This window comes from Musca vetustissima, unplaced genomic scaffold, assembly GCF_032173495.1.
Source record: "Musca vetustissima isolate MV318-11 ecotype Yass unplaced genomic scaffold, APGP_CSIRO_Mvet_v1 utg19773, whole genome shotgun sequence".
NCBI classification, from domain to species: Eukaryota; Metazoa; Arthropoda; class Insecta; order Diptera; family Muscidae; genus Musca; species Musca vetustissima.
Genome location: NW_026879628.1, coordinates 1 through 72089, shown reverse-complemented (window position 1 = coordinate 72089; position 72089 = coordinate 1). Strand labels below are relative to the sequence as shown.

General features: G+C 34.3%; 5 protein-coding genes across 5 annotated transcripts; 1 reads left to right on the top strand and 4 right to left on the bottom strand.

The window, feature by feature from the left end:
• Nucleotides 1-12166: 12166 nt before the first annotated feature.
• Nucleotides 12167-18608, bottom strand: LOC133324631 (DNA polymerase alpha catalytic subunit). Its single transcript, XM_061533465.1, has 7 exons — nucleotides 18582-18608; nucleotides 18322-18516; nucleotides 17226-18262; nucleotides 14633-16637; nucleotides 14014-14572; nucleotides 12458-12930; nucleotides 12167-12385 (listed from the first exon to the last, which is right to left on the bottom strand). The coding sequence occupies exons 1-7, from the start codon at nucleotides 18595-18597 to the stop codon at nucleotides 12180-12182; spliced, it is 4491 nt and encodes a 1496-aa protein (XP_061389449.1). The 5' UTR covers nucleotides 18598-18608; the 3' UTR covers nucleotides 12167-12179.
• A 14783-nt stretch (nucleotides 18609-33391) lies between these two features.
• LOC133324635 (transmembrane protein 216-like) lies at nucleotides 33392-41514 on the bottom strand. The gene is made up of 2 exons (XM_061533469.1): nucleotides 41245-41514; nucleotides 33392-33614 (listed from the first exon to the last, which is right to left on the bottom strand). Exons 1-2 carry the CDS (start codon nucleotides 41498-41500, stop codon nucleotides 33421-33423), a joined length of 450 nt encoding a protein of 149 aa, XP_061389453.1. The 5' UTR covers nucleotides 41501-41514; the 3' UTR covers nucleotides 33392-33420.
• Nucleotides 41515-50908: 9394 nt separating this feature from the next.
• Nucleotides 50909-55910, bottom strand: LOC133324637 (transmembrane protein 216-like). The gene is made up of 2 exons (XM_061533470.1): nucleotides 55688-55910; nucleotides 50909-51152 (listed from the first exon to the last, which is right to left on the bottom strand). Exons 1-2 carry the CDS (start codon nucleotides 55902-55904, stop codon nucleotides 50959-50961), a joined length of 411 nt encoding a protein of 136 aa, XP_061389454.1. The 5' UTR covers nucleotides 55905-55910; the 3' UTR covers nucleotides 50909-50958.
• Nucleotides 55911-65729: 9819 nt separating this feature from the next.
• On the top strand, nucleotides 65730-66177 carry LOC133324638 (cyclin-dependent kinases regulatory subunit-like). Its single transcript, XM_061533471.1, has 2 exons — nucleotides 65730-65788; nucleotides 65913-66177. The coding sequence occupies exons 1-2, from the start codon at nucleotides 65730-65732 to the stop codon at nucleotides 66175-66177; spliced, it is 324 nt and encodes a 107-aa protein (XP_061389455.1).
• Nucleotides 66178-69530: 3353 nt separating this feature from the next.
• On the bottom strand, nucleotides 69531-70613 carry LOC133324632 (BTB/POZ domain-containing protein 10-like). The gene has a single exon (XM_061533466.1). The coding sequence runs from the start codon at nucleotides 70539-70541 to the stop codon at nucleotides 69543-69545; it is 999 nt and encodes a 332-aa protein (XP_061389450.1). The 5' UTR covers nucleotides 70542-70613; the 3' UTR covers nucleotides 69531-69542.
• Between the last annotated feature and the right edge of the window lie 1476 nt (nucleotides 70614-72089).

Sequence of the window (72089 nt, the reverse complement as noted above, 5' to 3'; positions counted from 1 at the left end):
GAAAAGTGACGTAGGGGATGATAGATATTAAGCAACGGCTCTGATTGACTTTAACATGACAGAGCCCAGGCTTATCTTGGCTCTTCTTTCATGTCAATTGAGGACACTGTCCTCCCCGCGGTTTCAAAAATAAAACCACGCACGTTGTACAGAACAGGCGCAGTGTTCGCTTTGGAGGATGTACTCAAGAAGTACAAAGCCGATATTATTGCCTTACAGGAAATGCGATGGAAAGGGACAGGCGGAAGTAAAACAGACGATTACTCACTGTATTATAGCCGCCATGAAACTAGACATGAACTTGGCTGCGGATTTAAGGTTAAAACGAGTGAATCTGGAGACAAAGTCCTTCGTCTCCAGATTCGCTCTAGTAAATCAGCGAATTACAATAATCCGTATCGGGGAGAGAATATCGATTTGGACCATTATTTTGTAGCAGCAAAGGTTCGCACTCGTCTTAATATAGCAGCAAAGATGTGATCTAACAAAACGCGGAAACTCGACGTCGAAAAACTGCAAACACAACAGATAGGTGAAGCCTACTCCGCTCAACTTACCTACTTGCTACACGAAAGCACTCCTTGTCCCGTTATTAATATAGAAGCACAATGCCAAAAAATTGCCCACTCTCTACAAACTGCAGCAAAAGCAACAATTGGGTACCAAAGACCACCATCAAGAAACCCATAGTAGGATCAGGAGTGCCGTAATGATACTAAGGTGAAAAACACAGCGTATAGAGCAACCCTGTAAACAGTAACAACACACAATGCGAGATAGAATTTTCGGGAGAAAGGGAGAGAGGAGAAACATATTTTCAAAAAAGAACATAGAACAAGAAAAACGTGAGCGTGAACATCCGGAAATTTTACCAACCAAACCGAAGCTTTGGTGAGGGCACATCCTCATGTAAGGATGAAGAAGGAAACCTGGTGACAAATATAGACAGCGTGTTCAAGATCTGGAAAGAGAATTTTGCAAAGCAAAGTAACAATGAAGATACCCCAGAACCATCTAGAGATAACGGTATATGGCCAAGATGAGGTCAGAAAAGCAATCGGCTGAAGAATAATAAAGCAGCAGGTTACCAGCCGAACTATTCAAGACCGGTGATCAGAAGCTGATCACTAGCATTTACCAACTGATTAATACAATTTGGACAGAGGAATGAATGCCCAATGATTGCAACCTCAGCATCCTGTGTCCCGTGTGAAAAAAATGAGACAAGACGATATATACCAACTCCTTCCCATCGCATATAAAATGTATCCAGCGTACTGTGTGAACGACTGAAGCCTATGATAAATGACATTAATGGATCGTATCAATGCGGCTTTTGACCTGGCAAATCCAATATAGAACAGATTTCTACACTGCCCCAAATCCTGGAAAAGACCCATGAAAAACACTTCGACACATTCCACCAATTCGTCGACTATAAAACCGCATTCGACAGCCCAATCCGCTCAGGGGTATTTAAAGCCATTTCTGCGTTTGGCATTTTCCGCAAAATTAATACGACTATACAGGATAACTTTTTCTGGCACAAGATCAGCAGTTAAAGTCGGAAAGAGCCCCTCGGACTCCTTCAATACCGAGTTTGTCATGTGACCTGTGAACAGAAATGACACTCTGTACCCCAAACAGCATATGTTACTCGACTACGCCGACGAAATCGAGATAATGGGTCGAACATTGCGACCGGTAGCAGCCACCTTTGAGCGAATTGAGAAGGAGTCTGCTAAAGTGGGACTAGCGGTAAATGGCTAGAAGACCAAGCTGATGGTATCAACGCGCAAGACGTCCAGTAGACTCCGACCAGTTGTGGAACTTGAAAACTTCAGCTTCGAGGTGGTGAACGATTTTATATACATTAGTACCGCCATAAACAAAACTAATAACATCAGCTTTGAAATCCGGAAAGAATAATGTTGGCCAACAGATGCTATTATGGTCTGAGTAAGAGATTTAAAAACAAAGTTGCAGGGACTATGTTGACTAGGTCAAGTTGTGAGCTCTAAAGACAAATAAAGAGAGCCAACTCATGGTTCACGCAGAAGGGGAAGGCCACAAATTCGATGGAAAGATCAAGTGAAAGACAACATTTCGGAACATGGTCTTTCAAATTGAATGAGCTGCGCACTATACGACGTGCCTTGAAATCTTTTTTAAGCTAGGCTTATGGATCAAACGTTTTGTCACAAGACATCTAAGTGAGTAAGTATATATATCGCAGACTTTACAATTGTTTACATTTTCATCGATCCCGCCTATTATTAACAGCCAATTCAAATCTAGATCTGAACATCTGAATCCCAAAATATATTCGTATATGGGGCATTTCATGTTAACAGGTTTATTAAAATCTTGTTAAGAGCATCCGTATTCAAGGTCATTTATGGTTCAATTGTATTTAACACATAATAATTGGGTTTTTTACTTTTCGGGTTTTTTTAACGAAACAGAAAAAAACAAAAGACTTAAGACACAAGCACATGTGTATTTACCAAACCAGTCAAATAGCACAGAATAGCATTACAAGGCTATCAATAACAAAACAGGCACACAATCATACAAGTATTTCAATCCATTTCGTCAATGCAACATCTTATTCCCATATTTTGGTTTATTTATTTTGGTAATATTGGGGAATATTTTATTTTTAATTGAGCGTTTTTGTATTTTGTGCGTCAAACTTGTTTTCGGAATTTAATCGAAGTTCAGTTGATAACCAATGAAAGTGGGAATGTATTTATTTACATGCACTGTTTAAGTATTGCATTAACATGTTGAATTTATTTATGTTACTTCAAACATATATAAAAATATATATAAAGGGGAAGATATAACGTAATCAGTTTTTGTTGGCGCCCAAATATTATTTGTATAATTGGGTTTTTTTGCTGATGACCTTGAAGAGATGATCTAAGGTAAGGTTTTATTTTTAAATTTTTGGCAATCATTGATTGAAATCTACATTTGTGTTTGCAATTTCTTATAGGGCCCACATTAATATTAGGCCACTAAAAATGTACTTAACAAACTTTACGTCCAATGGCGTTTACTATAAATAGCATTATTAACACAATTAAGTAATGTAATTGCTCATAAACTGTCCAAATTAAACCACTAATCCATTGTGTCTTTGTGTGTGTGTGTTTGTTTTTAAGGAATCCAAAACAATATTGGATTGCATCCGAACTGAAGAAATAAGCACACGCAAGCTGCATTTAACACATGTTACGAAATGGCGAAAGACAATCAAATTTCTGCTTTGCACAAAATTTACACACAATTTTTGTTGTTGGCTGTTGTTGAATAATTGGAAAATAGTTGTTGTAGTTGTTATTTATTATCTCTATGGTTATTGTACAATATTTTATGAACTTTTCAAAAATATAAATTATGCATTTATTGGTTAATTCGATTTGATTAAAAAATCAAAATTCAAAATTCTTTAATATTTCTGAGTGTAATCTTTAGTTTTGTTTTACATTTCGTCGATGTCGATTTCTTTTTTTTTTTTTTTTTTTTTGCCCGCTAACCGACAATTCAACTACTCGCTTTGATGTACTGCCAAAAACTATTCTTCGCTGTGGTGGCTAAGTTGAGTCAATGCGCTCCTTGAGCACAAAGAAGAGGAAAAAATACCAGAAAGCAAAAATTGTAAACAAAACTTGTACAGCGCAGCTAAATCAAAACCGATTTTAGCAATACCTGGAAAAATCTCCAAAGCTTAACAGCAGTTATGGTTATTAAACGTCAGTACGTGTGGTGGTGGTTATGTACTAAATTTGGTAATTGTGGTAGTAAACTGTTAAACAATGTTTTCAAAACTTTATACTCTACTCGTAGTACGTAAAGTTTGGTTATACTGCTTGGGAGATCGCTTCGCAAGTCATATGAAATTAGATAAATTGTTTTTTTTTTTCTGAATATACGCAAAATATATATCAAATTACTCATATTCGCGAGTACAACAATCCTATGTTGATGTTTAGAAATTCTGGACTGTGCATTGAAACTAAAAGTAATTTTCAAAAAAAAAAAAAAAAAAAACTCAACATCGAGCTTCAAAATGTCAGCATCATTTAAAAGAAGATGCAGATATATTTTCGAAAAACGATACATTAGGGATGTACTCCCTTTTTAGGGTTCTTCTTTTTCTTCAGCACGAAGGCGGTGAAATGAGTGGCTTAGTCACATATCTAGAAAGAAAAAAACAAAAAAAAAACTGCGTTGCCTCACCCTGTTTTTACCCATTTTTATACCCTTCACCACACTGTGGTACAGGGTATTATGTCTTTGTGCATATGTTTGTAACAGGCAAAAGGAAACGAGATAGACATATGGTTCCTTTTGAGAATATGCATAGAATCACTTTTTAAGTCGATTTATGCATGTCCGTCCGTCCGTCCGTCTGTTTGTCCATGTTAAATTGTAAACAAAGTACAGGTCGCATTTATTATCCGAATTGGATGAAATTTGGCATAGGTCACTTATTCGGCCCAAGGACGAACCCTATTGAAATTGGCAAAAATCGGTTCATATTTAGATATAGCTCCCATATATATATTTAACCGATTTAATGTAAACGGTCCCTACATATCTTTCGATTTGCACGAAATTTGGTACAGCCTAATCATTTAGGTTTAGAATGATGTCTGCCAAGTTTCGTGAAAATATATATCTTTCGATTTGCACCAAATTTGGCATATCGTACTCTATTAGATCTAGAATAATGTCTGCCAAGTTTCGAGAAAATCGGTCCAGATTTAGATATAGCTCCCATATATAGTTTCGTCCGATTTCATGTAAATGGTGCCCCAAAGTCCCTATATATCTTTCGATTTGCACGAAATTTGGCATAACGTACTGAATTGAGCCTAGAGTGATGTCTGCCAAGTTTTGAGAAAATCGGTTCAGATTTAGATATACCTCCCATATATAGTTTCGTCCGATTTCATGTAAATGGTGCCCCAAAGTTCCTATATATCTTTCGATTTGCACGAAATTTGGCATATCGTACTGAATTAAGCCTAGTGTGATGTCTGCCAAGTTTCGAGCAAATCGGTTCAGATTTAGATATAGCTCCCATATATATGTTCGTCCGATTTAAGGTAAATGGTGCACCAAAGTCCCTAAATATCTTTCGATTTGCACGAAATTTGTTATAGCGTACTGAATAAAGTCTAGAATGGTGTGTGTTAAGTTTCTTGAAAATCGGTTCCGATTTAGATATAGCTCTCATATATAATTTCGTCCGATTTAAGGAAAATGGTGAACCAAAGTCCCTAGATATCTTTCGATTTGCACGAAATTTGGCACAGCATAATGAATTGGATTTAGAATGATGTGTGTTGAGTTTCCTGAAAATTTAGATATAGCTCCCATATGTATTTTCGTCCGATTTTAGACAAATAGTGCATCAGAGTCCTATATATCTTTCGATTTGCACGAAATTTGACAAATCGTACTGAATGAAGTATAGAATGATCTGTGCTAAGTTTCCTGAACATCGCTCCAGATTTAGATATAGCTTCCATATACATTTTCGTCCACAAATAGCTTTCGTATTGAACTTAGTATAACCTAGAAGTTAGATATAAATGCTGCACCGAATTCCCCAGGTGGATCCGATTGGCATAAAATTGTGCACAACTTATTGAAGTTATTATGAGATAACGTGTTATTATATGATAACGTGTGTATTTTAAGTAAAATGTGCACCAAAGACCCAAAGTTATATAGTTTATACAACCTATATAGCTTATATACATATTTTCGTCCGATTTGAAGTAAATGGTGCACCAAACTCCTCATGTTTATCAGATATGTATCCAAATAATGCTTTATATGTTTTAAATTGATTTCCATAATTTTGTCCCATTGAAAAGAATCAACTCTATATCTGAAATGAAAAATTTAGTATAGGTTGCAGAAAGACATGTTTATGGGTCCAATTTCATTTTACTGGTTCTTCAAAAATGCGACGTCTGTTAAGATTCATCTGTTGTATATAGCCAAAGTGGTGAAGGGTATCATATAGTCGGCTCCGTCCGACTTTACTACTTTCCTTACTGGTTTTCATTAAAGTAGACACAGCTTCTACGAAAATAAACTTTGGAGGTCAATATCATGAAACGTTTGCAACGCCAAATCAATAAATCCAAAACTCGGCTTCAGTTTTTTAAGAAAATTGGCAATATTGACACATACATATATATCAGAAAAGAATAAAATTATATGTCATTGTAGCAATGTTCGTTTATTGAAATCACGAATGATCTCACAATATTTAATATACTAACATATTTAATTAGCTGGCTTGTGACGGAAGATTTGTTCCATAAGACGAGCTTGTGCGCAGCTCATCCAATTTGAAAGATCATGTTCCGAAATGTTGTCTTCAACTTTATCTTTTCCTCGAATTCGTGGCCTTCCCCTTCTGTGTAAAACATCAATTGGCTCCATTCTCACAACATGACCTAGTCCACGTAGTAGCTGCAGCTCGATACGTCTGACTATGTCGATGTCCGAGAATAGATGGTACAGCTCATGATTCATTCATGGTTCATTCGACGGCGACATTCACCGTCAACGCAGATCGGACTATAGATCTTTCCGACAAAGTATTAACGTCTTGTAGAGTAGCCTTGTTTTTGAATTGCTTACTCAGACCATAGTAGCATCTGTTGGCCAACACTATTCTTCTCCGGATTTCAAAGCTGATGTTATTAATTGAGTTTATTGAGTTTTTATATATAAAATCACCACCTCGAATATGTAGTTTTCAAGTTCCGCAGTTGATTCGACCCATTATATCGATGTTGTCGGCGTAGGTGAGTAACATGTGCGGTTTGGTGTACAGAGTGTCATTTCTGTCTACATTTTAATCTCGTAAGACCTTTTCCAGCAGGATGTTAAACAGGTCACACAACAAACTGTCACCTTGTTCGAATCCTCGTTCGGTATTTATTGGCTCCGAAAAGTCCTTTCCGACTTTAACTGCTGACCTTATGCCACTTAAAGTTATCCTGAATAGACGTATTAATTTTGCAGGAATGCCGAGCGCAGACATGGTTTTAAACATCTCTGAGCGGATTGTTTATATGCGATGGGAAGGAGACTTATACCTCTATAGTTGGCACATATCGTCTCGCCTCATTTTTTGGGCTCGGGACACAGGATGCTGAGGTTCCAATCATTGGGCATGTATTCCTCTAGCGTCTGACCACCGTCCTTGAATAGTTCGGCTGGTAATCCATCAGCACCTGCTGCTTTATTATTCTTCAGCCAATTAATTGCTATTCTGACCTCATCTTGGCTAGGTGGTATACAATCTATACCGTAATCTCGTATTGGTTCTGGGGTATCTTCTTCATCGTTACTATTTAATACCAGGAGCTTTGCAAAATGCTTCTTCCCGATCCTCAATACGTTGCCTCTTTCTGTCGCCAGGTTTCCTTCTTCATCTCTACAGGAGGATGTGGTGCACAAACCCTTCGGTTTAGAGTTTTACTCGTTGGTAACATTTATGGACTTCATTTCGACTCCTTTACATACGTCGCTCATGTTTTTCTTGTTCTTCTTCATTTTTGAAAATATGTTTCTCCTCTCTCCTTTTCTCCAGATAATTCTCTCTCGCATTGCGTGTTGCTACTGTGTGCAGGATTGCCCTATATGCTGCGTTTTTCACATCAGTAGCATTACGTCACTCCTGATCGTACCACGGCGTTCTTGATGGTGGTATTTGGTAACTAAGTGTTGGTTTTCTTGCAGTTTATAGGGCGTGGGCAATTCTTTGCCATTGTGCTTCTATGTTATTATCGGGACAATACGTGTTTTCGTTAAGCAGGTGGGCAAGTTGAGCGGAGTAGGCTTCAATCATGGCTGCTACAAGGTAGTGGTCCGAATATATATTCGCTCCTGGGATCGATCAAACGTCTAAAACACTGAATGAATGCCTTCCGTCTATCACAACATGATCGACTTGATTTCTCCTTGTTTGATCGGCAGAAATCCAGGTGGCCTTGTGTATATAGAGATGCTTGAATTGGGTGTTGCTAACTACCTCATCCCGTTGTCTGATGGTATTTTTCATCCCCTACGACACCCACCTTTCCTATTTTCTACCCAAAAAAATCGTTTGTAAAAATCATGTTATTCAATGCTTATTTCTAACCTCCATAAAGGACAGAAGAAGACATGTGGGTCTTTCATAAATTCAAGCCTTTTGAAACGAGGGCAGTATGAACAAATCAAAGAATTCAATTGCGGTAAAATAATTGTTGATATAACCTAAGGTGACAAAATGACCAAATTTACCTGTATATCCATAGACAGTTTCGTAAACCATTTGAAATTCATTACAAATTTCAACAGTTCATCACCCCGAATTATATCATCATAACAAGAGGTCACCACACAAATTTGCTTTACTTTTCGTCTCATTTAAAACCTTCCACCCTATTTTATGTGTTAGTAATAATTCTTGGTTTTTACACCGTTTTACACCACAACATGAATCCTAAACATAAAGGTTCTAAGTTGTTCGGGTCATCGGCCATTACAAGCCGAGTCATAAAATTGTCTAAATAGGAAATTGTTTACTCTTTTTTTAGTTTTCGTAAACGTATTTATGACTCTGACACATCTATGAACTTGAAGTACGCAACATGCATTCGTAATTGTTTCAAATCCACTAATGCGTTTCAGGGTCTTTGAACGCTGACACAGCCGCAAACAGTCTGTCAGTCAGTCATAAGCCAAAACTATGGCTGTCATTATTTTTTGGGGTACATGTACAAACATATTAACGTGTAACTGAGTAAGTAACAAACAAAAAAAAATGCTGAAAATTATCGGAAGCCAGCCGCTACACTTCTTTGGTTTACAAATGCTCAATTGAAGATACACACACGTACATACATCCATACAAACAATAACAACAACTAATGTTATTTATATCCATAATTGGTTACTTGTTTCATTGGTCATTGTTGGTATTGTTGAATTGAAATGCCCTATCATTTTCAAATGACCACATAAAAAACACCAACCAAAAATATAGACTCCAAGAAATCTCTACTAATATTTTAATTTAAATTAAGGAATTATAAAATAAAAATTATGTTGTGCGATTAATTGCGGTAATGTTTTGTCTGTAATGCCATTAAGTTTGTCTCTTAAGTCTTTTGTTTTAACATCTCTTCTATCCCATCAAATTGTAGTGCAGACAATTACCATGTTTCTGTTTATGTTAAAATCGTTTAAAGATTTATAGGGTCAGTACGTACTACCTTGAATATAGCGTGGGAGTAAATTTAACAACAGTAAAAATAATTAAATATTCTACAATGAAATATTTGAAATTAGATTTATTACATTAAGATATAGACGTGATTATTTTATAAAATAATAGGTTTTTTTGTGTAAAATATGTTTCCTCAATAAATACTTATTTTGGAATTCTGGGTGAAATGAAGACAATTTAAGTTTGGACCGAGTATTAATATGGCATTTGGGATGAAATCGGCCGAAAATACATGTGAAGTTGACCAACGTTCTGCCTGGTTTACTTTAATGCGACTGTGTAATATTAACAAAAAATAATCCAAAAAGTTTCTATAAGTTCGTAAACTCTAAGGCAGATCTAAAAACTACAAACCTTTTGGAATTCATTAATGAAGTTCACAAGGGTTTTAGTAAAAAATTGCAGACTGATGTTATATACAACGATTTCAGCAAAGTGGATATCTACCTACTTAGAAGGTCGTTCGCAGAATGTGTTACTTAATGACTCATTATCCAGGAATATTACTGTCTTATGGGGGTTCCACACGGTAGTCACTTAGGACCTCTTATTTTTATTCCCTACATCAATGACTTTCCTTCCGTTATCCGCTTTTCAAAAATACTAATGTATGCTGATGATGTTAAGCTTTTCCGGCATATTGAATCTTCAAGTCATTCCAATCTTTTACAGTTCGATTTGTATTCTTTGGCTAACTGGTGTAGCGCCAATGGATTTTTTTTAAATCTTAAAAAAATGTAAGAAGCTATCATTATTTAGAATGCAACAAATCTGAATTGATTACCACATTGGTTCTTATAAGTTGGAAAATATTTCGTCTTTCGTAGATCTAGGAGTAATATTAGACCCTAAACTGAGGTTTAAGATGGACAGAATAGCTGCATCTCTTCCACAGGAAGAAAATATCTGCAGCTCTTCCCCACGAAGAATGCCGGAATCTTCTCGTCCACAGGAAGAGGAATTTCTGCAGCTCTTTCAAAGGAAGAATAATACCTGCAGCTCTTGCATAGGAAGAAGAATACCTAGAACTCGTCATCAGGACGAAGAACACCTACAGTTCTTATCTAGGAAGAAGAATACCTTCAGCTTTTTTACAGCAAGAATAATACCTCCAGCATTCCCATAGGAAGAAAAATACATGCAGGTGGATTTGCAGGCCTTAAGCCGCATAGGTATGGTCCAATAATGTCATTGACCATTGACTTCAATCGTTCACACAGCACACTGTATAGCACATTATATGCGATGGGAAGAATGCTAATCTCTCTATAGTTGACACATATCGTCTTTGTGCACGGTACACAGGATGCTGAAGTTCAATCATTGTGCATGCATTCCTCAATCCAAATTTTACTAATCAGTTGGTGCATGCTCCTGATCAGCGTCTGACCACCGGACTTGAATAGTTCGGCTGGTAATCCATCGACACCTGCTGCTCTGTTGTTCTTCAGCCGATTAATTTCTATTCTGACCTCATCTTGGCTAGGTGGTATAAATTCTATACCGTCATCTTTTATTGACTCTGGTTCTACTCCTTCCAAATTCTCAACATGCTGTCTGTATCTGTCACCAGGTTTGCTTCTTCGTCTCTACAGGAAGATGTGCCTGCACCAAAGCCTTCGGTTTGGTGTTTTACTCGTTGGTAAAATATCCGGACTTCAGTCCTGTACATCTCGATTTATTCCCGCTCACGTTTTCTTGCTCTTTGTTTTGAAAATACGTTTCTCCTCTCCCATTTTCTCCGACAATTCTCTCTCGCATTGCGTGTTGCTACTGTTTGTAGGATTGCCCTATACCCTGTGTTTTTCAACTCAGTAGCATTACGACACTCCTGATCGTACCAAAAATTTCTTGATGTTGGTATTTGGGATGCAAGGGATATGTCTGGTGAGCTGTAAAAATCTATAAAAAGAATGGAACTGATTTAAGATAACATAATGGCAGCCTACACCACTATATCTATATCACACCATTATCACTATATTCATAGGATTTTGTATTATCTGTAAACTTAATGGCGTCTTTATGTTTATCAATTATTGGCCAAAACATTGACCATTTATTTTCTCATAGACGACCACAACAATGCATTCAAGGAAATACAACTTCTTCCGCAGTTTCTTTTGCAAATCAAACCGGTTTTCTGTTAAGCTACCAACGTGTGTTGTAAAAACATTGACGGCAACGTATTGTTTATGTTTGTGTGTTTTTTGTTTATCTTTTAATATTGTTTTTTTTTTTGTTTATTTGTTTTATAGTTAACAATAAAGTATTTAACTTCTTGAAGTCGCATTACCTAAGAATTATATGTGACGAATTACTTTTTTTAGAATTTCAACAAAGAAGATAGTTTCATTTCAATGTCAATAGGGAATGGATGATAATGAAAATGTGTACTACAAATAAAAATATGATTGCCAACAATTGGTGATAATGATATCAAACAAATGTATGAATATTAAACATTTCGTAGATTTAGCAACATGGTCACCGAAAATAATTGTACATGTTAGGTTATTTACAAATATTTTAGTCGTACAAAATTTTTTAGTTGTACAAAATATTTTAGTTTGCAAATATTTTAGTTGTAGAAAAAAATATGTCCGTCATTCGTCTGCTTATATCATTCCTGATCCCATCAGAAACCCAAGAAAAAAGCAATAATTTTTTTGTTATTGTACACTGTAAATATATTTCAATAAATTTGATTTTGGTAATAACATGCATAAAATTAGTGCTGTTATAAATATTTAAACACTCTCTTTTTACAATTTCTATGGACTACTGATATGAATGATAATAAACATGTAAAAGAAACACCTCAACAATTGGCGCTGCTTACAGATGAACACTTTCCTACAAACTATATATCATCCAATGTGGCTGCAACCTGTACCGTTGGCATATCGATTTTCTTTTGAGGTATAATTTCATCTTGATGCAATGGTTTCCAACCGGCAAATAGTTTCGACAGGGCAATAGTGCAATATGCGGATTTCTCTAATTGCTGATCAACCGTTTCACGTAACACGTGATAAGCTGCGGAAACCTCAGGTGATATGGTAACATCTAACAACGAGAGAATATACATTAAAATTACATCATCTATTAGCTGCTACTATGCAACTCCATCGTACTTACTTTTATGCTGATGTTTTGACAAATCAAACATATATTGGAAGTAACTTAACTGATCATAGAGATCTCTTTCGGTATATTGCCGCACCAGTGTACCATTTTTACAGCGCATGCAAACGGGACGACGACCACTGGTCACGTGTGTATAACAGCGAGTATTTTGATTACAGGCCGGATCATCGCACACTAACCAATTCTGATAGAAGCGTGTAATAAATGAACGCATACTAAGTATTAATTGATTACGTATGGCTATGACATATTGATACGGTCCAATGGAACAATCGGGATTCGAGCATTTTTGCAGAACAGCTTCATAGGTATTACCAGCAGATGGTTTAAATGCTGCCGCCACAATATTTTCAGTTTTGCAACGTACACATATGAATTTGAATTTTTCACAGGCACGATATTTTTGTAAAGTGCTCTTGACCAAAGACTCGCCAGTGGAATCGACGGCACGCTCTTCATAGGTTCTGGAAATAAATACATTGATAAATATAAATAGTTATAAAGGTGTCTGTAAAGAATCACAAGATAATCAAAATTTATCTGAGAGCAAACAGTGTTTACCAAGCTGGTGACTGTAAACAACAAAATCTATGCCAATAAAATCCCATCAAATCAGTAGATGTCCAATCAGGATATGTTCTGTTTCGAAGTCCTTCGGATATTCCAACGACCTAGGCAATTTTATATCACCGAAATTGACTGCTTTATATCGAAAGTTATTTCACCAAACCCGGCATGTTCCGGGAATGGATAACCTGGCTGAAGTCCTCATTTGTCTATAGGAAGCTACATCATTTTCAAAGCATGAAAATGAGCTTGAGCCACTAAAGTCAGACAAGGTTGCCAGCAAATGTGAATCACATTTTTACCTACAGTAGCAAAGACTTTTGTGGTCATATTCCTCCCCAGCATCGGGAAAAGTTAAACAGATGCAGATAATTAATATGGCTTCCACGCACATAAGTTAAGAACAGGTCGAGATTTGTAATTTTATAATAAATTGCGTTTTTAAAAACCAGTCGTACGTGAAGGTTAAACAAGCTTTAATTGCAAACCCCATAGACGAGGTGATATCTTCGGAAAAGTTTAACCTATACCTTTCGGCATTTCACACCTTTTAACATCACAACGTTGGGTCCTAACATTAAAGTCGTGTGTTATATGTTTATATTCCTATCTCATCTATATAATACCCTTCTTCCAATTGCTACGACATGAAATGTGAAGATGAGAATGTCACTGAAGGTGGTGGTCTGAGGACATACAATTCCGACCACCAACTAATACAGTTCACCAGCATTTTTAACTCGTTCTTGCAAATCAATTCTTCCAATCTTCCCTTAAGTTAGCATAGTAATATGCTTTCGTAGCAACACCTGCATAGGTGTTTCAGAGAGTCATCCTAATCATACAACTCAATTACATATGTCCTTAAGCAAAAAAGAAATATCTTAAGAAATTTATAGAAACAGCTCTCAACTAATTTGGATGTAGCGTCATGACAATATAAAAAACTTTACATAAGCTATTTGCCTTTGCTATCTTACCTCTGAACTTGTGCTCTAAATTTAGTTGGATCCAGACCCAAACACTCAGCCACACGACTTGCATCTGTTCCATCCAACACCTCAACCATACGCGTTACAACCGGATGAATTTGCGATGATAGATAATAGTCGGTATCCAATTTTAATGTTTCACTACCCTTTAACTCATCCAAATGGTATGCCCTTTGTGTGGCAGCATTCGACGTTCCATCCTGACATATAACATAATCGACCATATCGCCTTTTTTATATCGGCGATTACGAGTTTTATTCATACGCAATGCAACTTGAACATGAGGTTGAGTTGAAGAGTTGTTAAAATCAGTTGGGGCTTTAGACAATTGTTTGGTAATCACAAACATTGGCAGGGGAACATCACCGGCTAATATTTGATCGCGTACCTTTTCCAAATGTGAATGCACCGCATCAAGTTTATCATCAAGTTGTTTATCCGATAACACTTCATCGAGTATCACTTTACCAACCATAATTGCAATTTGAGACCAATCACGACGTACAATATCCAAACCTTTGTGTTCCTGTTCCTTTTTCAATTCACCTGCAATTCACAAAGCAGATGTAAATATGCGATTATCGACAACCTATAATAACTACTAACCCTTTGCTGTCTTGACAACTTTAACGGCTGCATATTTCTTCTTTTTCAGCAACAATAGACAGCTGAATACACCATCAATATCCAATTCCAATTGTTTGTATAATTTATTAACACTCTGCTTAATGCCGCTTCCGATTTTAAATACCTGATCATAGTCGGTGATGTTGGTATTAACCATAATGGAATCTGTATCACCATAGACGACTTCGTAGTTCATTTTTTGTACCAAAGATTTGGTATTCATGAGAATTTCACGACCTTTTAGGGTAACCAAAGCGGCCAAATGCTGAGCAAAGAAACGCGAATGGGCAAAACCCAAACAACCGTACATGGAATTGGCCGTCAATTTCAAAGCCATTTGACGGATGTGATATTGCATTTGCAATTCGGGTGAAAGATCTGGTTGAGCCATTAGCTTTTTAACTTCACGACGTGATTCGACCAAACGCCTCAATTGTTGCGGCAATATACCGGGTTCCAGCGACGATTCCGGTAATTGTGGTACATCCTCCGGGTTGTATGGTTGTTGAACTGTGGTAAAACAAATGTTATATTCCTGTATAATACTCGGATATAGAGAATTGAAATCCATCAATAGAATATATTTGTCATAAAGACCGCGGATGGGATCCAACACCAAACCACCGGAATATGCAGCTTTTTTACGTCCACCGCCTGCAGCAGACGTGGCATTGGCTGTTGTACTATCTGCATCCATGGACTCAGAGTCAATGGTTGTGTTGTTGAATTCCCTTTTCTTCTTATCGGGTACTATGTAATTCTTTTCCGTGAAGGCATGCAACAGCAAATATTCATTACGTTCCGATCGACCCGATTGTAGAGTACGAGTCATAATATTACCACAAATATTGGTTATTTGCAGAGCCAATGGCATAATATTCAAATCGCACATTAGCCTTAAGATGAATGATGCATCCTGCATGGTTAGGGTTACCAATTTTATAACACCATCACCAGTTTCAAACATTTCCAAGAGATCTTCTTCGTTCACTTCCATGCGATCATTTTCTTTGATTTTCAAGACATTTTGGCACAGAGTTTGTAAATCGTAGGATCTGGATCGTATACATTCCTCGGCGGAACGTTTCACATCACAAACCATACGACCTATAAAGAAATCCAACATTTTCTTGCCGAATGCTTGAGACATACGCAGACGGCCCAATCGAGACCATTGTGGTATTTTCAAAGTGACAATACGATCAGCTATAACATCCAGTTGACAATCCAGTGCATCGTGTGTCACAATGAGATCGGCATCAATTTGTTGATATTGAGCCAAGAACCAACTGAGCAAAGCCCTTTCGGAGTCATGTTTGAAGATCTTGGTGGCGTTGAATTTGGTTAACTTGGCATTCAAATCAAATGGCCAAGTGCACATTGCAGGTCGAGTAAGGCCGCACATATGTTTATTGAATGGCGGATTTGGTGGTGGCTTATCAACTTGAAAACGATTGTGAACCAACATGGATATCATGCATATTTCATTTTTCAGCGTTTTGCTATTAAGCGATGTGCGTACATTTAACGTTAGCAGAGTAATGGGTGGTGGTGGCACTGGCTTGGGGTCTTCAGTTAGTACCACAAACTTCGGTTCACTAACGGTAACATCAATTTTACACCAACTCATCGGTGCAGGATTTACTTTGAATTGTTTCAAATTTAACCAACAAGGTCCCTTTATTTTACGATCCAATATAAATCTTTCCAGAGATGTGGTATTTGTACCGAAAATATGAGCAATGGAATTATATTTAACTTTAGTATTTGGTGGAGGTTTCTTGCCATCGTAATGCACTTCCATATAATCGCATTGTTGTGGTACATCAATTCCTATCGAATGATATGCAAAATTCTTTGTTACTTTGCGTGAACGAAACTCGCCAAGTTTCAAATCGTTCGATATGGTTTCATCGAATTCTTTATACAAATCTGCCAGTGTGACTTTTTGTTTCGTTGGTTCCTTGGTGATGGGATCCAAAAGCTAGAATTATAGATCGAATAGAGTGAATTAAATACATATTGAAATCATAAAATAAGGAAAAACTTGACTCCAATTCTAACCACACAAATATTTTTAGTGCTTATCAGGACAACTCTGAATAAACATTTCGTATGATGTACCGATATAGGTCTCCTACAGAAATAAATAGACGTATGTGACCGATATTCAATACCGACAAATTACAGGTCCTATGTTTCGAAAATGAGGCTATGACCTTCAAAATATCAGTCGAGACTATTACATAAGAGCCATGTCAAATCATATACGAACATTAAAATAACTTAATCGACCGAGCATGTCATATCAACTACCCTGATTTTACCTAATATTAAAGACTTGCGTAGAGAAATTTTCCTCTCTAAAAAAACAGGAATGCCTAATTACATCCTTTTTAAATCGAATCGAATCAAAATACCGAAAATGTGATGGCAAATTTCATGGAGCTTTACCAAAGCGAGCTCCAATACCAACATTCTGGTGTATTAGCGATGGATGCGCAAAATATCAAGGCTCTATTTTAAATATTGCAAGCTCTATCGTAATATGCAAAGACACAATTTTACTTACATATTCTCTCGGCAGTAGATATATAACCCGATCAATTTTCTCCACCCGTACACTAATCGATTTACCCTCTTGGGTACGACCAAAGAGAAAAACTTCACCTGGACGACGTAATGGATCTTCCCATGCTTCCCAATACCAGAAACGTAAATTCTCTTGGGCACTCAAGGCATCTGTGCCATTAGTTACCGGAGCAGATGTCAGTTCTTCATTAAAATCATCCATTTGACAAATATTTTCCCAATTATTGAGTAATTTTTGCATATCTTCCTCGGGAGTTGGAGCGGGTACTTTTGTTTTTGTGGGCGTTTCAACGGTTTTGGTAGATCCAACAGTTTTCTCCAAATCAAATTGATTTTCATCATCCTGTAAACAACTGAAATCCATATCATCATCTGGTATAACAGGTTCCTTAGAAGATGATGCGACAGCGATTTCTTCTTTTTCTTTTGGAACAGATTTTAATTCTTTAGTGTTTTCTTTATTCTCTTCTTTGGGTTCAACTACTTTCGTTTCTTGTTGTTTTACGACAGTTGCAACCGGTGCTGTGGAAGTTTTCGGTTTTTCTTTTGGTTTTGATTTAAGAATACTATCTAGTAGTTCATCATCACTGGTCTCTTTAGTCTTCTTTGACGACTCTTTCATGTTGATGTTGTTGATGAAACTGTTCATATACTCCTTGGCCACAGCCGCATCTGATTTTCTGGCATTGGTAACAATACGGGCAGGGGCAATTACTTTTTGTGGTTTGGCTGCTTCATTGGAAGTTGAAGCGTCTTTGGGTTTGTCTTGCAGCTCACCCAAGATATCGTTCAAAATGTCATCATCTTTAATTGAAGTTGCAGGTGCTTTTTTAGGTACAGCATTGCTGAAGAGATTTCGTATGGAACCTTTGCCTTTGGCTGGTTTATCACTTTCCCGTGGACGTTTCTTGGCACCTTTCTTTTGATCTTTAGATGTCTTGGCGGCACCATCATCATCTGAATATTCATCCTCATCTTCGAAAAAGTCACGACCATCTTCGGCATAGCCGGTGCCATCTAAAACAATGCCGCTTTATAGATTAAATACATTCGGTAACGCATATCCGCAGACTTACCATCTTCTATCCAATCATCACCATATAATTCCTTTGCTTTCTTTGCATATTCACGTTCATCGACTATTTCATATACACTATCGACCTCCTCTTCAACTTCATACTTATGTTTGCTACCTTTTAATTCTTTCAGTTTGGCCAGGGCAGCAAAACGACCTGCCTTATCAACTTTTTGCCTTTTTGCTCGTGGCTCACCTAAGGAGGGGGACAAATGAGAATATTACATTTTGGACAAATTTTTTGTTTAGTGGATTAGTTACATGGTGAGTCCGCCATTGTAGAAGTAAAATATTTTAAAATGTGTTTGTAAAATTTGTTAAATTGTAAAAAAGAACAGATCAGCAAAAACGAATGCTTGCGATGCAAATAAACTCTCAAGTTTGCAAACTTGGCGGGAAATATGACAGCGTCTAACAACTCGCAGAATGTGACTGGTCGACTGCAGACACATTTAAAAACGTTCCAACTGTTACGAATGGGATGTGATATGACAAAATGCCCGATAAAGAAGAAGTCAAAAATGAAGACGGAGAATTTACGAATGAGGTGGGAGGGAGACAAAAAAAGGAGCTCATTTGTTTACGAATGAGAATAAAACAAATGTCAAAAGATCAACAGGGTTGTATTTGATGTCAGTGATGTCAACACGAACAACACGTGAATTAATGAGTTATTGGCGATTTTTTTATGAAATTACAGTTTTGCGGTAAAATTAGTAAAAACAGTCGCTACTCAACATATGTTGATGCTAGACTGCTTTTTCAACCCGTCTTTCGCTATTCCGTCGTTTCTGTTTATAAACAACAAATACACGGTTCTGCGCGCTTTTTGTTATTGCTTAGAACATTTCTCATTCCTTTTGGAACTGGAAATATTTCTTTTTCTTCGACGAATAAAATCAATTTGTAATTGATATTGTTTTCAGATTAAAAATGGATGCGGATGGGGAACCGCCCCCACAACCACCTCAAAAGCCTCTTTGGGATCCCAATAAAAGACGAGCCCATCTTATTGCTAATCAAAATAAAAAATTTATTAACAACGAAGGCCTTCCAATAAAAAATCAAAATGGCAATGACAGCTCCATTAGCAAGTCGGATGAGTCTGGAAATTCTGACGGCAAAGAAAATACAACAAATCCAACAATGTTATACCCAAGCAATCATCCTGGGCCCTTTTATGTCATTGTGACCACAAAAGAGCCAATTGCCACCAGAAGGAAAAATTGTGAACTGCGGTTGTATGTTCTCCTGCAAAAAATAAACATAAAAAATAATTATGTATGCAAGAACATTGGATATAACACCTTCCGACTTACCTTTAATAATTTTGCTGCAGCAAATGAGTTTGCCCAAAATCAAAAACTCCATGATATTGGTTTAAATGCCATGATCCCTGATCGGTTCATTCAACGCTTCTTTGTAATTAGAAATGTCCCAAAAGAAATTGATACATCTACAATTAAGATATCCATTATGCAGAACAATCCCATGGAGGTCATTTCTGTTCAACGTTTTACAAGGAAAAACTTGGAAAATGAGATCGAGGAAACGGAAACCGTAAAAATTGGAATTATTTTTGATGGTATCCCGAAATTTATTTTTATGTGTGGAACAAGAGTTACACCCGAGCTTTATGTTCTCCCCACGCGACAGTGTAAAAAATGTGGACGTTTAGGTCATATTGCAATTCGCTGTAAAACCAAAAAAAGGTGCCTCGAATGTGGAAAATTAATCGTTTGCCTAAATGATTGCGAAGAACAAAAGTGTGAAACATGTCTCAAAACAACAAAATGTGTGGAAAATTGTGGTCCTCGTACATGCATTCTCTGTAACAATACCGATCATGTGTCAACAGATGAAAATAAGTGCCCGACATGGAAATTCGAAAAACATGTTAGATCAATTATGACTCTTACCAATTTGAGTAGAAGAGAAGTTTTAGAGACATATCCCGTGTCACAGAATTATTATAGCATTCTGGAAAACGATGGTTACAACAAAGAGTTCCCGACACTCAGTAAAAATACTACTGCAAAAATCAACGTCAATGACGAAATAAATCGCAGGGTCACAAAAGTGAAGTACAGCAAAATTGCAGCCCCTCCAATAATAATTAAACATCCAGTAGCGAGTCCATCCATAGTCATTCCTTCCAAGCCTATGTTTGAGCAACCGTCCTTCTCCAAAGTTTCCGACATGGAAAAAGTTTTAGCAGCTTTCACAAAACAAATGTCTGATTTGCTCACATCTTTAAATTGTGACGAAGGTCTCAACATCCTTGATAATTTCAAAAAATCCTTGTCGAATTCAGCCACCACATCTAAAAATAAAGAAAATGAACAAGATAATTCTCAAACATCAAATAAAAAATCATAACAAGTGCTTCAATTTTTAATTATATTTCAACAAATTGCCTATTTTAAATCCATTGACTTTTTAATTTATCTAATAAAACGTTATGAACATTTTACAATATAATATCCAAAGCCTTAAAAAAAATAAGCACTTCCTTGAATTTTACTTAAACAAAATGAATATTGAAATTTGCATCCTAAGTGAAATCTTTAATATCGATGAAAATCAAAATGCTTCTTCTTTTATAAACTACAATATTATCTCGAAAAAAAGAAATGACAACTACGGTGGCGTTGCCATTCTATTCAAAAGAGACATTAAATTCAAAAGAATTAAATTTGAAACCAATTTGGACATAATTATATGCCAAACGACAAACCTATCGTCAAACTTCACAATCGTTTCAACATATTTTCCTCACTCAGTTAAGGCACATGAAATCAAAACAGAACTTGAAAAACTATTTTGTTTCCTCAACACAACGGCGAATGTATTGATTTGCGGAGATTTCAATGCGAGACATTGTTCATATGGCGACGTCTTTGTCTCTCATAGAGGCAACATCATAAAATCCTTATTCGACTCATCGGACTACTACTGTCTAAATAATGGACACTTCACATTTAAAAAGCGTGTCAATGATACAACTGGATCTGTACTTGATCTTTCATTTACCAATACCACCATGGATACCTCCTGGAAAGTTCTCAATATTTCAATCGGAGGAAGCCACCATTTGCCTATACTCATAACAATAGGCAATCTCAACAAGAAAAATCAGAAATTTCTGGCAAAAAAAAAGTTATTATCTAGTCTCAATCAAACAGATTTTCCTCCTTCTTTTGATGCGATTCAGTCGACATTTAATAACCAAATTAAGAATTCGACATTTGTTTTAAAAGGAAAACATAAACCCAAGGCCTGGTGGGATCAAGTAGTGGAAAAAACTTTTAGATTGCAATTAGCAGCGCAAAAGTCCTATGATCTATGTAGCAACAGTTTTACCGCCAATAAATTGATTGAGGCCACAAAAGCTTTTAGAAATGCTGTAAAATTTGCAAAAATAAAGTCTTTCAATTCGAAAGTTAATGAACTGAGTGAAGAACCGAACTCTAAATCTCTTTTTAAATTCGTTCGTGGTTGCAAAAACTCACTATCTGCGCAACAACAAACCAAATGGTGCTCTGAAAACGATAAAGAATTTTTAACACACCTTAAAAACCAGGTTCCAGACAACAATCCTCTTGATTTACCCTCAGCGACAGCGAACTCATCTACCGAATTCGCCCACGAAGAACTCACACTAATATTAAACAAGAAGAAAAAACCATCTGCTGCTGGAGTCGATGGCATTACATATGAAATGGTCAACAATCTGCCTCAATCTGCAAAAAAAAACCTTCTTAAAGCCATTAACAATGACTGGAAAAACTGTCATTTCAGGGATGAGTGGAGGAAAATAAAAATTGTTCCCATTCCAAAAAGAGGAAAAGACTTAGAGGTATTTACAAATTACAGGCCAATTGCGCTAATTCCAGTTTTTGCAAAAATTATAAATTTGATGGTTAAAGAGAGGCTTCAAATTTTTCTCGACCAGCACAACATTTTACCACAGAGTACATATGCTTACAGGAAAAACTTATCCGCGTCAATGTGCATAAATGACCTGCTATATTCAATTAATTTTCACAAAGAAAGAGGCGAAAAAGTTATACTATTGTCACTCGACATCAACAAAGCGTATGATTGTGTTAAAATCGAAATTTTATATAATATTTTAAACGAAATTCAATGTCCAAGAGAATTATCCACTTGGATGATCAATTTTCTCAAACACAGAATCTTAGTATTGGGTAATGAAAGCCTTCCAATTTACAACGGTCTCCCACAAGGCAGCTGCCTTAGTCCCACACTATTCAATATCTACACTCTTGGCCTGCATGGTATTTGCGATCAATATACAAAAACGTTCCAATTTGCTGATGATTTCATCATTCTAACCGCACACAAAGAGTTTGAATCTGCCAACAACTTACTTCAAAACAAGGTAAATCAGTTTTGCAATCTAATGAAATCCTTAAATCTTTCCCACAACTCGGAAAAAACTGTCGTTATGTATGTGGCAAAGGGAGCCAGGAAAGTTCCTAAAATCTTAATACAGAGTACTGCAATCAACGCAGTCAACAAGATCAAGTTTCTGGGAAGGCATATAAAAAACAGCCTTTCCATAAGCAATCACTATGAAGAGGTAATTTACTCATGCGGCACAACTTTAAATGCTTTGAAAATGATAAACTCACATAAACTTGGTGTGAATCCAAAGATATCTTTAAACTTGGCCAAATCACTACTTTTTTCTAAAATCGAATACTCGATATCATCAATGGCTCATATGCCCAACTACATCAACAAAAAAATAACCACGTTCCAAAACCAGATTCTTCGGAGAAGTCTAGGTCTAACTCCATCCACGCCAGTTCATATCCTTTACGCCTTAGCAGTCATTTTGCCTCCTGAAAAACGGGCACAGTATTTAGCAGCCAAAGAACTATTGAAATTTAAAATATATCACAACAACACGTATAACCAGTTTACAAGTAACCCATCCATCAGAACAAGTTTTGGTCTGGTGTACAATAAATTTCAAAATATCTTTGACAATACAATAATCAGTGATTTTGAACCTCCACGATCCAAAATCACTTTTCTATTAAACATCTTTAATGTTGTGAAAAACTCACAACCCAAAGAATTTTTCAAATCCACTGTACTTCAAAAACTGCATGAGTTTAAATCAATCGGTGCATCAATATGGGCCACAGATGCATCTATAAGCGCAGATTCCACAGGATGTGGTGTCTGCAACATATCGTCCAATGAAAACTTCGTTTTCAAAATTGAGGCTAAACTGTCCTCTCTTATGGGAGAACTAAACGCAATAAACAAAGCAATTGATCTAATAATTGAAGACGGTATGGAAAAGGCTGCCATTATCACTGACAGCAGGAATGCCTGTCTTGTAATTCAAAACAACACTTCTCTTAACTATCTAGCCAATGAAATAAACAGGAAAATAAATAACTCCAAAATAAGTTCACTTACCTTTATATGGGTACCATCACATATTGGCATATCCGCCAACGAGCAAGCTGATTATTTCGCCAAACAAGCTGCAATCACTGGATGTATCATACCAAACCACTTGTCTGTGAAAGATGCCCACTCCATGATATACGACGTCCTGTGGAAAGAATGGACCGATCAATACAAAACTACATCTACACGTAAAGGAACATACTTCACCAATTTCTTTTCAACACCCCCAAAAAATTATTGGTTTTCCGGGACACCTCTGTCTCCTGGTGAAATTAAACTTGTCAACAGACTACTGTCCGGCCACACATATGCGAAGACGTACCTACACCAAATCAACGTAGAAGGTAGTAACCTCTGCGACTTGTGCAACATCCCCGAAACGGAAGATCACCTGATTTTTATTTGTCCGAAATATCTAGCAATTAGAAGAAATTTTGAGTTTTTTAATCACTACACCAATTTACGTGACCTCCTAAAACAACGTCCCAATGATTCTCTTAAGGAATTATGCAAATTTATTTCCTCCGCCAACATCAAGTTATAAGGGCAAAAACGCGTCACTCAACACACAATCAATGAATGGAAATTTTCACTCAAACTACCACATAACACTTAAAAAATAGTCTACATGATTACACTCAGCAGTGGTTATGAGTACTCGGGTACTCGTCCAACAAACAACACAAAGCCAAAAAAAAAAAAAAAAATTAGTAAAAATATTATAGACATTTGGAAAAAAATGTAATCATGTTATTATTTGAAAACACAAGAAATAAAATACATATCATTAAATGCTACCAAACATTAAGAACTTTTACGCTTTTACATTTTGTACGTAAATTATATTTGTTATTTGTGCTATTTGATACAATAAAAATGTATCTAATAGATAAAAGAATTCGTCGGTCAACTTTTTCTTTTCAAAATTTTGAACTTGTTGTTGGGGGGAGGCGCCAAAAGGAGTTAACCGTTAGGACCCATCTTCGAACTTTATCTAGATTTAGAGATTCATGGGACTTTCAACATTACCAGAACATCTCTAGCTTAGATTCCAAATATATCTGCTTCGCGAAATCAGGAAAGACATGTTATCACTGACTTCTTTGCCATTACCAAGAATAGCAATAAATATGTCCACTGACTTAACTTTTATGCTATCTTTGCTGATTAACGGTATTTATTTCTTGGTTCAATATCCACGTTTTATTCTGAAAATTAAAATCGTATTTCCCCATCTCCATAGACTTGATTTGGACGATAACAACAATACAGAAGTCCCAAAAATATCCTTTAAATAAAATACTTAAAAAAATGAAAACCCAGACCCAGACTTTTACGGATTTTGGACACGCTCTTCAATCGTATTGATTTTTATATTTTTATCAATATTAGTTCACAGTTAGGTATAGGTTAGCATGAAGGATGTTCAGTCACCAGTTTTCTAGTATATCTTCACTCGGAGCAATTTTGTCCTTTGTTTTCGTCCTAACTACCTTAGAATATAATACAGATAATGGAAAAATGTGGATGGTATAATTATAGATAGAGTTGATTATCAATTCCATATTTACCTTCGATGTTCTTAATTTTTTTTTTGACCGAGTAGTCTGATTTAAATTTAAAATGATCAATAGTTCCACTTTAAATGTAAACCCCATAGAAAGTAACGCTCCAAATACTTGCTAATTTGAAGATGTTGAATAGATTTTCTAAACGAATAGGCAGTAATCTGATGTTTTGGGTTGTAAGTGGGTGGGTCCTCAATTTTATTTACAAATGTAATAAATACTAGTTAATGGTTACAAATATCGTCCACACAACCGTAACGCCAATTTTGGACCATATATCTGGAATTTTTTCCATTTAAAGAGTATACAATGTACAATTTCTGGTGAAGGGGGATATATCCCTATATAACGATCTTTCCTTTTTAGATGCCCTATTCAAAATCTTTCGGTGTAATAATTGTATATTTCAAAGTCGGATTACAAATTTATTTTTTATTGGATTAAACAATTCCTTAAATTTCTAAACTTCATTTTCATCTTCTAAATCATGATATAAAGTCATCGTTTTTGCTCCCAGTTTTCTTTCAAAGAGGATTTTTTCCCTCTTCATTTCATCCCTTTCCCGTTTCAGCTTGATTTCCAATAGCTGTAATCGCTTCTTTTCCACTTGAATTCGTATACGATGCAATTCCCATTGCCGTTGTTTGTGACTTGTATTGGGTGTTGCAGCTGAAGGCGATCGTGAAGCGGAGACATTATGTCCTGAAGACGACGATGATGATGATGGTATTTGGAAGAGGCGTGGAGGATGCATTTCAACGGATACTTGTGTTTGTGTAGTTGTTTCTGATCGGTTGACTGGAATTTGAGTGCATTTCGTTGAATTATTACAGGTCTGATTGGACGTTTTTATAACATCTGTAGTATTGTCACCGTTGTGTGTGAAATTTTCTTCAATTTCCAACTCGGAATTTCCTGTCTCAGGAGACTTGCTATCCTCATCACTGCTAATAACAATTATATTGTCGTGGGACAGCTTCTTTGTTTTATCCCAATCCCCTTCATTGCATTTGAGTATCTCAAAATTGAATTTTTGAGAACTGTTGTTATTATTTTCAGATACTGATTGTACCGATTCTTTTATGGTAATTCTACCAACATCTCGAACTTCGAATTCAATGGTGTTTTGATCTTCGATATAGGCCTCTTTCAGTGTTGGCATATTGGCAATTTGTATTTTTAGGCTATGTAAACTGCCACCAAACGTCTTACTATCAACCGGGCCATGTGTTGGAGCATTTGATGCGGAAGTTTTACATCTTGGAGATCTATTACATGAACTATTAATACTTCGCAGACTATAACTGGACATTTGATATAACTGTCGAAGATTGAACATATCAAAATCAATATTCATTTCCAATTTGCCATCAGTGTCAGCCGATAAAACTGCAGTATTGCTTCTGCACCTGGGAACCAATTGGCATTTTACCAGCATCGTTTGACAATTTTCACATTGAGATGATGTTTTGCAAATAATTTTACAATTTTTGCAGGGTTTTTGGAAATCAGGCGATAAATCTTCTTGGGAATTTTGTTGTTCGATTTCACGATCTGCAATGGAAAGATATTCATATGTATGTAAATATTTAGGTTAGGTTGTAAGTAAATAAAATATTTGTTGGAAAATCCGAGTATCTCACCGCAATTTGATTTGTTTAAATCCATTTTTATTAAATAACGCAGAATTTGAATAAATCTAAATAATAATTTCTCAACTATTGCATTAATTTTGAGGCCAAACATTAATTTATTTTTAGGGTTTTTTCTTGTGACTTAAGATTTTGGTATTACAAATTTCAATATATATTTTTTTCTTTTTTCAAAATATTTTTTTTTCATTTCATTGGAAAACATTCGAAGCCTACTTGATTTTTTTTAATTGAATTGAAGAAGTAGATTTTCATAGTAATTACCTAATGAGTGAACACATTTGGAGGGTATAAATTAACTCCAAGGATATAAATTAAGTCTAGCGTTAATATCAGCTAACCCAGATTGCAAATTTAATATATCAAATGTTTCATGTAATGAATAGTGATAGGGATCATTACATGGGAATTACATTTAAAAAAAAAAGAAGGACCTATTTGGAATTTTGTAACACAGTAATACTAATTTTAATGAAAATTACCCAAAATCTCAATAATGCTGTAATTTTTAATGAAATTTACCCAAAATCTCTGAATCATTAAAACTTCGAATCTTGGGAATACCCATGGTACAATAATACAAGGTAGGGCAGCTTGAGGTGAATAACAAAAAAGCACGTGTGGCTTCTTCTGCCAAAAATAAAATAAATATAAGTAAATTTATATATATTTCAATTTATTTTGAATTTATTTGACATAGTATTCAAAACAATACACACACATACACAGAATATGTATTTTGATTTGATGGAACAAGCCACCTTGAGAAAAAATTGTAATCAGTTAGTAGCTGTGCCCTACCTCGTAATAATTATACCATACAGTGGCGTGCAGAAATGTTGGTTGTATGTTTAGATTTTAGATTTTTTGGGTAAACAGACAACATTTGGTAATAATATTTCACATGGTTGGCAATATTGCACATCGAATTCAAGTAGAAATTACGCACTTTGACAGTTAATGAAGACATTAGCTGCTCTAAATGGAATACCTATTCTTTGTGCCATGATCCGCCTCTTAAGTTTGCTGTCAAAATCCATGATTCCGAATACACTTCCATTACGAAAACGTAAACAAATTTCGAATTTTTGACATTAGACTTGAGAAAATAACAGCTGACATTCGCTTCCTGGGTGACCTAATTTATAGCTCTTGATTCACCTTAATAACAAAAATCCAAAATTTCATTTCAAGTTCAATTATATATTTTATTATTTCAAATATTTGTTTCATCACTTATACAAATAAATATATTTATATTAACTTAAATATAAATATAGGTAAATACAATTACAAATAAATATTTTTTCTCTTTTTTACGAATTGGATAGATTTAATTTGGTATAGTTATAAAATAAAAATATCATTAACATTTACTTTCCAAGTAAATGTGTGTGTGAGTGTAAATTATATTTTAAATATATTTTTGCTTATATTCTTTTTTAGTATTTTTTATTAGAATTGAATTTAAAAAATATATATCATTAATAACAAATTTTAAATAATAAATGACAATAAAATTGAAATTTTTTTATGTTCGTGCTTAAGTCAGTAGTCACACGAGCAAAATTTCATGACAAATTTTCTTCTAAATTTCTTTAAAAATTTCATTGTTGTTTAGACACGCAAAATAACTCTTGCATCAAATTTATGAATTTCCTAATTCTTCCACACACTTATTTTCTCGTTTGATCATTGTTCATGAAAATTAAAAAATGGAATTAAAAGAAAACAAAACTTAATTATAAAAGGAACTCTTCGATTACTCGAAGAATCTATAGTCGTGGATTGCAATGAAGATATATTATGTGGTTTTTTCCTCGCAAAAGATTTTTATTTTATAAACTGCCCTACTGTTTGTTTGCCAACAAAAAACATAAAATGAAAGAAAACGTAAAACTTTTCTGCAGCCAATTTCAGTTTTTTACAACGAATATCGAAACAAAACAGAATTGCGGAGTACAAGTATGTCTGTACCCCCTTTTATTCCTCCCACTTCCTTCGCCCATAAACTCAATTTACTTTACCACAAAATTTGCCCGTGTGACTACTGACTAACTGAAAAATCAATAACTTATCAAAATTATAGGTTCGTTCCCGTACTTTTTGATAGTAAAGCTAGTAAAAGAACGAACTATCAAAAATGGCTCTCACATACAAGATTTGCGCAAAAAGTATAGGAACGAAAAATAGTGAAAACATGAAGAAACGTCAAAATAAAAAATTTCATCAGTTAATGACAAAAAACGGACTACAGAGACCTAATGCACACAAAGAAACATATAAGTTAAAAGGCGTCCATTTTACAATTTCTGAGTAAAAAATTTCATCTGAATCTTCTGCAAGCTATTCATCTTCGATAGATGAATCCTCCAAAAGTGAATAAAGAACTGCTTCTTCATTCTTAATTCTTTTGTTTTTTTAAGCATATATGTGTGTGCGTGTGTCTTGTTTGTTGAAGCGCTAACTTGCATATGGTTTATTTCGAACTGTATAGCTCTGGAAATGAATTGTCAAATTCATAATTTACTACATTTACTATTTCGTACTAGGCCAAATTGGTCTTGCAGAAAATAGGAGAAGAGAACGCCATTTTGATTTCAACTCTCTTAAATTTAACTTAAATGTTTCCTAGTTTTTGGCGTAAGGGAACGCTTTTCTAGCAATAACTGCAAAACTAGTACAATATAGTACTATATTGCAAGTTTGGGAACACAGCTTATATATATATTATCCACTTCATCAGGGACGTACGCAGGGGGGCGGCCCGGGGGCCCAAACTTAAATCAACCTGTGGCAGGGTTTATTTTATGGCTGAATTTACCATTTTTTATCATACAAATGTAAATCAAACAAAATCATGATACTATTTTAGATGCAACACGGTTTTTATACGAAAAATACATCGCTTTTACAATGAACAAAATTTGAAACTGTAGTTTCTTTTTGATATTCAACAGATGCAAAATGCAAAAAACGAAAGGAAATAAAATTTATTAATGGAATTATTGTGTTCAGCACGTATTTCGCAAATAATCAAAACATTGCAGGAACCTTTCAATTGTTGTAATTTTTCTTTTCATTTTGAAACTACAAATGAATATTTTTAGCGCAAATTGTGAATGTACACAAAAATTGCGTTTAAATTTACGCAATCCACTTAATCTCAAATATGAATTCCATGGCGTATAAGTCAAATGTACGCTATGGAAATTGACGTTTCAAATCAAATGCAAATAGTAGTCTAAAAGGGCTATAACAAATATCAGCTGATTGACGTTTAGATCATAATTAAGAGCACGTTCAGACTACTAAATCCTCTCGATCTCATATGTCAATTCCATTGTGTATACGTCACCTTAATCATGTTTACAAATCCCGTGGATTATATTTGACGTGTACGTATTGGAATTGACATTTGAAATGGAGTGGATTTCGTAAATCTAAACGTACTTTAATAGTATGTGTACAATTATGCAATGTATCATTCTATCGCTCTATCATTCGTTGTTCGACCCTGAATTATGAATTAATTACTTAGTTCCCCATGTAAAATTTTCTGAGCGAACACCGATTTTTGTACGGAGTTTAATTCGAATCACTCTCTAAACAACAAACGACTCCTACAGCCTGTTTTTGTAAATGTAAAATGTCCATTCGTTCGTCCAAAAAACGAACGATTGCTCATTTTGGTTTTCGCAAACAAATTACCGGTTGTAGTGAGTGAGAAATAGGAAAGAGCTTTTGGTATTCGTATTTTTTTGGTTTTTGTTATACAAAACGGTGCGTTATTTACGAACAAAAATGTCAAAAACAAACGAAGAGAAAATACCATTCGTTTAAAAAAATAATAAAGAAAACTATTTGTTCATTACAATTTGTGTGTTGTTAGTGAAAAGAACGTAACAAATATGGAAAATTCTGATGAAATATATAAGAAGAAATGGTTTGTAAAAAATTATATATCCCTATGAAATGTTAAAAATTATATTGAATTGTTTGAACCCCTAGCAACAAAAGGACAACGATTGCCCAATTCCAAAAATTGGTTGATCTCATGGAACTTTACCCACAATTAGCAACTGGCCGTCCTGTTTTCGGATCCAATAAATTTGAAGTGGATAACAAGTGGAATAATGTAGCTGTATCATTAAATGCCATAGGTATTCTCCTATGGGGAATATTTTGCTTTTCTTTATAATTAAAATTAATTGCAATCGTACCAAACATTTTGAATTTTCTATTTTGACACTTTTTATGTAAAAAAACTGTTTGTAAACAATAAACAGAGTTACCCTCATTTTGCAATAATTCTATTGGAAAATTTGCAACAAGACACCAAAAGAAACACTTTGGCACTAATGGTTAATAACGAATGAAAAAGCTCAATCGTTTCTAGACGAAAGCTTTTACAATTATTACAAAAACCAAATTTTCGACGTATACGTTTTAATACGAACGATACGTGTGACTGCCGGAACAAATTACAAAAACAGGCTGCTAATCTCCAAGGCCGATTCGAGAGTCTTGAGGAGACCAAGACACTCGTTCCATAGATCCTGAAAGCAAGAGAGTCAAACACGCCATATAGATATTCTCAAGGATCAAATATAGACTTGGCGAGGCAAATTGAAGCATCGCCAGTATGATACCATTGATTCTCCTGATCCTAAATCGAGATAATTTCAAATAGCCGAATTTAATGCATCCATTTGCTTCCCTAAATATTACTTCTGTCTGTTTACTCGATATTGTTAACAAATGTTACTAATGCGGTGTACACACTAGCATTTTTGAATGGCACTCTTGCTCAAATTTTGCTTGTTTGATAGTGTGGCCTCACATCTTTGTCATTCATCAGGCAACCACAAAAATATTTATGGTTGTTGGACAGTCAGTAATCGATAAAAAAGCTGACAGTCAAAAATGATAGTGTGTACACCGCTTAATGGCTTGTTCCCGTACTGCAAGAATCTATTAATTTTTACTATATTTTTCGATATCATAGAGGAAAATTTGTTATCGTAGTAAAAAAATGTACATTCTTGCAGGTTGTGGACAGACCATAAATGTAACATTTGTTAACCATATCCATTAAACATTTGTCTGTTTATCCAAAAATACAGTAAAAGAGAGTAAAGTGCGAGACCAATTTTAACAATTCAACAACAACAAGTAAAAAGCGACAGATATATACCCCAGCATATGGTTTGCGGAGGTCTTCGGAATTACACACAGATTTTATTATTAGTTTTATAATATAATAAGATATATGTTTTTATCAAAGAGGTTTCGCATTTATTGTTGATCAAATTTTATAAAATGTTGACCATTTGTGAGGGTGGTAAACTAAGTCTGGAAAAAATATTACCATGTGCAAAGTTTGGACGAAATCGGTTGCTCAGCCAGACAGACGGACATTTGTAATTCGACTCCAAATTGTCGGAAACGGATTTTTTCCAAAGAAACATGGGGTCTAAAACCAATATTTCCATGAGGCACATTTTCACCTATCAAAGGACTTGTAGTTTCTACTTGAATTTGATGTGTAATGTTGCCAACAATGTGAAGTATTACTAGAAAAAAATTGACAGATGTTCGTGACAAAAAAACATGTTTTTGTTTTGATACATGATCTTGTTATTACATCATGCTCACACACTTGGCACAATGAATAGTCCATTTAGAGCAGCCGATGTCTTGATTAACTGTCAAAGTGCGAAATTTCTACTTGAATTCGATGTGCAATGTTGCCAACCATGTGAAATATTATAAGGAACATTTTGACAGATGGTCGAGACAAAAACAAAGGTTTTTGTTTTTTTTCTCGATTATCTGTCATTGTGCCATGCCCAAACCATACCTTTTAATAATTGTACAATGTTTACACCTAACCTTGTAAAATATGTAGCATTGTAAATTCACCACCTACCTTTGAAGAAAATAATGTATACCTTTTACAAAATAGGAAAATAAATAAAATATACATAAATAATTTTTTTAATTTATTTGGATTAATTAACGAAACCATTTTAGAGAGAGACAGAGGACCTCTTTGAAAAACACTCTCATCTCAATATTGAGAGTGAGACAGACATTTACAATTTGTTTTTATAAAATCAAACTTAAATCTACAAATTTTGTAACTCTTAAAAATACATTCAAATATATTTATAACAGTTTTCAATTTTTATCGAATTATTTTATTTTTTTTTTTTTTTTTTGTTTTAATTTCAAATTTTTGGTCATTTACTTTATTTTATTGGAAATTATATTTTTTGATAATGTTATTATATTGCATTGTTATTAAATGTTTTAATTGTTTCACTTGTTTTATAATACAATTAAAATATATTGGTGTAAGTTTATATATTTTATTTATATTTATTTATATATATAAAAAATATTATAAAATATTGATTTTTTCTAATCGTAATTTATGGGTCGACAAAGTGTGAAAACAAAATAGATGGCATACCAAATTTCGGTGATGTATAAACCCAATTGTAAAACGCACAGAACATATTCCAGACGTAATTTGTATAGCTGTAAGAGTAAAATGTAGTTGACACCAAATAGGCATGGAACAATCAAAAGAACCGATACAATTGCTGGAAAACCTGCAAAGAAAGAAAAAAAAAAAACAAATTAAATTAACGTAGACAATTTATACGGTGTTACTTAAAAAGGGAGGCAAACATGTCTAGGGGATCGAAATTTTATTCTGTAGTGCTTAAAATACTTTGAACAGAAATTGTAGTGTCAGCTCTTCTTTTCAATAGATTTTTCGATTATTTTACTATATTTTCATTGGAGTTTTTTATTTACAGAATCCAAGAAAGTTATTCAGAAAAGTAATATCGTGGCCTGGACAACGAAAAGTTATCAAAATAAAAACTTCTAAAAAGGATAAAACTGCCTTGAGTGAGACATCAGAAGATGATCCCGGTCTTTGGAAACCCGTCGAAAAGGAAGTCGTCCCCTAAACTTTTTAAGGTTTCTGACCCCTTTAATTGTAAAGAAGTCTAGATGAAGTGTATTTCGCCAGGAACCCATATAAGAACATATTAAACGTTGGAATGAAGATGGATCGGCCACATATTAAGAAAAAATGTCATGGGAAGAAGCATGTAATGTTATTTCCTCTTAATTATATTTCATCGTCAGGTGTTTCTTGGTCGACCTCGATTTCGAGATCCTTGGGGATTCGATTAAAGCGTCATTCTGGTTATGTTACGGACATCAGTTAACCGGCAAACTTTGCGAAAGTTCAATGCGCCCAAGAGGAGTAACAGGAAATAACAGGAAGCACTACTAGGGATACATAGTCGAGCGAAAAAGTCGACTCTTAGAATTTTGCCACTGAACAAAAAGTCGATTTTGACCCTTGACGACTTTTCGATTTTGTCAAACCAGTTCAAAATCGACTTTAGAATTCTAGATTAAAAATGTGATAAAAGGCGTAATTTTGGCTTTCTGATAATAAGCCAAGCATTTATGAAGAAAATTTAAAGTTGGCCTTGAAAAGACGAATTTGCGATTTCCTCAGCGATCAAAAGTCCACTTTGACTTTCCAATACAAAAAGTCGATTAATCGATTTGTCGAAAGCCGATTTACTTATCCCTTAGCGCTACACGAATGAACAACGCATTCTCACTTTGTCTTAAACCGCATTTACATTAGATCTTTTCACCGGGTTAACCTACTTTATGAGGATTTATTTGCCATGTATACAATGGAATTGACAATTTAAACCCGCAGGGTTAACGAAATCCAGTACAATGTAAACGTACTATTACACAAGGTATATTTAATACGGTAGCCGCATCGGCCAACCAGCGGCTGGGTGCAAAAAATGTAAAACAATTAAAATTATATATGAAAATCTCAAAATTTTTAAGAGCTGGTTTTATTAACATTTAAATTACCCGAGGCCCATTTCATTCCTGATAGCTTCGTCTTTAGGCAGAATTCTCGCAATTGGAGTGAGGAAAATCCTTGAGTGATTCACGAGAAGCAAATGCATTTTCAACGTGCCACTACGCGGTGTGGTTTTTGGGCTGGAGGAACTTATTGGAATTATTGTAACTTTTTTATTAAAATGAGGCAGGTCAAGCACAAACAGTCAATGATGTTCGGTATCGTGAAATGATAATAATATGATTATTTCATATGTAATTCATTTATTTATTTAGAAAATTAAAAGTATATTTTTTATTACAACGTGTGCTTACATCGATCACTAATTTAAGAAGAAAGAGTCAGATGCAACTTGACAGCTAATGATACTTTTGCATAGTTGCAATTTTTAGTACCGGCATATTTACGTTGTACTACAGTTCCTCCCCCATCACGTAGTCACCATATCTCTGAGGAGCTTTCCTAGTGCGTACTGGACGATTTCGGTTTGGTGTTTGCTCGGGTCCTTGGAATGTTGCTGGTGTAGTGTCTATTATAGTTGTTGTATTTTCAAGTGGCAAACTGTCTGGAACTGCATGTTGTTCGGTCTCATCTGGCGTATTTTGTCCAATAGAATCAGTTGTTGTCAAAGGTGTTGTTGTTGTTTCGGGTAACCGGCTACGCAGCTGGTCTATGTGCCTTGAGTGCATATTGTTACCATCTATAATTTCATAATTCCTCGAACCGGTAGACTGGACCGTTCCTGGCAACCATTTTTCACCATTACCATAATTCCTGTACCAAACGTTATCACCTGTTCTAAATTTCCTTACTGTCGTCTGTGGTATGGTTTGTTCCATTTTTGAATTGGCTGGGTGTATGTGATCCATTAATGTCTTTATCCTCCTCCCCATCAACATTTCGGACGGCGTCATGTTGTTGTTGTTTGGTGTGGTGCGAAGTCTCAAAAGTATGTTGGCTATTTCCTTCTTTAAATTCGTTGAACTTACTTTCTTCAGAAGATTTTTAATTGTCTGCACAAACCTCTCCGCTTGTCCATTTGAAGAAGGGTGGTATGGTGCCGTTCGCACGTTCCGATACAAAATTTCTCCCATTGTCCGTAACGACTGTGTCAGGTATGCCATGTGTCGAAAATATATCGCGTAACATTTCAATTGTCCTACTTGATGTGATTGAATTCGTAATTTTTACCTCTACCCATTTTGAATGAGAATCAACCACAATTAAAAAATTTGTTCCCAAAAATGGACCTGCATAATCTACGTGTAATCTGGACCACGGCATTCGAGTAGCTGGCCATTGTTTCGGCTCTGCTGCTGGAGGATTCTTGCTATATTGGCAACACTTTTCACATCCTCTTGCTAAGGTCTCAATATCTTTATCTAATCCCGGCCACCAGAAGTAACTGCGAGCGATTGCTTTCATCGATGTTATGCCTTGATGTATTTCATGTAGCATTGTCAACATTTTCCAACGAAGTTTTTTTGGAATTATTACTCGGCTTCCCCATAGCAAACATTGACCTTCAATTGAAAGTTCATTTATTCTTGTGGCGTATGGTTTGATTTCTTCTGAATCTGCTAACAAATCGTTGTGCTTTCTTTGTATGTGAAACATGACTTTGGATATTACTGGATCTGTTCTTGTGCTCTCGCAATCTTTCGATGTTATTAAAAACGGTTCCTCACCTTCAATGTGGTATAATACGTTTAAATTCACTGAAACACCTTTATCAACCACCAATGGCAACCTACTAAGGGCATCTGCGTTTTGATTTTTATATCCCTCTCTATATTTAATTTCGTATTGATACGCTCCCAACATTAACTACCATCTTAACAACCTGGGTGATATGTGCTGTGGAATTGGTTTTTTAGGATTTAAAAGCCCTAGTAGTGGTTTATGATCCGTATAAATTGTAAAATTTCGACCACACAAATATTGATGAAATTTCTTTATCCCAATAATAATGGCGAGCGCTTCTTTGTCGAGCTGAGAATAATTTTTTTCTGCTGGCTGCAGTGTCCTCGAACCAAAAGCTATTGGTGCCTCTCTTCCATCTGGCATCATATGAGCGAGAACGGCTCCAACTCCATATGGTGATGCATCTCCAACTCCATATGGTGATGCATCTCCCGTAGTGTACCAACACCATTTTAGACTTTAAAATTTCTTTGGCTTTCATAAAACTGGACTTCTGTTCGCTACCCCATTTTAAACAAACGTCCTTCTTTAGCAATCTGTATAATGGCTCCATTAAATCTGCTTTGTTCTTGAAAAATCGGTCATAAAAATTAAGTAATCCTAAGAAGGCCTGGAGTTGTTGCATATTTGTCGGCTCGGGTGCGTTCGAAACTGCCTTTACTTTTTCACAAGTTGGTTTGACTCCATTCTGATTTATCACAAACCCTAAAAATGTTATTTCTGGCACTGCAAATACACATTTTGTTTTCTTCAATTTGAGGCCTGCATCTCGTATGCGCTGAAGTGTTCCTTTCTCTTGTACGTCTCCACATTTCTTCCATTGTTGAGCCTCCAATCAGAATATCGTCTAAATAAACAACTACTCCTTGAACATCGCCTAATATGCTTTCCATTAGCCTTTGAAAAATGCTTGGTGCTGTGGATATTCCGAAAGGTAATCTGGTTACTCCAAATAATCCCTTGTGAGTTTTCAATGTTAGAATTTTTGCAGATTCCTCATCAACTTTGCTTGGGTATAAGCTCTGTCGAGATCTAGCCTTGAAAACCACTTACAGTTGGACAGTGTTGCAAAAACTTCAGTGTTGGTCGGAAGGGGGTACGTCTCATTACACAGAATTTGATTTACCGTACACTTGTAATCCCCGCATATTCTAATACTACATCTGGTTTCACCACTGGAACGATTGTTGTAGAATGATGTTGTCGTCAATCATTTGTTGTAGAGCTTCTATTCTGGGTTTAAGGGCAAATGGCACCGGACGAAATCTATAAAACTTTGGCTTACCACCTTCCATTACGTTGAGTTTTACTTTGTCTCCTTTATAGTCGCCTAGACCCTCACTAAATACTTCGCTGTACATTTCAATTTGTTCTGGAATATTGGCATCGATCCGGTTACAACTGCTCGCTATTTGAATTCCTAATTCATGAAACCAATTTCTTCCAATCAATGACGGGCCATTCCCTGATTATCACTTTCTTCGAGAGGCATCTTTCCGAAATATTCGATGAATTTTCTCTGGCTCATAATAGAATGACTGGCCCCGGAATCAATTTCCATCTTCACTGCACGGTCATATATTTTTACCTCTCGTATAAACGATGATCTATTTTGACAAGAGACGGACAAAATATACTTCTCGTTGTCTCCTTTTTGATCCGAAACCTTTTCTAAACATTCGTGTCTCTCATTCCACAAACCAATCTGTCTCTCAGCATTTCATCCAAATCTTTAAAATCACAGCTTTGACATAATTTTCGAAGAGCTGCTAAATACTCTGGAATCGATTCACCTTCAAGCTGGTCTCTTCTGTAAAACTGAAATCGCTGGATTATTATATTTGCATGTGGGCAAAAATGTTTTCTCAATAGCGTTACTGCTTTTTCGAACGTGAAAGATGTATCAATGATGTTTTCTAGTGTCGCAATCGACTTGAGCAGAGCATATGTCTCTGTTCCGCACGATGACAGTAATATAGCCTTTTTCACTTTATCATCGACCATCCCATTGGCCATGAAGAAAAACTGCATTTGTTCCTCATAAACCTGCCATTTACCGGCAGCGACATTAAAAGAACACAAATCGCCTAATTTTGTAGCCATCCTTTTTGTTTCTGGTACAGATGCTCTCTCCTCTTCCTGCATTTGACCCTCGTCGCCAATTAATATGATAATTTCATATGTAATTCATTTATTTATTTAGAAAATTAAAAGTATATTTTTTATTACAACGTGTGCTTACATCGATCACTAATTTAAGAAGAAAGAGTCAGATGCAACTTGACAGCTAATGATACTTTTGCATAGTTGCAATTTTTAGTACCGGCATATTTACACTATACTACAGATAACAAGTTTTTTTCTTGCCTAGATTTGAAGAAATAAATGCGGAGGGCAACGATTCTTGCATAGAATTGAGGAAATGAATGTGGAGGTCATGTGTTTCAACAAGACGGCGCCACATGTCCTACAGTAGTGCTGTGCAAGCATGGCAATTGGTGCCCTTGTTTACATGTATCAATAAGCTCGTTCTCTACGTTTTCTTTTAGTAAGTCATTTCATATGCCGGTTTCTCGTTTACTCTGAGCATTTTCTATCTGTACACCTCTGTCATACAACCCATGATGCAATAATAAGACGATGTATCAAAACAAAAACCTTTGTTTTTGTCTCGATTATCTTTCAAATTTTTCCTTATAATATTTCACATGGTTGGCAACACTATACAATTCAAGTAGAAATTACGCACTTTGACAGTTAATCGATACATCAGCTGCTTTAAATGGACTACCTACTTATTGTACCATGATACAGCCATTGAAACAATTCAATTGCTGCATCAGTCATTTCCCGGTCTTGTTATTTCGCCTATTGGAGACCAGAATTGACAGCTAATATCGTGTGACCTAAACCCCTTAGATTTTTTTCTTTGGATTTTTTAAATTCGAAAAAACGTGGAAATTGGACGATACATTAAAGAAATACCGCTACATTTATGAAAAATGGTCATTGAAATTTTTATTAAAAGATCGTGCGTATGCCAACAAAGCCACTGCGGCCATCTGCACGATATCTTATTTCATACATAACCTCATTCTGTCAACTTTACGATATAATAAAGTTTCAATTTTTTTTTTAATTTTCTGCGATTTATATAATTTAAAAAAAAAAATCGTTCTACTTGGGACACCCTTTATATACAGTTAGTCACAGTCAAAAGTAACCACTTGGCATTTTCATTATAAAAATGGCATAAGTGCGTGTTAATTAATGAATACAATTTCATTATTTTTTATATACTCACATAACCTAAAATTGAAATAAAAATAGACAATATTTTTATAAATTCAAAATAAAAAAGTAATTATAAATAAAATTGTTAAACAAAAGAAATTATTTACAACTTCGAATTTTGCACTTTATGCGGAGTTTACTTATTTGGATAGCCATCGTGAGAATTTGAGACCATGGGACACCACACAATGATTGCCGAGACGAAATTAGTTCTTCACCTGAACTAGGAAAATCTCAGCGGAAAATAGCGGAAATACTCAATATTACTCGATCTGCTGATCAAAAAAGTCATATTGAGGCACAAAACCGGGATTCGCATTTTCAACAACCGAAAAAAATATTCAATATAAGGGTTCTCCGACAAGTGGCGATAATCCAAAGCTAAGTGCACCTAAACGTGCTAAAAACGCAGTGAAATATCTAGAAATGAAATGTAACCCAAAAACAATTTGAAGAATTTTCCATAAGCATGGTAGAGAAATACTGAAAAAGCCATACATAAACCCCATAAGTCGGAAAGTCTAATAGAAGTTCGTTCAAGAGCATGAAAAAAAATATTTAGTTTGAATCGGATGGGTCAGTTAAGGTATGGTGCAGGGTGAATAAAGACGTGGACCCTAAGCAAACAATACCGACTTTATAATATAAAATTTAGAGCTGAAAATTTGGTATCGGGGACAACATTTCAACTTTAGAAAAATAATGACCCCAAACACATGTTCCAGGTCGTTCGAGAATGGATGATTTATAACTTAAGATGTTCATGTTCACTTATAAAAAAAAAATAATAAAATTTAATTCATTGGCTAAAATGAAACTGAACCAAGAACTCGGAATGTTAAATTACAAACTCATCAGACGAAGAAATAACAATCTATATGGGCATTTTGAAACGATTATTTTAAATCTGGCGATCTTTTTAGTAATTTTAACAGGCTGGCATTGCTTTCTTCATAGAATAGTGGATAATGCAGCCACACGATATAATAGTGGTAATAAGGGATTTCATAGAAGTCCACACACACACTCACAAATATTGGTGCGCTCATTTGTTGATGTAAAGAAATTGACGCACTTATCTACAGAGACAAAACCAACCTCCATGGGGTTATACTTGAGGAAAATATTTTATAATAGAATTACAATTGAAATTACAATTAAATAATTGGAACATCTTTACAAATATACACTACACCTTATGATGGAAAATATACAGTAGACCACGGATGTGAGAACATCCAAAAAATGTTTGGGGATGTTATACAAATCCGATATAATATTCTTTGCATACGATATCACTTTAAAATATAACTACTACAATTTATAATTACCACGATCGGCCAATGAACTTCTACGTCCCAAAATCACACGCACTGTCTCCAAAGAACAATAAGCCACAATCATAACCATGTCACGTATCAATATTTCTGAAGGATATGTTAAATTTATAGCCTTCAGCAGACTCATGGCCAGTTCGCAGAATGCGAACATCCCAAAATAGAATGAATTCAAATAGATGAGCACTTCGTAGACCATGCTGGGGTTTGGTTTCTTTGGTACCAATGGTGGTGGACGTTTTGGTGGCATTTTTTCTTCTTCTTCTTTTTCTTTAGTTCAACATCAAAGTGGGGGCAGATCAATTATTTCCGTTCCTTTTACATTGACAATTTTACATTTTGTATTTTCAATATGAATTAATTTATTTGAATTGGATTTTGTGTAGAATGCGTTTCACATTTTCATAGTTTTTGCCTTTAAAAATAGCCCCCGATTGCACTCGACTAGAAAGCGTTGACTTGTTTGTTGCGTTCGACTTGTATTTTTAGACTGATCAACGGAATGCGAATCTCATTTGCGAATCTCCGTCTTGTGTAGCAATTAAATTCAATTCAATTGTGCTCGTCATATTATGCTAAGGAAGATATAATGGCAAAAACAGTAACAACAACAACATTATGAAAATATTGTCTTTTTCTTGTGAAAACCTTTGTGGTGGTCACAACTTGTTAAGAGCAAAAAAGAGCTGGTCTTCTTTGCTCATGATCGTGTCTAATATATTTGTGCTGAATGTATTAGAGTACAACGAACTTTCAGATATTTTTTTAAGAAAATTCTTTTGGGCTACTTGGTAGAGAAAAATGCCAAAGTTGTTTAGAGATTTCATGAACTAACCATGCAAGCAGATCCATTGTAACGTTCATAGTTTACCATAGCAAGATTTTCGGATTTTATTTATTTTTTATAACTTTTTTATGGCTGAGGTACTGATTATTGGGTACTCCAACTTTTCGATACCATTTTTGTATGTCTCGGATTTCGCCTTTCCATAAAGACGAATATTTCTTATCAGCAAATATTCTTTTGAGATAGCTAGCGACCTGATCGGAATATACGATGAATCATGGAACACATATTTTTACCCTCTGCATTTTATACGATCAAAATATCGGTTTTTTTCTTTGGGTTAAATCCGATTCAGACCATTTGTTGTCGATTAGCCGAGGAGCAGTTCGATTTCCGGCAAGGTGGTGATGTAGACAGTCAAGTGTGTATTGGGCATACTTGTAGATTTCAAAGCTGCGTTTGCCTACCTGCGTGGGCACAATGCTTGCAAAATCATTGGAAAAGATAATAGTGTCACGACTTTTGGAGAGCTATGAGGTTGGATTAGCCGAGGACCAGTTCGGTACAGGTAAGGTAGTGGTGTAGTGTTAGCAGATTAGTTAGACAGTCAAGTGCCAACTATGTACTGGGCATATTTGTAGTTTTCAAAGGTGCGTTTGACTATCTATCCTGGGATAGCGTGCTCACGCGGTTGGAGAAGTTGGTTGCCGTGAGCTAGTGCTTTGGCGTAGTTATTTTAATAATAGAAAAGAAGTTGTTGTAGCTGCAAGTGCTACAGTTTGATCTTAATGATGTATACTTTGTTGCGCTCATTGTCGGCATCGTTCCAAGGGTGTGCATATGCGGATGACCTTCTCTTTCTGGTCGAAGACGATGCTCGTCTTGAGCTGGACACTAGAAGTGAGGAGTTCATGCGCATAATGTCTGAATGGGGTAGTCGAGTCAGTGTGGAGATGGCGTTCGACAAGTTGTCGACAATGCTTTTCAAAGGAACTTTGTCACGGTTGGAGGAAGTTGGTTGCCGTGAGCTATGGCTTTGGCGTAGTTATTTTAATAACAGAAAATCAAGGGTTTGTAGCTGCCAGTGCTACAGTTTGGCGTGATGTTGCCCGTGGGTGTCCTTAGAATTCTATCAATGGTCCATATATATGGAACATAATGCTGAATACCTTGTTGCACTCATTGTCGGTATTGTTCCAAGTGCGTGCATATGCTGACCTCTCAATTTGATAGAAGGTGAGGCTCGTCTTGAGCTGAAGACTAGAAATAAGGAGGCCCTGAGCATAACGTCTGAATGGGCTAGTCGAGTTGGTGTGGAGGTGGTGTTCGACAAGACGTTAGCAATGCATCTCAAGGGAACTTTGTGACGTAGTCGTCCACCATTCATTATCTTTGGGATAAGCTATTAGCGCTTGTAGGGAATGTTAAACGTATACTTAGAAGTGACTGGGGCCTTAGCAGACGAAAAATAACGGGCGTACTCAATCTTACGCGATCTGCTGTCCAAAAAATTATATTGAGGCACAAAACCGAGAATGGAATTTGCAACAACGCTAAAACCAGCGAGAAAAACATATTCAATGTAAGAGGCAGAAAGTGGTTGCTGTGCCAAGTGGTCGATAATCCAAAGCTAAGTGCGCCTAAACTTGTTGAAATCTTACAGAAATATCTGGAAAGAGATGTAACATAAAAAATCGAAGAATTTGGCGTAAGCATGGTCTTCATGGCAGATTTGCACTGAAAAAAAAACATTCAAAAAACCCCAAAAATCGGAAAATCCGATTGGACTTCGTCAAGGAACACGAAAACAAATTTTGTGATTATGGAAATCTGTTATTTTTGGTGATGAAAGCAAACTTAACTTATTTGGGACAGATGGACGAAGTAAGGTAAGATATGGTGCAGGGCGAATAATGCCGTGGACCCTAAGCACACAACTCCGACCGTAAAGCAGGATGCTCTGTAATGGTATGGGGTTGCCGAAGTAGGAATCTCATTTTTATTGAAGGCATTATGGATAAGATATATAAGTTTATTTATTTAAAAGGTAATTTGATATGTAATGCTGAAACATTCGGATTGGGGACAACATTTCAATTTTATCAAAATAATGAACCCAAACACAAGTCCTATACAGTTCGACAATGGATTCTTTATAATTGTCCAAAGTTCAAACGCCTGCTCAGTCACAGGATTTGAATCCTATAGAGAATAAATGGAGTATTTTGGAGAAAAATATTAACAGCCATAACATTTGAAGCATGCCAAATCGTAAAAATGCATTCAGACATCTCACAAGGAAAACTTGGTAAAATCTATGCTGGTAATGTTCAACGCTGTAAAATATAACAAGGGATTGTTAAAAAAAACTTTTATTTTGGATACTGTAATCATTGTGAGGTTGCAATTGCATTTGTTTAAGAATAATGATTGTTTTTATATTGAATTCACAGAAATATTGTTTATTTTATTGCATTCATTTTGCGTTAAGATGTTCATGTTCACATATAAAAAAGAACAAAAATTAAAGCATTGATTAACATGAACTTATGGCATTTTTATTATAAAAAACAGGTGGATACTTTTGACTGTAATAATTCTACGTATGTGATATTTTCAAATACCTAAAAGCGGGACCCTTATATGGAAGCTACGTCGACACATGGACATTGTAAATTTTCTATATTTGTATGCTATTTTATGCCATCAAGTTTTTTACCCTCCAAGAGCCTTTAAATGGGACGTCTTCAATTTTCAATATTTATCTTATGCAAAACACCGAAGGATATATTAATGTCCTACAACTTTAATTTAATTTTTTTGCAATTATAAAGACTCTACTGTATGTAAATTTAACATTAAATTAAAATTAGCATCGTATTAGTGTTATCGGTGTCGACATGAATCATACGACGCACGGGTACTACATCAATAATTCACCAACACGTCGCTGAAGAAGAACAACATTACGACGATATCACGAAAAGCGCTACATTTCTTTGTATAATCAACTAAAATCGACACATCATTTACACACTATTCTTCTTTAATACTAGCCACTAAAACACTCCGAAGGAGGCCTATTGTTTTGTGTTTAGTTTCTTTATTTCATTCACCCCGCAAATACAACATCGAATTGCAAGTCGTAAATTTATGATTTACACCAAATTCAAATCCAGACATTGCCAATAAAAAAATGTAATTTACGAACTGTGAATGGCGTCACAAATTCGTATGCAGTGTACTGCGAGCACAACGATACAAACAAAGCCAAAACAAATGAAATGAATTTGGAATGATGTGCCGTTACATTTCAAATTAAATATAAATTTAATTAGCGCTCATTAACTCACTATGCCGGTCAATGATTTGATGATTCGTTTTGCTCCTATAATTGGCATATAACAGGGAGTAAGAAAATCGACAAGTAACCCTTCGAAGCAATTTATTTACAAGAACAAAGGAGGTCAATTCTGAGTGGTACAACCCAATTTGTTTGCATAAAGTTTTCGGAGATATTCGAAAAAACAACACATCGACTTATACCTCGGCCAAAAACATTGAAGTTGTGGATCATCCTCTATACAGCCCTAAATTGAAACAAATAACTTCCATTGTGCCAAAATGACCCTAAATCTGTCCCAATGAAATGGAATTTTGCATAGGTTGTCGAAGACATGTGTATGAATTGATTCACATATAACTACAGATCTTATTTATTTCATCTCAAAGGTCCTTCAAAAATACGACGAAAGTAGTAATGTTATGGAAAAGTGTATTAATCGATGATAACTATTCACATTAGCATTATTATACCAGAAATATATGTAGGAACGGACGGTAGGCCACGAACGACGCGTAGTGGAATTCATTTTTGGAATTCATTTTATAAATAAATTATTATTAAAAGAATTCACCCTTTGAAATCCCAAACATATATATGGGCAATATTGCCAATTTTTTAACATAGCTGAAGCGGAGGTTCGCACCTTTATAACTCGGGAATTACTTAAGTATATGAAAAAAAGTGAACAGTTTTGGGTTAATTGATCTGTCGTTGCAAACTGTTCATGATACTGAACTCCAAACTTTATTTTGGTGGAAGCGGTGTCTACTTTAATGTAAAAAAATGTGTAAAAACAGGATGAGGCGTACCAGTTTTTTATGTTCTCTATCGATTTGTGATTAAACCACTCATTTCACGTCCTTCGCGTCAAAGTTAAACTAGCAGCCAACAAAATGGGAACTGCGCACTTTATGTATAATTTTTCAAAATTTTAACTGCATCTACCTTTAAATGATGCTGTCATTTTGATGCTCGATTTTGAGGGTTTTTTTAAGTTTACTTCTAGCTTTAATACGCAAACAGGAATTTCTAAAAATCGATTATAAGATTATTGTATCGCGAATCTGAGTAATTTGATATATATTTTGTGTATGTAGTTTTCACAGCTTCAGGGTAATACTCATCCGAAGGTGAACATTTTGTGCGATCAAATTTCTAAAAAACCTATTTTTCGGGCCAAATTTATAGATCTGTCAACTGAATGATATGGGTACCCGCGGTCAGTAAGGGTTTTTTTACGTTTCGAATGATATAAAATCTTCTTCGTAACAGCAAGTGTTGTTGTACAAAAAACGATACAACAACCACATGGAAATTTGTTGTTGTAAGTTCTACTAGTGTCAACTCATTTGACAGAAAAATGTAAACAAACAAACAAATTATCATCAAATTATTTTTATTTTGAAAATGGAATATTTTCGAATCCTCAAAATAAAAATTGAAAAACATGAATGAAAACATGAATCCAAATTTATATTTCTATCGCTTCCACATCTTTCCTTTAATTGAGCCATTGCCATATATATGGGTAACACATATGACAATGCTGGGAATAGCGAGTTATTCCTTCAAGAAAGATTTGCTTCCTCAAACTTTCCCAGCAGGCAGATTGAGTAAATTGAATACGGGAGCACATTAATAAAGAACAATTTCAAATTGTATGCGTTCCCAATTTTCCTGTTGGGTGATTTTTAAAAACATAATTAGTCAAATTCATATTGACACTAGTATTACGTTGGAATCAAATCAGCTGGGATTTGCTGTTACCTTTTATAATTGTACCATGTATAAAATTAAAAAAAAAAAAACTAAATATGGTGACATTATTTCTTCGAACAAAAAACAAATATTTTTCCTCAATATCTGGTTTTGTTGTCGCTGTAATTTACAAACCGCTACACAGACGTGTGTGATTTTGATATCATTTGATTTATCGTGATGTTCAATATAATAAACCACGTAATTTGAAGATTTTTTTCTTATGCCCAAAATTTGATCGCGAACGGTTTCGGATTCAGAACATTTTTCTCTATATGTGTACCAAAAATCATTGATGTACCACGAAAACAAAAACAAAAAAGCCGATTTTTTGAAAACGGAATATTAAAAAATTGGCAATATTGCCCATATATTGTAGCCCTCGTTTATCTTTTTATATTGATTTCTATTTCTACGAGTGCTATTTAGCTACCGAAAGATATTTATATTGTTAATTGAAGTACGAGATCTGATTACAACATAATTTTTTTTTTTAAATTTCATATTTCGTGGGCTATGCAAGTTTGATATTTGCATTTTTTCTTCGATTTTTTACCATTCGTATAAGGTTTAGATAAACAAGTACCAGCCGGTGTTATCGGCAGATATTTGCCCTCAGCCTATGGTTTGTGGAGATCGACGGAATTACTTTTTAGAGTCGAGTTGGATCGTTCGTTTAAATAAATTAATATTTTTTTCTAAACCTGTAACAGTTTGTAGGAAATTTGGGTATATTATTACCTTTACGAAGGCTTGATCAAGTCCTAAGTTGGGAACCGTCAGCCCTCTCCTCTGGTACGTCCCACAAAAAGGGTCAATATTATATAATCTTGTAAATTTTATTTCAAAAGCCGAATAGATCAACATTAAATCTGAAACGTCCTTGATAAAAAATATATACTTTGTATAAAACGAAACCTGTGTGTAAATCCGAAGACCTTCCGCAAACAATAGTGTCCGCAACGGCGACTGACACTTTTTTCCTATTTTTATATTTAGTTTAAATATGTATGTATAGCGTGTTTAGAACACACTGGATTTATTAATGGCTTTATATAAGTTACAGTCGAAATCACTTATACCGACGGCCTAGGAATTTTCAAAACTTTGCACCGGCGAAATTGTTAGCTATAAACGATATGTGGTTATAAACGATTTCAAATAAGGGACAGAGCTTTCCCCGGGACTTTTGGATAAGTCGTTATCTGTGAATTTACCATCTTTGGATTTAATGTAGGTTTGGTAAATGTTCGATTCAAATGTGATATTCCATTCGATTAATATTGGATTAAAACCGTTTTCAAATTCATTGTGAGGAAGATACCAGAAACAGAAGACCATGAGTCCCATGCTTGGTAGAAATAAAATTGGATATCGCGTTTGCTTCGTTTGAGATTTACAATTTTTGGAAACTCTTCGTAGGGGAGATACTAGAAGGAGTGGACCGATAAGAGCCATCTTCCAACATTACACAGACATGGTTAATATTTAAGTTGTGCCAAGTTTGTCAATAAGTTCGTATTATAATCAAAACCCATATGAAACCCAGGGACTGACCATATGATACCCTACACAACTACCACTGTACTTTAACTTTGGCGAAGCACCAAAAATTTAATACCAGACCACATTTATATCCAATATAAATCATATTTCCCAATTTTAGGATTCTAGCCCTATCGGTTCACCCTAAATCCAAATTTAGTACACATTAGTAAGAATTCTCTACTCTATACCAAAATCCAAATTGTACTAAATTAGTACCATTTAGTACTCATAAGTATGATTTCTCAAATTTACCTACATACCTCAATTCTACATTGCAGTAGTAATCTTATTTCCAAATTTCAGTATTCCAGCTCAATAGGTTCACCCAAATCCAAATTGTAGCAAATTCAGTATCATATCGTATTTTTCGTACACATAAAAACAAATTTCCAAAACTACCTACATATCCCAATCCTACACTATGAAGGTAATGTTAATTTCAAATTTTAAGATTCCAGCTCCATCCGTACCAAATTTTGGTAATGTTTAGTACTTTTCGAATACATGAGTACACACTTCCGAAACCATCTCCTTATGTCAACACTATTTCTCATCTTTGATTAGCATTACAAAATTTCAATCTTATAGCTCTATTCATTCACATTGGTTCATTTCTTCTGATACCTCCCCTGCACATGGTCAAAATTGTCAATATTTATAAATCAAATATTAGGTGAATGGAATGTCCGATATGAAACAAACGTTGCACAACCTATTATATTTACCAAGCCTGGATCAAGTCCAAATATGGGACCCGTTGGCCCATTCCTTCTTGTACGTCAACCACATAGGACCAATATTTCATAAACTTGTACATTTAATTTGCGGCGAATTACCTCAACATTAAATCCGAAACCTTTTTCATAAAAACATACCTTATATAAAGCCAATAATAAAACATGTGTGTAATTCCGATGTCATCCTCAAACCATAGGATCAGGATAGATCAAACCATATCTGACTTGTTAGTATCTAATTTGCCCTGAATATTCTATCGCACGATTTTCGCATTATTTTCACATCAACCAAGTAGCTCTATTGGAATTCGTTCTTTTCCTCCAACCAATGCATCCATCAGCTCCCGCTGCTTATGGCATATTCACTTTTAATTAAGTGCAAATACATCTGCAGCAGCGGCGGCGGCACCTTTTGGCCTACCTTCAGATAGACAGACAAAGATTTTTGCGCGCTTTCTTGTTTGGCCTCTGCACAGTCCCATTCTAGAGATGTTAATTTAAGAAAAAATCTATTTTTAAAAATGCATTACCATACCCACAATCCGATGCACAAATATACAACATGCACAAATGTACAGTATGTATGTATGTACGTGTGTTTCAATGTGTCTGAGTGTAAATTAAAAAATACTATACTTAAGTAGCAAAATATGTAAATTAGCTATTCTTTATTCTATCCATCTATGCATTCATTCGCTTTACTCATAACATTGCATCTTGAAACGCATTTAACAAAACTTGGGCAATGTCCGAACTCGAACATTAGTCTTTAACAAAACGTTGTCGGGTCATGATGAAAAGTTAAAGTCGTGCCGACATATTTTTTAAGACACGGGTCAATGGTTAAGTGGAAAGGCCTCGTAAACGACCTCTCTAAATAAATTCAGAAAGTTACGCTACAATTAAAAAATGGTATAAGAAATCTACTTACCTTTAAAATCCTACCGATAATTACTGTACACATGGTGTGTTTTGTTTCTATATATGGAATCTTTTTTCGCGATCCTACAATTTAATTACAATGAAAAATGAAATTTTCAACTGACAGCCACAGCCACTCTTCAACTTGTGGGCTTAACATTCTTTGATGTCCTGCTACTGCTATGGGCGCTGTTGCAGGTGTTTTGGAAAACTTGGTAATTGTTTGGTACAAAATATTGGCATATGTTGTTGTGGTTATTGGTGTTATATATGGTGTTGTTGTTCTGTGTTTCATTGTTAACTATATTACAAAATGTACGTTGCTGCTGTTGTTGTTTCTGTTTTTGCTTTGGTATACAATGGATACGTGGACTTTCTTCACCACACATCGTTGGAGTCACAGATAATGTGGATGTGGTTGTTTGCAGCAAATACAAATCCATACGTGTATACGAAGGTGTAGTTAATGTTAGTGTTGTTGTAGGTGTTGATGTCTCCGTTATGGTCAGGGTAATGTAAACTACTACACTACTAAAATTGTTTGATTTTGTTTGTCGCGCTCCACATAGTGTCGGTGTCGTCATTGCCATCGGGACAGCCAACATCAACTGCTAGGTATAGGTCACCGGTCGACACATCGTACAAATGAACATGCTGGCGTACACAATTTCAGCTACGTGTAGGGCTATCATTAAGGCACTCATGATTACTTCAAGTTTGAGAACAGCCGTTTGGAAAAAACATAAATATATAACAAGAACGAGGCTGGGCAGTGTTAATACTACAGATGCTATCGCCTGCCATGCTGTAATGAAATTCGATGACAAAAAGAGGAGAAGTCAAATTAGAATTGTGAATTATAGGATAGATTTAAAAATAGTATACTAAAAATAATCCACGAGTATGACAAATATAGAAGTGCTGCACTTCACTGAAGATTGTCCTTTCATGTCCCCATACCCACTGTTTTGTAGAACTTTTATTTCCGCAAAATATTTACAAATTTTAAAGAAAATCTGAATCAGCATTGAAACCAATACGCATTCATGGTTAATTTTATATATTTGTCGGGCACTTAAGTTGCGATATTGGACTTCCGTTCGAAAAAATTCAAAATATAAAGGGCCCCATACACTATAAATCTTGCCGTCATGCCGATGAACCCCTTTTTGTATATGTGAGATTGACTAGTGTATGGCAAACTCTTCAATCACTATTCCAAAAAATCGATTTTTGTCCCAAAAATTGTTCCTGAACCCCATAAACTAGTAAAATTTTCATGCAAAATTAAGAGAACACAAAACAAAATGGCATTCTTATTGTAAAATGGCATTCTCGAGAAATTTGACCGAGTACAAATGGTAAACAGGAATGCCTACATCTGATTGGCTGTTGTGTTGATTTTGAAGTAATGGCATCTAAATTTGAAATATTTACTATTTCCGTTCCCGAACTTTTGTAATTAATATGTACTCTGAGAGTGATTTTGACATTATTCCCTTTTACTATATTTACTATTAAAAAAGAACTGGAACAGACCAAATGTGTACTAAATGAAACTAAATTTGTCAAAATTTGGATTTAGGTGAACTGAATCCTTAAATTTGTAATTAAAATTATCGGGCTATAATTCTGAAGTTGGGAAATATGATTTATGTTGGGTTATTGAGGTTGGTAGTTATGGAAATTTCTATTACTGGTAATATTTAGATGAACCTAAGGAACTCGAGTCATGGAATTTGGAATTAGTTTCGGAAATAAGAACTAAAATAGCAAAAAAGGTTATAAATGGTACCAATTTGAAGCCCCATGAAGCGTATACGTTACATATCTGTTATCATAATAAAATAATGGTTATACGTCCGGTGATCATCATTATATTGACAAAGAGAGTAAACGCAAGTTACTATACTTTTTGTTTTGATACTTATCGGTATATTCCAACGAATTATGAAAAAGTGACCAGAAGATAAGACGTGTGGATTTGTGTTAAGAAGTTTACCTTGGATTATTAGGTTTTGAGTTATCGTGCCTGCCATTCGTAAAACACTGATTCGGAAAAAATGCATTTATAGTTTGAGAATCACTCTTGCCGTCACTTGATGCTGACACAATAAATTCCAATAAAAAACCATTTATAAATTTGTTAAAATATAAAAAATATATTTCAACCAGTGAGCGGAGCAGTATAGTCGGACGGGGCCGACCATACGATATCCTACACAACAACGACGGAGTTCTAACATTCTAAGGAAGTTTATTCCAAGCGTGGGAAATATTTCGTGACATTTGCACCCTCTTGCCCGATTAGAGGTCAACAGCACATCTTCCATACGCTGACATTTTTCCGAATATTACTAATATTCCGTACAGCCCTTCTTATTACTTGTCCAGATTGACTTCAGCGTGGGTTGTATGGTGATGATCGGCTTATAAGTGTGGCCTATAGATCGATTCGAAAAAATGTAAAAAATTATGTTTTCGGTCCACTTCATCCCAAAATTATTATCTGATCATCACCGAAAATTATAAGCGCTTTCCTTGACCATAGCTGAAACCCCATGGAAAATTTCAAATCTCATCAGCGTTATATTTCCGCCCTCTAGTGTGGTAATGGATTACTAAATAATATCTGAATACGTAAGCACCTGTAAATATTTATATGTAACTTCCACATCCGATAACATACGACAATATAATTAATATCAATTTAAAGTTCAGCCACACCTCTTGGATATACTATCAACTTCTCGGGTCTTTGTCTTTTAAAAGTAAATATATACGCCATAGAATCCAATTTTTTTTTCATTTTCCACACAAAAGTCAAAATCAAATATTGACCGATCTTTATCAAAAACAGGCATGCTTATTCTTTATCCCGATCCCCTTCTCCATGTAAAATTTCACAATGTTCGGACCATAACTGCAGCGTCTGGAGCGACCAGGAAAAACGACAAATATTAAGTATTTGGCCCATTTCATCCCCTAAAAATTAACCGATCTTTACCAGAAACAACAGGGGTCTTCATTAGCCAGAACCCATACATGAAGATTGGTCCATAACTGTGGCATATATCGTGTTTACAAATTATAATAGACAGATGGGCGGACGGACGGACACACGTGTCTAGATCGCCTCAGCTAGTCGGGGCTTGGGGCTGCATAAAGCTATAATACCCTGACAACATAGTTGTGTTGGGTATAAATATTGGAAAAACAATTTAATTGTTTACGAAAATAGTGTGTGGTGACCAATTTGAGTTGTGCGCGCTTAAAAATGTGAAAAATAAACAATAATTTCCAAGTAGGATTTTCACTCCAAGTACAACCTTTGACAATTGATATGGGTTGCAGTTTTGTACTTTTGAAGAAATTCGCACTTTGTATAAACTGATATTTGGCCCATTATTTTAGGATAAAAATCGTACTTTTTTCGACTTTGTACCAATTATCCCCACAAGCTGTCGTGTTAGATGGATGGTATAAAGGACAAAAATATTCTCCATCATGTTGATAAAATTGAAATTGACCGGTATGTTAGCAGTCGTAATGTCGCCCATGAGCTAAAAATCGACCATAAAACTGTTTTAAACACTTTTACACAAAGCTGGATTCAAATAGAAGCTCAATGTTTAGGTGTCACACCAATTAACAGAACAAAATAGAATGTATCGAATTTCCATCTGCGAAGCCTTGGCCAAACGGAATGAAATAGACCCATTTCTTAAATGGATGGTGACTGGAGATGAGAAATGGATTGCATACGATAACCCTATGCGAAAACGATCGTGGTAAAAAAGCGGTGAAGCATCTCAAACGGTGGCCAAACCAGAACTAACGGCCAGGAAGGCTCTGCTATACATTTGGTGGGACTCGAAGGGGATTATTTTATTATGAGTTGCTTCCATATGGCCAAACGCTAAATTCTGATTTCTACTGTCAACAACTGAACCGTTTCAAGATAGCAATTGACCAGAAACGACCGGAATTGCCCAACAGGAGAGGTGTCGTGTTCCACCAGGACAACGCTAGGCAACATACATCAGCAGTGACTAGCTTCGGGAGCTTGGTTGGGAAGTTTTAATGCAGCTGCCATACAGTCCGGACTTGGCACCAGGCGATTATCATATTTTTCTTACATTGCAAAATTTCTTTAGTGATAAAAAATTGGTATCTAGGGAGGATTGTGGAAATTGACTACTAGAGTTTTTTGCAAATAGAGAGCAGGACATTAAAAAGTTATCTTAAAATGGCAACATATCATACAACAAAACGGGACATATATGGCTCAAATCGGACATGTTAAATAAAGTTGATATAAAAATAATGGATTTCTTTTTCCCCAAACTAATTTATACATGGACAATATTGTCAATTTTTTTAATAATCCATTTTCAAAAAATCGACTTTTTTGTTTTCGTACAACAATAATGATTTTTTGGTACACATATATTTAACTTAATGTCAGAGCTCTCATGATAAGGTCCCGACATATTTTAGTTATTTAGAATAGTGAAGGATATAAAATGTTCGGCATGGTCGGTATCGTCTAACGTTGCTAAAAATAATACTTCCAATGCCAAAATTCATAGCCTGGTAAAGGTATATTAAAGCAATAACTACCGACTATGGGCCATAAAGACTTTAAAAAGTTAATTTGTATTAAATATTTTATGAATACATATTAAGGAAGCTTCTGGCATAACAGAGGCATGTAAAGAAAAAAACGCCAATAAGTCAAAAACAAGTTCTGAACTCAAAATTATATTCCATATATGTTTCCATTTTATATAATTGTGATAAAGCGTTTAAAAAGCTTATCACATCTTAATTTTTGTACAAGTATATAGATGGGTGTACAGAACTCTGTTTAGATTTCCACCAGCTAACAATACAATTTACATTGGTATTTATAGCTGTGCAGGAGCTTCTGGGCTGTTCCTGTAAGTAATATTCAATCATATGTTCCCATTTTATATGGACAAAAACCACTTCGAGTGGAGTGTTTGTCCTCAATTCATGATACACCTTTAGATAATTTAAACTAACCTACACCAACCCAAACTTTGTGAGGAAGGTGTAATAGGTAAACATATACTCCCAAAGAGAAGCGTGAGAACTCTACACCTGGGGTTTGCTATGTCGTACACAAATATTTATAGTTTGTTGACCTCAAGTTAACCGAGGTCCTCTTTACGCATAAATATATAATTTAAAGTGGATAAGGACAAGTTTTGCTAAAGTAAATCGTATGCGGTTACTAACAATTGTCCTGAAAACATAAAATATATGTATATTAATTTTCCCAAAAAAAAAAATATTTTTCTACAAAATACTTACCACGAGCACTTAAACTACTACGACGGCCCAATATGATACGCACCGTCTCCAACACACACATGGACAGCAATAAAATACCTTCTCTCATTACGGCATTCTCGGGATACGTTAATAGAATAAATTTCAGGGTACTGACACACACCTTGAATGCAGCATACAGACCGAAATAGAACGAATTCAAATACATGAGGATTTCATACATGAGACTGGCTTCCATTTTTTGTTTTTATTGTGACGATGTCACCGATATATTCTGCTACTGCTGCTGTTGCCGCTGTAGGTTGGCGTTGTTGCTATTTTCGAAGCTATGCCGGAACGGTGATAATCTATGGACGCCGAACTGAAGTGCCGGATGAAGCAGAAGGTTGGGGACTACTGGGTGTTGAATGTTAACAAAGTTGCTGTTGATTGCTGTTTGCTCTGTAATTGGTCAAAATGGCACTTGTGTAAGACTTGGGGCGGCGAATGGTAGGTTGGTTCGGTCAGTCGGTCGGTCGATAGACCTCTCCGTTTGTTAGGGACGTTTAAAGGTCCATTGGTGATACTTAACTTTAATGTTGTTATTGTTATTTAGCAAATGTGGTTAGGAAGCAGGCTACATTGTTCAGCACACAAATATCCTTAGGGATATGATTAACAGCAAAACGTGAAGGCCGTTAGTGTTTGTGTGTCTGTGTGCGGTAAGGCATTTGAATGATGGCCACAGTAAGACGCACCTATCGAGCACTTGTGAAGGAGTGTGTCACCTTGTGTGGCCTTAGAATTTCCAGTGATGACATTAAATGCGTTAATTTTCATGTAATGTTGTTAATATTATTGTTGTTGTTTTTGTTATTTTTTTTTGTAATTAATATATACTGGTGGGGATATTTGTGGGAGGGAATAGGCAATATTAGTAGTAGCTTCAGCGTATTTGATAGATTATTTGAAACCGATAATATTGTATTTTGCAATTGTTGTAGTTGTATTTTCAATCACAATATTTAATATCAATCTTTTATGGGAGACATCGAAAATAAATATTTTTTTTAAATAGAAAATTAATTTTCACTTTATTTCACACAATTCGATATACGTATATTTTTAGTTTTTATTTATTTTCCGGGGGAAACATAGGCACTTTATTTCAGGGGGGTTTTGAAGGACTCTTTAATGATTAGTTTTACAAAAATATGCTATTGTAATTTATTTTAAAATAAATATTACGTTTCGATTATTTTACACTCTCAGTAAATTGCATGTGTATTTATTTTTCACATCTTTCGCGTATGCCATGTGTGTTCTTTGTTTTCTTTTATTCCACAAGATTCTTTCAACATTTTCTTTTTTTGTATCGGTATTTCATAATATATTCGACTGGATTCATGGTTTCCATGTTGATGCTATTTTGATTGTTTCAGGGGTTTGTTAATAATTTATCCAACAAAAAATCACTTCTTACTCTCTTAATAATTATTTTAATTATATATTATTTTCCATTTAAAATTTGTGTACTTTTTTAGAATTATTTTGTGCAGCGTTATTTTGTTTTCACCTACATTTCTATAGACAGCCCGTTTTACTTTATGGATTTGTTTCTTCTGACTTCATTCAATATTTTCCCATATTTTTGTTGAGAAGTACAAAAATAGCAAGGTTTTGTTGTTTTTGGAATTACTATATATTTTTTCTTTCTATTTCGTTCACGTTAATGTTGCTGCCCCAGTGCCTCAGTAAAAAATAGTAAAATTACGCGTCGTCTGCTTTTATTGTTTTCATATTTTATTCTTCTTCATACACATTTCCGTTGTTTCTTTCACCGCAATATTCTTTGAACATATTTCGTGTTGTCTGTGTGTGTGCGCTTTTCTTTTCTCCATTCCAAAAAAACACACAAAAATGTGGAAATAGTTTGTCTAGTTTATAGATTGTTTTTGTTTCGTTTCCCTTTTTCCATCTTTTGTCTCACTCTCCAAAATGTTGTTTTGTTATTCAGTCTGATACTGGACGGACGAACGGACTGGCAAAGTTGTTTGGAAATTTTGGCCACTGACACTTGCTAATAGCGTTGTTGTGTATAAACTCTTCGATATTTACACACAATTTAATTGATTTTCATTCAACGGACACACACACATTACATACATATTGCTCTGGAATATTGTATATCTTCCTCTCTGGTCATGTGTGCGAATGAGTGTTTTCCCTCTCTCTCTCTCGATTAATGATAAATTTGTCTGTCACCTTAATTTGATGAGAATTTTTCTTTGGTTTCCATTGTGTTCGTTAATTAATAACGGTTTCATTTCTATGTCATCATCTGTGTTAAAACTAAGTTACTATTACTACAACAAAAACAATTCAAAAATCAGCAACAACACCATTACCAATACAAGGATGTCACTAACATGTCCATGTGATGAAATGTCACCAACATGCCAACCAATGTTTCAAATCAACACACATTAATGACCAGCTGGTAGTTGAAGTGGCTACTGAGCGCACGTTACTAGCATTGACAGTTATTAGTAAATGTATTCTAATGCGTTTAGTAATGTAATTGTGATTTTAATATGAAATAGTTATATTTAATAAATAACCAGTATATACAAGAGGTTCTCCTATTTATGGATCACAATTAATAAACCGACCAAATATCATGTTAATAGGATGAACATAGGGATATCGGTGTATATTAAATCGGACAAAATTATAAATAAAAGTCTAATCGTACTACCATTAGTCGATGTATATGAAATCGGACAACATTATACACAGAAAAAAATTGTAACCATTTGATAAAAAAATTCAAAAATCCAATTAAAATTTGATTGATTTTTCGCCGATAAAAATAATGTTCATATTTACAATCGCCGATAAAAAAAATTGTAATCCCATTCGAAAATATTTTGATAAAGCAATTCTCATATATACTAAAAATTTTGTTGAATTTTATTTTGTTAATCGATAAATTATTTTTCATATTGACAATCTTGTTTATCAAATTATTATTATTATTTCAAATTAAATTTCTTGTAGTACGATACAAAACCTTTTAAACAGCAATTGCCGATTTTTACCCTTATTATTACAGCTCTACCACAAAAATACCTCCAAATTTTCAGTATTTTAACGGCTTTAAACTAAATGTGTAGCTCTATACCGAATAAAAACTTATATTTGTTATCCATCTTTTAAATCTATTCAACAAAGTACTTTGTAATAACGTAATAAAAAATAATATGGCATATTACAAAAAAAATTATTAAAAATTGTCCAACAAATTTAATAATTTTTTTGGTCAAACTCGTTTGTTGATGGTTTTTTTTGTGAATTGTTGGTGTTTGATAAACATTTCCGACTATGTTTGAAATATGTTATCGACATCTTTTTGCCGAACGCTGATGAAGCTTTTAATCAAAAATTTTGGGGTGGCTTTTTTTTCTGTGTATATAAAAGCTCCAGTCGACTACCGTAAGTCGATTTTTCTTCTGGTCGTAGCACAGGCTGTAGCACTAAGGAGGAAAATTATAATGAAACCAAATGCATTTACCAACTGAAAATGCTATAATTTAGCATTTCGGGCTTTTGGAGTCTGGCTTACATCTGCACAGAAATTGATCAGGCCTCACTCAATTTTCGGTTAGGCTATAATCATGGTATAATAATAGAAGGTAACAGCAAGTGTTGTTGTACAAAAAACGATACAACAACCACATGGAAATTTGTTGTTGTAAGTTCTACTAGTGCCAACTCATTTGACAGAAAAATGTTAACAAACAAACAAATTATCATCAAATTATTTTTATTTTGAAAATGAAATATTTTCGAATCCTCACAATAAAAATTGAACAACATGAATGAAAATCTATCAAATTTATATTTCTATGGCTTCCACATCTTTCCTATAATTGAGCCATTGCCATATATATGTGTAACACATATGAAAAAGCAGGAAATAGCGAGTTGTTCCTTGAAGAAATATTTGCTTCCTCAAACTTTCCCAGCAGGCAGATTGAGTAAGTTGAATACGGGAGCACATTTAATAAAGAACAATTACAAATTGAATGCGTTCCCAATTTTCCTGTTGGGTGATTTTTAAAAACATAATTTGTCAAATTCATATTGACACTAGTATTACGTTGGAATCAAATCAGCTGGGATTTGCTGTTACCTTTTATAATTGTACCATGGGCTATAATTTGGCATTTCAGGGGCCATATACATGTTCAGTATTTTGAGGGTTTTAGACACTTCTTTAAATACATTTTCAACATAGACTTATGTCCTCTAAATCGACTAGATTTGTTAATAGAGATACCAAATCCTACCTATTTAAATAATTATAAAAACATTTGTTGCTGTAAAATATAGTAATTCATAAAAAATTAAAAAAAAAACAAATTTTCCTCAACTGACATATTTTTAGTAGGTAGCGTATTTTCCAATGTGTGTTTAATAAGGTGTAAGTGACAATCATATGGTTTCAAACTTTTTTCTTTATTGTTTGTAAAATAAATTGTCAAAAACATTTTCAATATTACATTTCGATTTAAAAATGGCCTTTAATTTAGGCTTTTTTAATAATAAAAATTCAATAAAACTACATTCATAGAAGGGGACGGAAAGGAAACCTAGGCTCAGTTATAACCCCGTTCGCCAATTGGTCCACATATTTTATGCTATGCATTGAAATCTGTCTAGAAATTCTAGCTACTCATAAAATCTAGATTATGTTAGCCTATATTGGAATAGGCCTCTTGGTGCTTGTCACAATTCTCGGCGGAGGTTAAATACGCCTATGGAAAGATTTTATACGGTCAAGACAATTTCCATGATTTAGTCTTTGGCCGGGGATTTATGTCCTTCAATTTTCTTTAAGAAGGCAAGATTTGAAGCCACTCCATAGAAAAAATAGATTGTAATCCACAATATAAACAACATCACAAGGAGCCATGGGCTACATGTGGGAAACTTAAAATTAATCGCGATCAGGTCTTAAACATTATTTTTCACTGACCTAGCCCCCAATAAAATATGTGTTGTTGTATCTGATGCATACACCTTATTAAATACACCTTGGTATTTTCTAGCTTACTTTAAGGAGAAGTCATTATTATAATTTTTTGGTGCAAAAGCAGTGTTGTATTTGAAATCTTAATATATAAATCGACTCTATTTGTAAATCGAGATATCAAATCATAACTGTTTAAACTAGTATTATAATGAAATGAAGTTGATTTGTTAGCACTTATTTGTTTACGTATACATACACATTTCACTGCTTCTATGTCTATGGCAATTTTCAACCAATATTTTCATAATTTTGATAGAAATTGTTTTTTATTAGGTCAGAATTGCATAAAATCCTTTGTCCTTCTAAATTATAGTAATGTTTATTATGAATGCAAACAAAAAATACATTTTGAGCAGTTGACACATTTTTGTCACGCAGTTATTTTGAGTATTACCTAATTTTAAATCACATTTTAAGGAGAAATTTTAAGAAATGAGCAGGGTTGCATTTGAAATTATCCCGATTTAGCATAGGATTTAGAGTAAATCGAGATATTGAATGGATTTAATTTTGTATGGTAAATAAGTGTAAATAACCTTCATTTATTTTCAGGATTTCCTAAATCCACAGTATGTGCCTATGTAAATGCGCTACTATGCTAAATCTAGGTTATTTAACTCCACAAAAAGAAAAGTTGATAAATCCGATGATATATGTTGTTTTTAAAATTGCTTTAATGCATAATGTTTATTATTCAGAAAAGTTATTACAAGAATAAAATGTTATGACTATACTAAGAACTTTTACATCTAAACATAATATTTTAATTAAATGAGAACAGTTGCAACTTTTAGTGCTTTATGGCACAAAAACAGAATTGTATAGCATAGTATGCGCTGTTTAATATAAATGACGCTGAAATTTACAATGGTAAATAATGCAAAATTGTGCCTGTTATAGGGATTAAATGTACTTAAATGTAATTTAAGGCAGCAAATTGTATTTAATAAAAGATAAAACCCCAAACATTCTAAAACAACATCGTTATTGAAATAAAATTGGCGATAATATGGAATCAAACAGCAACAAATTTTAACTAATTGGTCTGTTTCGAAAATTCAAGAATCTAGAATTTTTTTTGGATATGATAAAGTAAATTTTTAAAATTTAAAAAAAAAATTAAATTTTACATTCTTGCAGAACAGCCAAAAAGGTTACTGATTTTTTGCCATCTGTACTAACTTTCTTAGTAAGTAATTATTTTTATGTGCAAGGAAGCGTTCATAAAAATATCCATTGTAACAAGAAAACATATGCAATTTTGAGCTAAACAGGAAGGTAAGAGGGTGCAAAAGCCACATTTGTCCAAAAACATATACAATATTTTGTACGTACAGCAGTGTACGATTCTATAACAAAGTGTTTCACAAATTGTGTTTTTAAATGAGGATAAAATTGCATATTAACAAAACTGTGAATTATTTTTGCTGAAAATCACAGTAATGATGATAGGTCGCAAGATGCCGCACAAAAGATTTGTAAGATTTTACACAGAAAGTGTCTTTGTTGATATAATGAAAAAATATTTAATTAAATTAAAAACTGCATATTTCTTACTGAACAAATATATATGCTGTCTTATTTCTTATTTTCCAATCTTTTTGACACTTTATGAAAATGTCTGTAAAGTGATTTATAAGAATTGTAATTGTTGTACACTTTATTAGTTTTTGGCATTGCTTTGGCAAATGCAAATTATATTCAAAAACATATTTTAAATTTTTTTTTTCAAAAAACATATTTGTTTATTAATTTTGTATTTATTATAAGTTCTCAGCGCATAACTGTCAAACTAGCTCTCTCTCCACTCTCTTTTACTAGACTTTGGAGTAAACAGCTATTATGTGTTTATGCATATTCTGTTGAAACAATACTTCTTAATATTATTTCTACTTGAAATTAAGCATTTCTACACATTACACAATATTTGGTTGGTTATAAAAAAAAAAACAAAACCAAAAAATCACAACATATAACATTCTGTTATATGTGAAAACATTCGAAACAAGTGGTTCGTTTATTTCGCATTTTTTGTCAAAATGATATTATTGATATTATTCATAGCAATACATATACACAAAATATGTATTTTGATTTGAATGAACAAGCCACCTTGTATCCTACCATGGAATAATTGTACCATGCATGTGCTATATTTTTTAACACATGCAAATAAACATTTTCCATTTTTCTATCCCGCGCATATTTCTCCCATTCTCTACTTCTGTTCTTGCTGAAGATTTCCTCCTGAGTGAATGATTTGTTGTGGTATTACCCAACCAAAACACACACATATATACAGGTGAAATGGGAAAACACTTCTCCCCTCGCCACACAATATGCTTTCTAAATATATTTTGTTTTGAATCTGTTTTATTGAAGTTTTTTACGTATTATTCTTTGCTTTTCTAAATTTCTTTTCATTGACATTTTAAAGGACATGCGCATTAATTTATTTATATTATTATTGTATTTTTAAGAACCGTTAAAATTTGAATACATTGTATACAACAAACATTATTTTTTTTTTTGATTTATAATAAAAAATTCTATAATTTAAAACAACAAATTTGTTTGATTTGCCATACAAAATTATAGGCGCGTTTAGACCATAGCTTTTATAGTGATTTACCTCGTTTTCCAATAGGTATAATGGGTGTGTCTGGTTACTTTTCCAGTAACATTTATTCAGTAAGTTCTAGTTCAGAGAGTAAGCCGTTTTTACTCTCTTTTGCGATAGTACTGAGAAAAATAAACAGACAACATTTAGTAAGATTTAGCAAATAAACAGCTGATACAAGAAAACATTTGATTTGCGCCAAAATAAACAAACAAACAAAGGACAAACACAATTAATTGTAATGCATTTAATATTAAAAATAAAATGAACAATAAAAGAAAAATTGATTTGGTATGTTCCCCGGGAACATTTAAGCTTTCTGCATCAATATATTGCCCTCTATCTGAACTTGCCTAAAAATATATAAGGAATTAGTTTCTAATTTAATGAAACTTTGCATTATTTACGAATTTTCTTCCATTTTCAGTAATTTTTATACAACTTAACTTCAAATTGAACATTGCAAATTAAAAAAAATGTTGTGAATAATTTTTGTGTTTGGTCATAAAACAGCTGATCGAAAAATGCTGAGTTTGCAAAATCTTACAGAATAAAATTCTTTCAGTAAACTCCAGTAAGTTTGTTGTTGTTGAACTGTCAAACTTGCTCTCTCGCTTGACTCTCTTTTACTGGATTTTTGTGTAAACAGACAGCATTTGGTAACAATTGTTACCAAATATCGAGTAAACAGACAGCTAATATTTCAATTTGCTCGAAATCGTATGTTTAATTGGGATAGTTTCAAAAATAACGATTTTTCCTTAAAGTATGCTACAAAATGTTTTTATACATTTATAAAAGAGCTATTCCAAACACAATTATGAAAATATTTATTGAAAATGGCACAGAAATTATTAAACCAGTGATATGTAATTGATACTGACAAATCAAGTTCATATAATTTTAAGACTGGTATAAACAGCTAGGATTTCGTACGACGATTCATAAATCGAGCCGATTTAGAAGGCATAGTCAAAATGTGCCTTAAATCTACTCAAATGCTTTTTTTTTTCATTTATATTTTGAAAGCTAACTGCTGTCAAAGGCAAATTTATGAACAAATATGAAACATATGGCTGCATGGAACTACCTTGTATAATTATGACATGATGTTGATATATCAACTATGCGTCTTCTGATTATCACTACGATTCTGATGGGATACATGACTTGTCTTCCGTTTTTCTCATATAGGGGGGTGTTCTCCTTATCCGCAAAATGTTTGCTTAGCTTTATTAATTTTTTTACACAATTTTCCGTTTACAAACGAACTATTTTAAAAACATAACGAAAATATTCAAATTTGTTTTTGTTTTAAAACTGACATTCAATAACTACAACAATCATGTTTTTAAGATGCATGGTTGTGTATATTTGATAGGATAAGGCACACGCAAGGTTGTTTTTAAAATTTTTAAATGAGACTACCTTTATTATTTTGCCGGGAATATATAGTAAAATTCATATTATTAATGAAATTTTAAAAACAAAAAATATATTCAGATTTATCTACTTTTCATTTTATGGAGTTAACCGTTATGTGCACTGATCGGCTGAAATTATTTTGTCTCTTTTAGGTGATTTTCCTTTAAGAGAAAACCGAAAATATGTATTTAAGTTAAAATCTTATTTTTTTATTATAAAATTCGTCATAACATTTTTTCTTTTTGTAGAAAGTGTGAGTGTGTGTATATGTCAACAAATACCAGCTGACAGCTGAAATTATAAAAGGTAACTGCAAAACCCAGCTGATTTCATTCCAACGTAATGGTGGTGTCGGTATAAAGATGAAGGAAAGATGTAGAAGCGATAGAAAAATAAAATTAATAGATTTTCATGCATTTTTTTCAATTTTATTTTGAGGATTCCAAAATATTATGTTAAAAAAATAAATAAAAATGTTTGTTACTTTGTATGTTTGGTTTACATTTTTCGATTAAATGACATTGACACTAGTATTAATTACAACAACAAATTTCCATGTGGTAGTTGTATCGTTTGTTGTACAAGAAAACTTATTCCACCTTTTTATGGTACAATAATACAAGTTGATGAGAATAATATAAAACAGCTACTTATTTTTGTTTTTAAATATTTTTCACATTGCATACCAAAAAATTCAAGCAAACACGATCAATCGATAAATTCGACAGAGCAAAGTGAACTAGTTGAACTAAAGATACGAAATAAACGAATGAACGGGAAATCGTTCCTATCGTTCATTACACGGAATCGTTCCATTGAACTAGTTCAGGTAGTCAAAAGAAAGGAATATCAACAAACAAAGCAACAGACGACGCATTAACCAATTGAAGGAAGTAAACAATTCAAGTATTTAAATAAAATTTAAATAAACTTGTTGCAAAATGTCTGCCGATCAAATTCAATATTCGGAGAAATATTTCGATGCTGTCTACGAATATCGGTAAATACATATCTACGTTGTAAGACAAATGAATACGACGCCACATTTCATTCACATCGCAATACAAAATATTTGGGTCATTTAAAAATACTTTCATTTCTTTCCTTCCCTTTTTTATTTGCAGACATGTTATATTGCCGGCAGAACTAACCAAACTCGTACCCAAATCACATTTGATGACCGAAACGGAATGGCGCAACTTGGGTGTTCAACAAAGTCCTGGTTGGGTACACTATATGATGCATGCTCCCGAACCACATGTCATCCTGTTTCGGCGACCACGTACAGATTTGCCTGATCCTGCAACAGCGACAGCAGCCTCTACATCAAACACAACCAACAACGCAGATGCCTCAAAGATTACAAATAATGTTTCAGTTCAAGGTTAGAGCAGTTGTTTTTTCTGGGAAAGATGCATCCTGATGTCAGCCATTTCAAAGAAGCAAATCATTTACGTGTGTTTTTTATTTAAAATGCGTTTCCATGTTTTATTATTATTATTACTATTATTATTCATATAGTTGTGTTAAGTTTTTTTTCGTACCAGATCTTACCTCATTTTTGTATTTGAATATGCATTCATTGGTAAAAACGTTTTAATTTAGTTTTGTTTTTGTAGTAAACAATGGAATTAATCCATTAAAAAATCCACACAAATACCTATACCTATATACGAGAAATCAATTTCTTGAAATTTATTACAAATAAAATATGAAATTTCAGTTCTTCTGAAAGCATGTAATTTTTTATACCTAATATTTAGTTGTGTAAAACTGTTTTTGTAAAAAAATAATACAATAAAAATTACAAATATATATTGATTGTTATTTTTTGGGTTTGGGATTTTGAACTTCTTTAGGCTATAATTATAGTAGATGTTTGTTAATTGTTTTGTCTGGAAAAGTCAAAAAGAATGTTGAAAATTATTTGGAGATTAAACCACCGAAAGTCCAATACATATGTATGTTTCCTTCGGATTGAAAATATAGAATTTTTGAATGAACTATGCATTTTCGTAATATTTCAGACATGTCAATGCATTTCTGCAAACGTTGGTCTTTCCATTCGAAACGACACGATTTACATTAACAAAGTGTTGTCATCTTAACATATTCTGTAAAAAAATTAGGTTTGTGTAATGAAGGTATGCACGACAATACAAAACCTCTTAAGGGAAATGCCCAAAAAATGATATGGGCATTAGCTATCACCCCTATTATAAAAAAATTGGGAATGTGAATTTCCAAATAAGCAATTTCCCCATGGTACTACAATTTAATAATAATATTCATTCTATATGGGAAATATGTATTCGATTTTATACTTTTTGGAAGAGGTAAATCACGTTTTCCAACTCCCAAAATATTTATAATCGATGTCATATAGTCTGACTATAAGACTAATGTAAATATGAAATATCCAATTAGTACCTTTCAGAATTTATATGCGTTCTTTTTACTATTGGTCTGTTCCTGTACTGCAAGAATCTACGAGTTTTTACTATTTTTTTTCGATATTATTTGTCTGTTCCCGTACTGCAAGAATCTACTACTTTTTACTAAGATAACTAATTTTCCTTTATGTTATCGAAGAAAATAGTAAAGTCTAGTAGATTCTTGCAGTACGGGAACAGACCATATAAAGGAAAAAAGTTTTATCGGAGTAAAAAATAGTAGATTCTTGCAGTACGGGAACATACCATATTTGAATTTCAAGATTTTTTTGAACAGGGTATTTGTAAGCAAGGGTTTCAGAAACTCTTACAAAAAAGTAACGGTTAAAGGTAGAATTTTGGCATTTAACTTAGCCTGGAACTGAACCTTTAGATCTATATTTTTTTAATTTTTTTTTAGTCATATATTATAACTGGTGTGTTCTATATTTTGGCATAAATATTAGACTAATAAAAATATCTTATTATAGCTCTGTGATGATAAACTCATAAAGTTCTGACATCAACCATAAAACTTAATCTTATTAAACAATTTCGTAAATAAAATAGTTTCTTCGTTTCAAATCCTTGTTTTTTAGATCAAAGCTCATGAATAGCCAATTATTATAGGCATTCCGAATGAGTCTAATATGGAAGGATGAAAATCACGCTTCCTAACTTCCAAAATTTTTGTCATATATTCTGACTTTATGGCTTCAAGTAAGGTGACCATACATCCTCTTTTTTAGAGGACAACCATATATTTTAATTGACTGTCATCTATAAAATTTTTGTCCTCTATCTGTCATCTATTTTTATAACCTGTCATCTTTGTCATCAATATTTTTAAAATCTTTATCAATATTTACTTTCATAAATTAAAACAAATTAATAGATTTCATAGATTTAATGAAATTTCAGTGATATATTTAGAAAAGATATTTTCAGGATTTTTAGGCATATTTTCCAACAGAATTATCTGTTATTTCATATTTTGAGTTCTAATTGGGTAACAAATTTCCATAAATAATTATTATTTATTAAATTTTTGTAATTTTAGACACGTTTTGCAACTGAATTGGCTATAATTTTATATTATGGGTTCTATGTGTCTCCAATATAAAGAAAACCCAACTTTTCATATTTCGTTGCTATGTTCCTTATATAAAGACCTAATTAGAACCTTCCAGAATGTAGGCCTGTTCTTGTTTACTTTTTTACAAAATTCGTATTATTGCCACATAACGGGCCTAACCACAGTTATTGATTTTTAATGCAGTTCGAATAAACACCTAAAAGTACGAAATTCAAAAATACAACATTAGCTCAAAAATAAGACAATCCGGATGTTGAAATATTCCTCTACAGTAAAGCTACGAGAGTATGGAAAATAAAACAAGAATTCAATGTGAGTAGTAATTCGCCGAAATAACAATTGCTTTACAACAGTAATGTTAATGATACAGTCCGAACTGTAATTTTAAGTACCTACATCTAGCTCAGATCCTTAAATACCAATTTGCGAACAAATCCCGAATTTTTAAATGAATTGCTGCGCTAAATTTAGATGAGCACATATGTGCCACGTGATTAAAGAACAACAAATATTGTCAATGATACTTAAATATTTTTCAGATCCCTAAAAACAATTTAATGAATTAATGCAAATATACATTTAATCGAAAGCTAATTATTAAAATGAAGGTCCCCCTAATGGTATGAAGTGGTAAAATAAGAAATTGTGGTATATGCTGTCTAGGATATATTTAATAAAAACTGTCAAGAGTTTTAACTTAACAGAATATTTTTTTTCGAATTTGCAATAACAATACTTACGCACCCAATCATAAATTACAAATAAGAACAACAGTAGTTTATTTAGAAAAAATTGCGTATTTTATTATTATTTATTTTTTTATTATATATCTAAATTTTCTTATTTGTTTGCTGTGTAAAATAAATGATTTTAAAGGCAAAATTATCCATTTGCGCAAAAATAAAGAAAGATAGAAAATAAGATCGAACAAACAAAAAAAAAATGATTAAACTGCTTACAGTGATTAAATACTGATTTTGAGATATTCAAATGATTTGAGTATTACAAAATATGTAAAAAAGTGTTTATATATATGTATGTATATTTATTTGTTGTTTGTTTGTTTTGTTTATGTTTATGCATACCTATGTGTGATTCAATAAGGATTTCAAAAATTTTTTATAGTATGTATTCCGAAACGTATTCCGCCGATACGTATACGATCATAATTCGATTATTTCGTATACTCCGATTTTACCATACTACTACTACGGCTGTGACAACATTTAAGCATTTTCCTCGTTAGCACCACCGGCAGCTTCCAGCTCGCCGCCATCAGCGGCAACAGCATCGTCCACCGCACCGCCATCGATCCCGGCGTCGGCATCGGCACGAAATGCAACAACATTTTCTGGTGGCGGTGGTATGGGATTACCGCTGGCATCCAATTCCAAAGGAGGATCCGCCGTAGCTTCAGCTAAATTGGTAACCGATTTCGACTTGACACACTGAAAGTCAACATGACGGCTCTTGGCCTCTTCCTTTTCCCAGGACATGTGTATGAAGGGTCTTTGAACATAACTGTAAATGACTTCGGCACGACCTCCCGGGCGACGGCGTATTTTTTCTTTGTGTGTGGGATAACCTTCGATACCACAGCGTATCTTCTTCAGGCCACGATCTTTCATAACCTGTTTGGCCACATCTCGGTTTTCAATGTATTTGAAGAAACGATGCATTGTGGTACTGTGAATGGTCTGGCAGTATTCTTCACCCATTTGGGGCGGGAACTCTTCGTCCCAATCGACAACATCGTCGTCCAACAACACAACGACATGACATTCACGGTCACCCCTTTGTGCTGCCGTAACCATGACCGGCAATATGAACTCTTCCAAAAACAGCTCGAATTGCTGGCGAGCTCCCTCGTTGCTCAGTTCGTGTAGAAGGCCACGTAAATTTTGGCAGCGTACTGTGGTGGCATCGAAGGGGATCAGTAAGTAGTCGCAAGCCTCCTTCAATTCCGGTACAGATATGGTGGGAGGACACTTTATCAGCCCAGTCTTGTAGTAGTCAAGAATTGCACGAAACAATGTGTGCGAGATGCCATCGGCCACCTCGTATTCACCTCTTTCGTTGGGATGGACAAACTGGAAGCCTGTGCTGAACATGGTGCCCAACATTGTGTTGGGATGTGCAGTCACCAAATCCTTCTCGATGATGAAACGAACATTGTCCACCAGCAATGTAATACGTTCGCCCGGATTGTTGTTACGCACCATCATGGCAGCGGCTCCATTTCCATTGGCTATGTTGTTTGATGAAGTGTTTTTTATTTCCTTGGGTATTGCTCCGTTCATATTCCTTCCTTTTTCTTTATTTTATTTATTTTATTTTTTTGCTTTTTGTTACTGAAAGAACCGACCTAACTTAAAAGCGTTTACATGCAATTAATAAAAGGGGAAGATGAGAGAACGTGCAATAAAATACGAATACGAAGTAAAATGACCGATTATTTACGAAGGAGGGTGACGTATAACGCCGATACCCTTTGTTTAGAAAGAGACATGGAAGAATTGATGAAGTTCAAAGGAAACTGAACGTGAACTAGTGTTTCAGTGCAATATGTGCAATTCCCTTTTTCGTCTAGTTCCATTATTCACTGTTCTTATTCGTTCTCTCGTTTTGCAAATGTTGCCAAATTGTACAGAACATAAATCTTATAGCGCATTTACATACACACGTATATGATGAGGATTTACGAAATGCTGAAAATAAATTAAGGTTATTTACACTGGCTTTGAGGTCATTTCAAATGACTGTCATCTGACAATTCTTCACATATACTAAAACATACTAAAACTTGTTTGCAAAAAATAAAAATTAAAAATTTTAAAATAAAAATAAGATTTGAACTCAATTTTTTGTCAGAATTTGGAATTTATAATTTTTGTATTTCCCCAAAAACGTATTTTCGGGTTTCTCTTAAGGGAACCCAACCCATTCTCGATTTTAATTTTTCAAGATTTTCAGTGGGTTGGTAAATCAATACCAATGCTTGTTAAGGTTTGTAACTTTGCACATATATAATTGAAAATTTAAAGAGAAGTAAAATAATTTACAAAAAATTTTTGTTATTGTTTTGTTGTTGTTTTTTGTAATTAAAGAAAAGTCCTTATTTTTGATGGCGGGCATGATAACTACTCACTGGAACATCGGAATCCGAAAATTCCAACGGTGTTAGGAAGAGTACATGTCTGGCTCTCGTATGAACTAGGATTATTGACTTCGCTCTAAAATTAACAAAATGGCGGAGCTTTAAAAAAATATTTTTGGAAAATCGCCGATTTTTGACCAAAAATTAAGTTAAAAAATAAGGAAGATCTTCACCGATTTGCTTTATCCTAGTTCATACGATAGCTATACACTCACAGAGAAACGTGTAAAAATTTGGAATCGATCGGACCATTAGTTTTTGAGTTATCGTGCCTGCCATTCGCAAAAGAGAAAAACGCGTTTAAAGTTTGAGAAGTTTGCTGACACAATAAATCGGCTATATTTTCAAGAGTTCTTGAGATTTTCACTTGAAATTTTGTAGGTACATTCTTGAATTAGAATAGATTCGAATTAAATAAAAAAAAAAAAAAAAAAATGTTGACCCCGAGAATGGGGGGGTCCCCTTATATGAAAATCATATGAAAGAGACAAAATAATTTCAGCCGATCAGTGCACATATCGGTTATCTCCATAAAGTGAAAAGTAGAGAAATCTGAGACACCAAACCGAAAGTTTTGGTGTAGGCACATCCTCCTGTAGAGATGAAGAAGGAAATC

Coding starts and splice junctions, on each gene's coding strand:
- LOC133324638 (XM_061533471.1), top strand. CDS start 65,730: ATGTCTGCCGATCAAATTCAATATTCGGAGAAATATTTCGATGCTGTC. Junction 65,789..65,912: donor GATGCTGTCTACGAATATCG/GTAAATACATAT, acceptor TTTTATTTGCAG/ACATGTTATATTGCCGGCAG.
- LOC133324637 (XM_061533470.1), bottom strand. CDS start 55,904: ATGGAAGCCAGTCTCATGTATGAAATCCTCATGTATTTGAATTCGTTC. Junction 51,153..55,687: donor TAGTAGTTTAAGTGCTCGTG/GTAAGTATTTTG, acceptor ATTTCATTACAG/CATGGCAGGCGATAGCATCT.
- LOC133324631 (XM_061533465.1), bottom strand. Junction 18,263..18,321: donor TGATGATTGGATAGAAGATG/GTAAGTCTGCGG, acceptor GCATTGTTTTAG/ATGGCACCGGCTATGCCGAA. Junction 12,386..12,457: donor GTCAAAACATCAGCATAAAA/GTAAGTACGATG, acceptor TCTCGTTGTTAG/ATGTTACCATATCACCTGAG.
- LOC133324635 (XM_061533469.1), bottom strand. CDS start 41,500: ATGCCACCAAAACGTCCACCACCATTGGTACCAAAGAAACCAAACCCC. Junction 33,615..41,244: donor AAGTTCATTGGCCGATCGTG/GTAATTATAAAT, acceptor CTTTCTTTGCAG/GTTTTCCAGCAATTGTATCG.
- LOC133324632 (XM_061533466.1), bottom strand. CDS start 70,541: ATGATGGTGCGTAACAACAATCCGGGCGAACGTATTACATTGCTGGTG.